At 38.3% G+C, this 72,089-nt stretch overlaps 4 protein-coding genes across 28 annotated transcripts; 1 reads left to right on the forward strand and 3 right to left on the reverse strand.

Annotated features, from left to right (window-relative positions):
- Window positions 1-31,287: 31,287 nt before the first annotated feature.
- On the reverse strand, window positions 31,288-31,644 carry LOC147476508 (uncharacterized). The gene has a single exon (XM_086585748.1). It carries the CDS (start codon window positions 31,642-31,644, stop codon window positions 31,288-31,290), a length of 357 nt encoding a protein of 118 aa, XP_086441874.1.
- Window positions 31,645-32,460: 816 nt separating this feature from the next.
- Window positions 32,461-32,901, reverse strand: LOC147476509 (uncharacterized). The gene has a single exon (XM_086585749.1). It carries the CDS (start codon window positions 32,899-32,901, stop codon window positions 32,461-32,463), a length of 441 nt encoding a protein of 146 aa, XP_086441875.1.
- Window positions 32,902-35,554: 2,653 nt separating this feature from the next.
- LOC147476510 (uncharacterized) lies at window positions 35,555-35,947 on the reverse strand. Its single transcript, XM_086585750.1, has one exon. It carries the CDS (start codon window positions 35,945-35,947, stop codon window positions 35,555-35,557), a length of 393 nt encoding a protein of 130 aa, XP_086441876.1.
- A 9,379-nt stretch (window positions 35,948-45,326) lies between these two features.
- LOC147476511 (peroxidase 19-like) lies at window positions 45,327-51,791 on the forward strand. 25 transcript variants are annotated; one of them, XM_086582711.1, is made up of 10 exons: window positions 45,327-45,861; window positions 45,954-46,290; window positions 46,539-46,914; window positions 47,058-47,189; window positions 47,366-47,669; window positions 48,694-48,894; window positions 49,080-49,196; window positions 49,986-50,051; window positions 50,797-50,885; window positions 51,527-51,791. In XM_086582711.1, the coding sequence occupies exons 5-9, from the start codon at window positions 47,586-47,588 to the stop codon at window positions 50,839-50,841; spliced, it is 513 nt and encodes a 170-aa protein (XP_086438837.1). In that variant the 5' UTR covers window positions 45,327-45,861; window positions 45,954-46,290; window positions 46,539-46,914; window positions 47,058-47,189; window positions 47,366-47,585; the 3' UTR covers window positions 50,842-50,885; window positions 51,527-51,791. The 25 variants fall into 25 exon arrangements, 5 of the variants coding, with proteins under 5 accessions (XP_086438837.1, XP_086438836.1, XP_086438835.1 ...); XR_015207740.1 differs by adding an exon at window positions 49,819-49,916 and having other exon boundaries at window positions 45,331-45,861; window positions 45,954-46,914; XM_086582710.1 differs by having other exon boundaries at window positions 45,329-45,861; window positions 45,954-46,894.
- Window positions 51,792-72,089: the final 20,298 nt, after the last annotated feature.

Consider the following 72,089-nt stretch of genomic DNA (forward strand, 5'->3'; position numbering starts at 1 on the left):
GACAAGCAAACTGCAGTGTGGGGGGTGGTGTGAGAAGCACCCAAAACTGTAATATTAAACCCCGAGAGATATAGCATTTTGGTCAATTATGTTATTAATAATCATATAATAATTATATTTTCGTACTTTTGCAGGTTTCCGCAATTAACGTGAATATAATGATAAAACATGCACCGAAGTACGGGAATACTAGAATATTTGAAGTCTTCCCACTTAGCCCCAGTGAAGGCCAACAAAGCCTGACTAGAGCCGAAGTTTTCAAAGGAACAAAACCAGTGCAGAACGGGTCCACATGTAAAGAAGTAGCAAACTTCTGAAGCTCACATCTTATAAATCAGGATGCCGACGTTGGCTAGTGAGCTGCCAGAGCGACCAGGGCAACGAACTCTACACAAAGACAGAAAGTTGTAAAAACGCCAAAATCGGCGCCGCCACTGGACACACTAAGTCGACCCACTCTGATAGGGTTATATACTAAAAGCATTATTTTTGTATTAACTCTAATTCTTTATATTTTGAATGAGAATCATATGGGAAAATGTTATGCATATTATATATGCTATTAGTTATATGCATGTGTCTAATACTTTATGTTGTAGATGATATGGTGTGAACACACAGAAGATCATATCATCAGTACCTTATAAAGTATAAGTAATCGTTCACAACCTAGATGGATTTGGACAAACCATTAGTACGGTTATAGTATAATTTGGTATTAGTCTATCTTGACTATAGGATTACACTAGTACACTTTGTGTGTATTGAACAGGACCAAGTGAGGTTGTTTCTCTTTATACTGACTATATAAGAGAACAAGCGCCTCTGTTATTATAGATGCTTGTTCTCCTAATCCGGATACAATAACAGGCACTTACATGTATTGTACATTGCTTTAAATCATCAATGAGTGAGATTCATTTGTGAATCAACAAACTTGATGGATTGGGTAATGACATTGTATGTAAGGTGTGCTGTTGATTATAGAAGGAATCCATGTCCCGCAAGAAGTCGGGTTGATGATGTCCCCTTGAGGAGCTCAAAAAGATTGTCATGTAAACCTTGCAGGTGGATTTATTCTGACATGACAATGAGGTTGAGTGGTACTACTCAAGGACATAAGAAGTTGATTAATGCAGTTGTCAGTAACTTGACTTAATCAACGGACATTCGATATCTTAAACATGGGGAGATCAACGAGCATATAATATGGAACCCATAAATGCTGACACGTAATTTGGGATTAGGGCGGTAGTGCAACAATGGCCTTTAGTGGAATAAGCCATTTGTTGACGGACTTGGGCCGTGTGTTCTGGGCGAACATGGGAAGCCCAAGTCCGTTAGGAGGCCCAACCCTAATTTCTCCTCATAGTCCCTGTTGTAACCTATAAATAGAATACTCTTTCTCTTTGCCGAAATTCACTATTCACTGTATTAGAAAAATAGGCAAGGAAAGATAGATCCAAAATTGGATCTAGCTTTGTGAGAAAGAAGGGGATTGGTAGATCGTTGCCTACACAACGTCCAATCTATTCTAAAAAAATACAACAGAAGATCAAGGGGTTGATTGTTTATTCGGATTCATAAAGCTTGGATTCTCAGAGTTATCTAAACCGGATCTAAAAGGTATGTTCTCTATCCAAAATCGTGAGAACCCATTAATTCCGCTGTGCGTGGTTCTCATGGTTTGTAGAAATTTGTATTATGAAATAACGGTTCCTACACACTCTACGGGCCCAAAAGGCATGACGAGTCAACATAGGCAGGTGGCAAGTGATGGTCACAATTTTGTGACACCTTGTAAAAGGAGAAGGCACGTACCAATTCAAAGTTTGAATTGAATTGGGCAAAAGGACAAAACAAAACATAAAAGGACAAAACAAATTATAATAGGACAAAACTTTATAAATACAAAGTTTTGATCATAACAATTGAATGAAACAAAACCTTTTAATGTTGGGTCTTCACGTGAAAGGAGCTCCAATATTCTTCCTTCAACATTTTATGCTTTAGCTTCCGCTTATTAGTTAGTTAGCTTTAATTCCAGTACTTTATATTCCGTCATTTTCTCTTCCAGCAGCGTCAATACTGTAAGTTATTTCTTCTTAATAAAAGTTATTTCTTTTCAAGTTTAATTCCTATCCTGCAATTACTTATTTAATGTATACAGCAAGTTTAATTATTCCTCCAATGACCATGAGCTAATCCCCTCGGGGGGGGTTATCAGGCCGCCGTGTGAGAATCCGGATTGACACTTTAATGTTCTAGAATCACTGCTTAGGAATTAGGTGTAGATTATACATCCGGTCCCAAAATGATTGAGAATGTACAAATTTGGAGTGCTGATGCTCTAGAACAGTCTCGCGAGAGACCCAAAATATCTCGCGCGCGACTCTCTGGTGTCAGACAGCTCTCCAATTTGTCCAGCAGATGTAGAATCGAACCAGGAGCTGAAATGATATTCTAGAGATGAAATATTAGTTCAACTCCTTATGCTAGTGTGATGCGACTCAAAGATGTGGGCATTTTGCTAGGGATCAATACTCGACGTCGTCTCAAGTTTGTCTATGAACTCGAGACGAATTAGAGTTGTAGTAATGTGGTAATATAAACTGTTGAAAAATGATTATTGCATGAGTATGATTAACCCTCTCCCGGTTTCTCTATCTTTGTTTATTTATATCGAAATCACCGTTAGTAATTTACATTATTTACATTATCGTTAATTTAATTAAACCAACTAAAAAACCTAAAATCCTACTCACCATAAGTTGTAATTCCAGTTGTGAACCTTGCCGAGTCCTAAGGTTTGGACGATCCTTTACTCGACCTATCCTACCAAACCCACGTGAGTAAGGCAACTTGACTAAACGGACGACTATATGGACTTTGGACTTTGGACTTTAAACTTTGGTCTTCGGACTACGGACTGTGGACCTCGGACTTAAGTATAAAACCAAAATGAGAAATTAACGTTTTATCAAGAACTCGGTAAACAAATATCATAAATTATGCTCGATAAAGTTGTTGATGAAGATGTTCTAGAAGAATCAAATGTTCCATGTGCTTCAAGGGAGGATCCTAGTCCAGTTCAATAGCTTGTAAAACTTTTAGATCTGAATGTTTCGCAAACGAAAGGTAGCAGGAAAAAAGGTGAAGATGTGCCAACAGGGAAACATGGTTGACATTTGCATCCTATTGAAGTAGCAGCTAACAAAATTAAAAGGAAGTGTCATTCTTGCAGTACTTTTGTAGACCATGACAGCCGCAATTGCCCTCAAAATCCAACTTCAAAAAGAGCAAAGTCGAATCCCCCAGGTACATTAAAATTTAGTATGAATATACTAATCTCCTTTTTATTTTGATCATTACAAATATAATATAATATAACTTTTTTTATTTTCTGCAAAGACCTCGAATGTGAAGAGGAGCAATGAGTTAGAACACACTTAGATATCCTGGAGCTGCTACAGAGTGATTCTAAAGGCTATCTGAAGGCTATTTACAAGGGTGCCAGACTTGCATTAATAAGATTAGTATCTAGGAACTTTAAATATATTTTCTGGAATTTCCATGTAATAAGAGTGGATTTTGAATAAAAACAGTGGTGGAGTGAGATTTGGAGTCTGCTATATTATTGATTTAATTATTTGTACGCATGAGCATTCTATGTGCCTTTCCTTCTTGCAGCACACAAGGTGCTAGCATTAATTAGAATACGAATTGCAATGAAAGTACCACAAATTTATCATTGCCTAGGCTGATCTACTCCACATGGTCGTGAAGTTGCTACCCAAAACATAAGTTGAACAAGATGGAGTGTTCCGCTATCACTAATATATTATGGCTTGTGTGTATGGTAAAAGAATGTGTGCCAAACAATGAAATTGGGCAAATTTCTACACTTAACATCTGAAGTGATACTAGTGATAGAACAACTTATAGAGGATCTTAATACATGTAATAGCACTACAACAACAATAATAAAGCTAACAACGGTTAAATGATTGAATATGGGTGTCATGGTGGAGGTCGAAAGGAGAACCCCGGCCAACAATCAAAATCAAAGGCTGACGCACATCAATACTCTTAACAATTCAACCTTGTTCTTTGACAAACTAAAGAAATTCTCGTTGCAAAGAAACCAGTCCCCTTCAACCTCGTGTACTTCTTCTGCATTTCGTCACACAAGCCAATCATAGTCCAATTTCAAAAATTGTGTGTTGGAGTTATCCCTCACATGAGGAGAGGAGAGAAATCAGTTCAGCTTGTGTGGAAAAGATAGAACACGCCCCGCGCTCAAGTGCCTAGACATCAACTTAGGCAAGAGCGCGCCCCACACCCTCCACAGCCAAATCTAAAGTGTGTCATGCACTCAAGTGCCTAGACATCATCCAAGGCAAGAGCGCGCCCCACGTCCATTGTAGTATAATTATGAGTGTGCCCCGCGCCCATGCCTAATTTTGGCAGGATTCTATTTTTGGGGAACCGCGAGTTTTGCATTATATGTTAAGGTTTTTGGCAAAACCTAACACACGAGAGACAACACAGAAGTAAGAGAAAACACAATCTTGAAAGCTATCAAGATTGAGAGATAACTTTTACAGAGATACAAGCCTGTAAAGAGAGAGGAGTGATCTAGTAAGGTGAGAGACTGTAAGGAGTGATTGTAATCTTCCTTCCTACTTTATAAAAGGATTAGCTCTTGTGGAAGTAGGTACCACTGGCCGAACCACAGTATATCTTTGTGTTGTGGTTTACTTTTACTACTTTACATTATTATCTGTTGTTAATAGTTGTTTAGCGAGTTGGGCATGTTAGTTTGGTTGTAGAGAATATTGAGATTGTCGTTTGGAGTTGAATTGTGCTCAAATACAAGTTATCTGTGTAGTGGGGAATCGATTGGTTTTGGTATTAACCCCAACAAGTGGTATCAGAGCCTTGGTTATATTAGCCTAGAGTGTTATCCAAATCTTGGTCTGAAGGTGTTTGACAAAACTCTTGAGAGAAGATTTGAGTTTAAATAACTTGTAGAGATAGACAATTCCGTGAACACTCACATGATGAGTCTGAATAGGAAGAACTACACCATTTGGAAAGCTAAGATAGAAGACTTACTTTATTGCAAGGACTTGGCACAACCCATTGAGAATGGAGGAGAAAGACTGGAAACGGTTGTTATGGCTGAGTGGAGCAAGCTTGATAGAAAAGCAATTGGGTGCATTTGACAGTGGATTGACGACAGTGTCTTTTACCAGGTATCCCAAGAGATTATAGCTTTTGGCTTGTGGAAGAAACTCGAAGACCTCTATGAGAGGAAGTCGGGTGGAAACAAAGTGCTGGTCGTTAAGAAGTTTGCCAACACGAAGTACCAAGAAGGTTCTTCAATGTCTGAGCATCTTAATGAAGTATAGAATACCATCAATCAGATGCATTTGATGAAGATTTTTTTGGGAGACGAAGTTGAGGCTTTGTTTCTATTAGGCTCTCTACCTGAAAGTTGGGAGACGTTAACAGTCTCTCTACACGAAGCAACCAAGGATGGAATCGTTTCCATGGAGATTGTAGGAACCGTTATGGTTGCAACGAATGATCTACGAACCGCGAAAAACCACACGTAGCGGAATAAGGGGTGTCCACGGTTTTGGTTAGAAATTTATACCTTTTAGATCGGCTAAAATAACTCTGAGAATCCAAGCTCTATGAAATCAGCAACCTCTTGATATTATGTTGTATTCATATCAATGGAATGGACGTTGCGTAGGCAACGATCTACCACCTTCTTCTTTCTTTCTTGGCCTTTCTCACTCACATAATTTGGAACCGATTGTAGATCTACTTTTCTTGAGCAAAACCTTGATAAAAAATGGCTAGAGAAAGAGGTTTCTATTTATAGGCTACAACAGGGACTGATAAGAGCCCAAAACTGTAGTTTTAACCCCTTAACAATCGTACTTTTAGACCAATTATGTGAATAATAAGTAAGAGTTAATATTGATTACGTGTTTTTATGCATTTCAGGCTTCAAAGTTCATTATGTACAGAAATGTGCCACTTTAGCGAGATAAAGGAGCAAAGGTCGGTTGCTAAGGAGTTCTGTGATTAAAGGCCAATTTTCAAGAAGACAAAGCCTTTGTAAAGCCCGGTCAAAAGCTGAAAAGTCAAAGTCCACGCGGCGTAAACTTGATACAAAGTCGTGAGAACTTCCAAAGACCATATCTTTGGACTCAGACCTCGGAATTGGGCCTACCTTATGTTAAAACGACCGGCTTGAAAAGTACTTTCCAATGGTCCAAGCCTTGGCCCAATTAGAGGAGCAGAAGTGGACGAAACATCTGTCAAAGCCAACTACAGCTGAAGAGCCCATTCTGGACTAAAGAAATTGGGTTTTGGGCCCGATTTTTAGGCCCAAAACATGGCTCCAAGCCCATGCACGATTTTTGGATCTGAAAGTATAAAAACAAAAGCTTGACTCTTTGTTAATGGCAGTTAGGTTAGGAAGCTAATGTTAATGGAGTTTAGGGTTAGAAAAAGATAGATCTAGATTAGTTTTTAGATCTAGATCTAGTTTTTTTACATTCATTCAATTAGTTAGTTTAGAATCATATTTTAGTTTTTAGAATAAAGTATTAGTTCTTCATTTCAATTTAGATTATTGCTTAAATTCTTATTTAGATTTAGTTGTCTTAAATTCATAATTAGTTATTCACAATCTTAGTTCTAAATTAGTTTTAATTTCAGTTTAATTTAATTATGTCTTATTATTATTATTGTTCTTGTGTTGGGAATGGTAGTATAGAAATTTCACATCAAATCATTACTCTCACCATTGTTCCTTTTGGGTTTGATTAGTTGAATTCGATTTAAGTCTAGAGAGTTAAGAGTGGACGAATCCTTACTCATTATATTGCATGATTATGTTTTGAGAGTAAGAAGAATTGATTTAAACGTAAGAACGGTAGGATTACGTATTAGTGTTGTTAACATTAATATTTAGGATTCTATTATTTTTACGGTTATCAAATGGCGCCGCTGCCATCTTAATCTCGTTCTAGACAAGAATTCAATTGCTTGAATCCAAGGGGCAATCCCCCATTCTCTACCCACCCACCCTTTTAATTTTTCATTCTTATTTCTTGAATTTTCGGAACTGTTCATTGTTTCAGGCATAGGGGCTGCGGATTCACAGAGAAAAACACTGTGGTGAAGGTATTTCTAAACTTTCGAAAATTCTGAAAATTTTCATACATAATAATTAATGTATTGTTGATTTACTGGAATATTTTCAGATTTTTCAAAGTTGGTTTACCTTGTGAAAAAAATACGATCTTTACAGTGCTACATTTCAGTTTTCACACCGTATATTCTTGAAAAACAGACGAGTAAGGTTACTTAGGAAGTTCTAAAAATTCTATAATTTTTACAGGAGTATCTATCCTAAGTCAGGAGTTTGTTGTAAAAATTTGACAAGTTTTTGATTTGTTTTGACCTCCTAAATAGTAGAGTGTTTCCAGTGTGTTTCTGTAGTGTTGCAAACACTTAGTATCTGGAACACCAGCCGATAAGGAGAGGTTGCAGAACTCCAATTTCTCTAAAATATTTACAGGAACAAGTAGGATCTGTCAGGAGTCTCCAGTAAAAATTTGGCAATTTTTGGCTTTGTTTTGATGGGTTAACCATTCTGTTGTTTGTATTGTATCCGAAAACTGTTTTGTAAACTTTACAGGGCAGTAGAGGGACTTTCATAGCTCCGATTGATCTGAAATTTTACAGGCTACTTGATAGATATCTTAGCAAATTACTGTAAAACTTTCAAATTTTTTGGAGTACGATAAAAGGCCTAAAACTCGAAAACCCTGAAGTGCGACCCGCGCCCAAACCGAGCACGACCACGCCCAAAACACTGGACATTCGAAAAAACAGAGGGCACCCGCGCCCTCGAAGGAAAATTCAGCGTGAACAGCCCAATTTTCACAGGTTAGTTCAAATTTCTATTTCTTCAAGTTATTCAGTGTTTCTAACTTGTTAAATACACTGAGATTGCGTATACAAGACGCTATTCAAACGCGTAGCAAGGAGGCATTCAGGTACTCCTTCTTCCACCCTCGCCTCTTACGTCGGAGGGAGTTTAATTCTAGTATAATCAGGCTTGTTTTTCGTAGAAATAAATACAACACGCCTATCTAGAATTTCACACACTACACTTGCATCAATGGCTAAAGAACAAGAGACTCCTCTCTCTGATTTTTATAAAGCCCTAAACGATGGCCCTAAGTCGTGCATCGTTCTTGCAGACCTAGTGGGGGATTTTTGAATCCCCCCTAATATATTTAACTTGTTACCGGTTTTTCATGGTTTAGACCATGAGAAGCCTTACCAGCATCATGTGGATAGACCAAGTTCTCACTACATTCCATCATCCTAGCGTAAGTCCAGATCAAGTTAAACTTAGGGTGTTTCCTTTCACCCTAGCCGACAAGGCGACGTCTTGGTTAACTGCCCAAACGCCAAACTCTGTGGACTCATGGGCTCAACTTGTTCAATTGTTCATGGAACAATTTTACCCACCACTAAAGACAGATGAAATGCTTCACAAGATTCATTTCTTCAGCCAGAATCCTCATGAATCCTTTTCAGAGGCCTGGAATCGTTTCACTGATCTTCTCATTGAATGCCCGCATCATAATCTTGCGAAAGACACGCTTGTTCGTGCTTTCTTCAAGGGGCTTTCACATTATCATAAGGAGGTTCTAGATATCATGACTGGGGTAGTTTTCTTAGTAAAGGAGCCTTGGAGGCTTATAAATTCTTAGAAGATCAATCTAAGAAGAACAATAATTGGGAAGGTAACGATTCCTCCCGCTCCTCTCCTTCTTCTCTTGAGGTTAAACATGATCCCGAAGCTTAAAACTCTTATCGATGCCCTCACTAAAAGGTAGATGCCATCTCTGTTCAACAACAACCCACTCCGGTCATGAATATTAACTCTACTTTCGTTGTAATAATGCATTTGTAGTCTTGAGCATTCCGACTTCTATTGTCCTCTTCTCTATGCACAAATACCACCACAACCATCACACTTCAACCAGTTAACTCAACATCAAGGACAAGGGAACTTAGGTGACCAGAATAGAGGTTTAGTACCCATAACCCAGAACTATCAACATCAAGACATGAACGTTCAACAAGCTTTAATTCCAATACAACCATCTACAGACAAAGTAGTAGTGACCTTGTTGGAGAAACAAAATCAAATTATGCAACAAAACTCCAACTTGATGAAAGATCAGCATGATCAAAACTCTAATATGATGAAACAAACGATGCAAATGATGCAGTCTTTGTGCCAAAAGGTTATTGACATGTCTTCTAACCAAAATAATAACCAAACCGGCATGTTTCCAAGTCAAGCAGTGCCTAATCCTAAGTCAACAAACACCCCCTTTGAAATAAATAGTATTTCTTGTAATGGTAATATAAACCAAAGGGGACCTACAGGGCAGTCACTACCCTTCGCTCAGTATGAAGTAGTTGATAACCAAGTGACTATGCCTAAAGATTATCCGCAAACTAAAAATGATACCATACCAAATACTATAATAGAAACTCAAGACCCTACAACCGTAAGTACCCGGTTAAACCACAACCAAAAGGGAAAACATTACAAGACCCAATAATAGAAAGTGAAGACCCTACACCTGTAGAGGTTCCAATATGGACACCTAGATGGAAAACGGATAGAGATAAAGCAAAGACTAATAAAACTTTTGTCCCTTATGCTAAAAATAGCGATAAAGCACCATATCCCCAAAGTAGTTGTGTTTAAAAAGGACGAGAATTTTGATGAGATTAGGGAAGTGTTTAAAAATTTGACTATAAACCTACCTTTTCTATAAGCTATAAAAAGTCTACCTGAACACGCTAAGTTTCTAAAAGAGTTGTGCACCAAGAAGAGGAAAACCAACATACCCCACGAAGCATTCTTAACTGAACAATATCCCTCTTTATCTGAACATAACGGAATTGTTAAGTACAAGGACCCTGGTCGTCCTACTGTACAATGCACCTTAGGTGATACCTTCATAACAACTGCTTTATTAGACCTGGGGGCGAGTGTTAACTTACTCCCTTTTTATTTATATAAACAACTAGGTCTAACAAAACTTCAACCAACCAAAATGACTTTGCAGTTAGCCGATCGTTCTATTAAGTATCCCAAGGGTGTAGTTGAAAATATTCTCGTTAAAGTTCGAGGATTTTTACTATCCAAAATTTACTTTGTTATTCTTGACACGAGAAGTGCTCATGATTCCATTCCCATCATCTTAGGGAATCCTTTCTTGGCAACCGCCAATGCCCAAATCAATTGTCGAGATGGCTCAATGACTCTTTCTTTTAGAAATCTTTCTGTAGAAGTTAACATGTTTAGACAAAAACAGGGACAACTAGGTTTGCCTGTAGAAGGGAAATGAAGTCCATTGAGAGTTTTGTACCTCACATTAGTGCGGCTGACACTTTAGTCCCCACACTAGTAGATACCCCTCTTATGGAAGAAGACAAGGATCACAATTTCTACTCCCTAGACGTAGATAACATCAAGGAGGATTTCCTTCGAGTCTTTTGCAACCCTTCTTTGCCGCCTCGCGAGTTCTCTCCTATTGACATCCATTCATCTCTTGACGCCATGACGGAAGAAGAATTTTTCGCCCTCTATCCCAGTGATTCTTCTTACCCACCTATTGCGGAATGTCTTGCATATCTCAAGGCCTCTGATGATATAGACCTAAGAACATTAGTTGAACACCATTCACCCACCTCACATCCTCATGTCACTCATTCACCTTCCATCATGAATGTTCCTCGCCTTCTACCTTTTCAAAGAACCATTGAGTTTGTAGTTGACCTTGGCGTTTCTCCTATGCTTCATAACTATCTAAAACCAACTGGTGAAGAAGTAACACCCAAGGACAAGCCACCTGACACATTTTCATTTTTTCCTTCTCAAAATTATCCACATCCTACGTATCTTCCACAACCATCAATTTTCTCACGTTCATTTACTTGGCATCCCCATCGTAAGAGGACAAAGAAGAAACTGTATGCTTAATTAGGTTTTAGATCTATAAGGCTTTGCTCTCATTCCACTAAGCTACGTCATAGGAAATCTTGGTGCTTAATTCTGTTTGATGGTGCATTCCATGTTAATTATTTGTGGAAAGACCCACAACTTTTTCGATTGTTGATATATGGTAAACTACATTTTAATACATATATATTAGTAAGTCTAGGGAATCGACTTTAAAATACCCAAGTTTTCGTATAATACCAACTTTAAGAGTATAGGCCAAACAAAATTTTCAAACTTAAAAAGAGTTTTCCAATTTTGTTTTTGGGGGGCATGATTTTGGTATTCATTTTAAATCATGTTGCCACCCTAAGCCTGTCATGTTTACTTCAAGTAGAGTTTTTGTGTTAGTTAGTACGCACCCGCTTAATTATGCTTCATATTATTATATCATCTTTACAATATTTACATTATGTGTCTTTGCCAATTTTGCCACGTTTCTATGGTAAATTCTTTCCTTATCTCTTTACACTTTGAGGACAAAGCGTTGATTGTTTGGGGGTGGGATAGAAACATTTGCAAAAATTAGACACTTTTAGGATGTAAATTACGACTTTTATTTATAAAATGTTAAAAATTATAAAAATTAGTTAGTTACATAATTTAATTGTGCTATTGAATTGTTTCATGAACCCCTTCTCCCAAATTGTTTGGGGGTGGTATAGAAACACGATGTAAATGTTAAGCACATATTAGGTTGTATATTACGATTATTTGTCTTAAAAATAATAAAATAAAAATAAAATAAAAAATAAAATAAAAATAAAAATAAAAAGTTTATGCTATACACTTAGGAATATTGGTATTGTTTCTTTCTCTATGCTCTTAATAATCTAGAAGTCTCAATGAAGCTTTTGCATTAGAATAGTTTTTAAAAACTTAGATTAATATGTAGGTAATAATCTTTGCATCTATCTATAAATATATTACATAAGTATCTATGATTGTTTGGCGATAAGTTTAAATCTAGGCTAGAGTACTTATTCTACAAATCCTGTGAGAATATAGCCTAAAGCCTTATATGAGTGAAACATTTGAGAAATGACACAAGGGAGAAGTATATTCCGAATAGAGAAATCACACGTCCACTTGCTTGACCACTATACCATGTCCTAAGAGAGAATTTAGGCCCTTTTTGGATCGATATAGCTAGAAATTCCGACCTAAGTATATTTTCCGCTAGTCGCCCCACTGAGCCTTTCATTAGCCCTTTCATAAACCACAAATCCTTTACCCTGTTACAAAACAAAACAAAATAAAAAAAAAATCAACCTACCCAATTTAGATAAGTCTGAGAATAGAATAAGGAAGAAAGAAGAAGAGAAAAACCTGTGTAAACAAAAGTTAGTTAATTGCTCCAGAAAATAAAGAAAAGAAGTTTCCATCCAAAGAAAAGAAAAATAAAAATAGAAATAAAATAAAAACTCCAAAAAAATAGAATAAAAGGAGTCAAAAGCCAAAGAAAAAGAAAAAAAAATATGGCTAAGGATGGGAACAAAGTGTAGAAGCAAAAGTAAATAACAAGGTTTTCTCTAGTTACATAATATGAAGACTCTATTATCTCAGACTTGTCCTTTTTGAATATCCATTTCCTTCCTTCTTAAACCATCTCCTAATCCCCATGACACCTAATAAAGACCTCTAGCTCAATTAGGAATAGGTTAGTGGGATAGTAAGTGGTAGATGTGTTTGATCAACTTTGGCTTCCTTGTGTGTCATTGAGATTGTAAGGTAAAGTATGCCCACTGCACACTGAAGTAGCAAAACTTGAGTGGAAAAATCAGAGTGATTTTTGTCTTGACTTTTATGTGAGAACCTACTTAAGGACACTATTCCAAAGTTTCAGAAACGGACTTGTTACTGCATTTCATAGCATTACTCATTGTATATATGTTTATTCGTAGATGATTGATTATTATGCATATATTAGCTTAGGTTTCGACATGATTATTCTGTATTCATTGCTAGTAAGATGTATAGATAATTGAGACATAAATAAGGAAACAATAGTTTTATTTCTTAGTCATTGTAGTATAGATGAAGTTTGTAAGTACCTTCACTGGAAAACTCTCACGAGGCTATAACTCGTCCACTAGGGAATTCCTAGTGGTTTAAGGCCTTGTTGCATATGGTCAATGCAATCGCACTCAAATGAAACGAGTAGATAGAACTCCATTTTTGGTCACTTATTCTAATTTCTCATCTTTGCTTGAGGACAAGCAAAATGCTATTTGGGGGTGGTTTGATAAGAGCCCAAAACTGTAGTTTTAACCCATTAACAATCGTACTTTTAGACCAATTATGTGAATAATAAGTAAGAGTTAATATTGATTACGTGGTTTTATGCATTTCAGGCTTTCAAAGTCCATTATGTGCAAAATGTGCCACTTTAGCGAGATAAAGGAGCAAAGGTCGGTTGCTAAGGAGTTCTGTGATTAAAGGCCAATTTTCAAGAAGACAAAGCCTTTGTAAAGCCCGGTCAAAAGCTGAAAAGTCAAAGTCCACGCGGGCAGAAACAGTGCACAAAGTCAGCAGAACTTCCAAAGACCATATCTTTGGACTCAGACCTCGGAATTGGGCCTAGCTTATGTCAAAACGACCGGTTTGAAAAGAGCTTTCCAATGGTCCAAGCCTTGGCCCAATCAGAGGATCAAAAGTGGAAGAAACATCTTTCGAAGACAACTACAGCTGAAAAGCCCATTTTGGACTAAAGAAATTGGGTTTTGGGCCCGATTTTCCGGCCCAAAACATGGCTCCAAGCCCATGCACGATTTTTGGATCTGAAAGTATAAAAACAAAAGCTTAACTCTTTGTTAATGGTAGTTAGGTTAGGAAGCTAATGTTAATGGAGTTTAGGGTTAGAAAAAGATAGATCTAGATTAGTTTTTAGATCTAGATCTAGTTTTTTTACATTCATTCAATTAGTTAGTTTAGAATCATATTTTAGTTTTTAGAATAAAGTATTAGTTCTTCATTTCAATTTAGATTATTGCTTAAATTCTTATTTAGATTTAGTTATCTTAAATTCATAATTAGTTATTCACAATCTTAGTTCTAAATTAGTTTTAATTTCGGTTTAATTTAATTATGTCTTATTGTTATTATTGTTCTTGTGTTGGGAATGGTAGTATAGAAATTTCACATCAAATCATTACTCTCACCATTGTTCCTTTTGGGTTTGATTAGTTGAATTCGATTTAAGTCTAGAGAGTTAAGAGTGGACGAATCCTTACTCATTATATTGCATGATTATGTTTTGAGAGCAAGAAGAATTGATTTAAACGTAAGAACGGTAGGATTACGTATTAGTGTTGTTAACATTAATATTTAGGATTCTATTATTTTTACGGTTATCAGGGACCGTGAGGAGAAATTAGGGTTGGGCCTCCTGACGGGCTTGGGCTTCCCATGTTTGCCCAGAACACACGACCCAAGTCCATCGACAAATGGCTTATTCCACTAAAGGCCATTGTTGCACTACCACCCTAATCCCAAATTATGTGTTACGTTTATGTGCTCCATATTATATGCTTGTTGATCTTCCCGTGTTTAAGATATCGAATGCCTGTTGATTAAGTCAAGTTATTGCCAACTACATTAATCAACTTCTTATGTCTTTGAGTAGTACCACTCAACCTCATTGTCATGTCGGATTAAATACACCTGCAGGGTTTACATGATAATCCTTATGAGCTCCTCAAGGGGACATCATCAACCCGACTTCCTGCGGGTCACGGATTCCTTCTATAATCAATAGCACACCTTGCATACAATGTCATTACCCAATCCATTGAGTTTGTTGATTCACAAATGAATCTTACTCATTGATGATTTAAAGCAATGTACAATGCACGTAAGTGCCCATTATTATATCCGGATTAAGAGGACAAACATCCATAATAACCGAGGTGTTTGTTCTCTTATATAGTCAGTATAAAGAGAAACAACCACACTTGGTCCTGTTCAATACACACAAAGTGTACTAGTATAATCCTATAGACAAGATAGACTAACACCATATTATACTACAACCGTACCAATGGTTTGTCCAAATCCATCTAGGTTGTGAACGTTTACTTATACTTTATAAGGTACTGATGATATGATCTTCTTTGTGTCACCACACACCATATCATCTATAACATAAAGCATTAGACACATGTATATAACTAATAACATATATAATATACATAATATTTGCCCATATGATTCTCATTCAAAATATAAAGAATTAGAGTTAATACAAAAGTAATGCTTTTAGTATATAACCCTATCAGATATGGCTACAGCGTCTTTGTTGAATGAGGAGACTAGAAGGAGTTCAAAAGGAAGCTCCTCTCACTCAGAGATCCTTGTCATAGAGAAATAGGGAAGAGGTAGAAACAGAAAACCATCTCATTTTAGAGGTGATGACAGAAGTAAATCTAGGGGTGAAGCTAGACCTCCTAAGGCAGAGAGGCAATGTTACTATTATGCCACCAAGGGTCACTTCAGATATGAGTGCATAACACTAAAGAGGGATGAGAAGAATAACTGTGTACATGAAGACATGGTGCAGAGGAACGAAAACACAGACAGAGATACTGCCGCACTAGTCGACGACCTAGTGGGAATTATGTCAGATTGTGGTGTGTGCTATCTTAGTACCTCATGCCAAGATACAGAGTGGGTGATAGATACAGGAGCATCCTATCACGTCACACCACATAGAAAATTCTTCACTACCTACAGCTGTGGTGAATATGGTGAAGTGAAGATGGGTAACAGTGGTGTCTCGAAAATTATAAGCATTGGAGATGTTCATATAGAAACCAATGTCGGATACACCTTGACACTCAAGGATGTAAGACATGTCTCTGACATTCGACTAAACCTAATTTTGGCTGGGAAATTAGATGACAATGGCTTTGTAAACTCGTTTGGTAACAGGGTATGGAAACTAAGAAGAGGTTCCATTGTAGCAGCCAAAGGAAAGAAAACTTGCTCTCTTTACAAAACACAGGCTAGTTTGTGTAAAGCAGAACTGTGGCACAAGAGACTGTGTCATATAGGCATAAAAGGGATGGAAGTGCTTGCTAAACAAAAGGTCTTGCCAGACATTAAAGGTACACATTTAAATACATGTACTCACTATTTGGTAGGAAAGCAACAAAGGGTGTCTTTCCAAAGATTCCCGTCTCACAGAAAGGACAATGTCCTTGAACTAGTGCACACAGACTTATGTGGTCCTATAAAAGTGAAGTCCTACAGGGGAGCTTTATACTTCGTGACCTTGATTGATGATGCGTCAAGAAAGGTATGGGCATATAGTCTGAAGACCAAGGATGAAGTACTTGGCATGTTTGAGAAATTTCATAGCTTGGTAGAAAGAGAGACAGGGAAGTTGTTGAAGTGTATTCGCTCAGATAATGGGGGTGAGTACATTGGGCCGTTTGAAAAGTATTGCCAGAGTCATGGGATTTGTCATGAGCAAACCGTTCCCAAGACACCGTAAAATAATGGAATAGCAAAGAGAATGAAGCGCACCATTGTAGAGAGGATGAGATGCATGCTATTTCACTCTAAGCTATCTAGAACCTACTGGGTAGAAGCAATGTGTATAGCCGTGTATGTGATCAACCTATCTCCGTCAAAGCCTCTGAATAGTGATTATCCAGATAGAGTATAGTCAGGCAGAGATGTTGATTATGGATACTTTAGGGTATTTGGGTGCAAGGTATTTGTATATATTCCGAAAGATGAGAGATCCAAGCTTTATGACAAAGCCAACCAGTGCATTTTTCTGGGTTATGGAGTTGAAAATTTTGGTTACAAACTCTATGATCCGATTAACAAGAAGGTAATCCGAAGTCGAGATGTTGTGTTCTTTGAAGACCAAACCATAGCAGACTTTGAGGAGGGTGAGAAGCTACAGACTTTCACTAATGATCTTGTTTATTCAGAACCAGAAGTTCCTACTGTGGAACGTGCAGAAGGCATTGAGAATGCAGAAAACCATGAGTTTGAAGCTCATGATGAGAATCATATTACTCATGATGGGATAGAACCTATTGGTATAGAAGATGCAGATGAAGTGCATGAACCACCACCAGAGCAAGCAGAAGTGCATCCTCCTGAGGTACCAGCAGATGGGGCAAGGAGGTCAGACAGAGAAAGACTAGCTTTAAGTAGGTATCCACCACATATGTATGTTTTACTATCTGATGGTGGAGAACCTATGTACTATCAAGAGGCACTTGAAAGTACAGACAAAAAAAAGTGGTTGAAGGCCATGTATGATGAGATGGATTCTTTGCATAAGAATCACACTTATGAGTTAGTTGAGAAACCGCAAGGAAGAAAAATTCTCAAGAATAAGTGAATCTACAAGGTCAAGCATGAGGAGAACAATCCATACCCAAGGCACAAAGCTCGCCTTGTTGTGAAGGGATTCAGTCAAAGGAAAGGGATTGACTTTGATGAGATTTTCTCTCCTGTAGTGAAGATGACTTCTATCCGGGTGGTATTGGGTATGACCGCAAGTATGAACCTAGAGGTTGAGCAACTAGATGTCAAGATAGCTTTTCTTCATGGAGACCTTGAAGAAGATGTCTGCATGGACCAGCCAGAGAGGTTTGAGATCAAAGGCAAGGAACACCTAGTATGCAAGCTGATAAAGAGCTTGTATGGGTTGAAGCAGGCATCGAGACAGTGGTACATAAAGTTTGATTCCTTTATAGCGAAGCAATGATACAAGAAGTCTGCTTCCTACCATTGTGTGTTTGTTCAGAGATTTTCAGATGGGGATTTTATAGTGCTCTTGTTGTATGTGGATGATATGTTGATAGTTGGCCCAAACATCAACAAGATATCCAAGCTGAAGAAAAACTTGAGTAAGTCCTTTGAGATGAAGGATTTGGGTCAAGAAAAGTAGATACTTGGGATACGGATCACTCGTGATAGAACACTACATTGAGAAGGTGTTGAAGAGATTCAACATGGATCAAGCGAAGCCAGTCAGTTGTCCGCTTGGTGGCCAGTTCTGCATGACCAAAGAGATGTGTCCAAAGTGTGAGCATGAGCAGAGTCAGATAGAAAAGATTATTTATGCATCCATAGTGGGCAACTTGATGTACGCAATAGTGTGTATAAGCCCGGATATTGCTTTCGCCGTTAGTGTTGTAAGCCGTTTTCTATCAAATCTGGGTAAGGAACATTGGGAAGGTGTTAAGTGGATATTGAGATATCTCAAGGGCACTTCTAAATCGTATTTGTGCTTTAGTGGAAGTAAGCCCTTACTTCAAGGCTACACTGATGCAGACATGGCAGGTGATGTTGACTCGCTGAAGTCCACCTCTGGTTATCTAGTTACTTTTGCAGGGGGAGCAGTTTCTTGGCAATCTAAGTTGCAAAGTGTATTGCCCTCTCTACTACAGAAGTCGAGTATATTGTAGCCATTGAGTGTTGCAAAGAGATGTTATGGATGAAGAGGTTCTTCGACGAACTAGGGCTAAAGCAGAAATAGTTTGTAGTTCTATGTGACAGTTAGAGCGCCATCCATTTGAGCAAGAATCTGAGTTTTCATTTTAGATCCAAGCACATACACGTGCATTATCATTGGATTAGAGAAGTACTCAAAGACAAGCATTTGTGTATCGAGAAGATCCATACCGAGAAGAATGAGTCGGATATGATGACTAAATCTTACCAAAAGGAAAGTTTGATGTTTGTTGTGCTACCGCTGGAATAGTAGAAGACTCCTCCTGTTGATTTGGAAATTGCATGGAGGTATCCCCTCACTGTTCGGGAGGGGGAGATTGTTGGAGTTATCCCTCACATAAGGAGAGGAGAGAAATCAGTTCAGCTTGTGTGGAAAAGCAAGAGTGCGCCCCGTGCTCAAGTGCCTGGACATCGACTCAAGCAAGAGCGCGCCCCGCACTCTCCACAGCCCAATTTGAAGTGCGCCATGCACTCAAGTGCCTGGACATCGTCCAAGGTAAGAGCGCGCCCCGCGCCCATGCCTAATTTTGGCATGATTCTATTTTTGCGGAACCATGAGTTTTTCATTATATGTTGGGGTTTTTGGCAAAACATAACACACGATAGACAACACGGAAGTAAGAGAAAACCCAATCTTGAAAGCTATCAAGATTGAGAGATAACCTTTACAAATATACAAGCCTGTAAAGAGATAGGAGTGATCTAGTAAGGTGAGAGACTACAAAAAGTGATTGTAATCTTCCTTCCCACTTTATAAAAGGATTAGCTCTTGTGGAAGTAGGCACCATTGGCCGAACCACGGTATATCTTTGTGTTGTGGTTTGCTTTTACTGCTTTACATTATTATCTGTTGTTAATAGTTGTTTAGCGAGTTGGGCATATTAGTTTGGTTGTAGGGAATATTGAGATTGCTGTCTGGAGTTAAATTGTGTTCAAATACCAGTTATCTGTGTAGTGGGGAATTGATTGGTATTGGTATTAACCCCAACACTGTATTCTTCTGTACAACAAAGGAAGAAACCACATAAGAAATTAAAACTCAGTACACTAGCTACGTACACTCGAAAAGGAATTTGGAAGCAATCGAAACCCATGTAATTATTTTGTTATGGTTCTTTGTCTAATATGGTTCTTTGTCTAATTTGGAAGTAATCGAAATGAGGTTTCTTGTTCGATCTCTTAGAATTGTATTCTTTGCTGCTGATTTTTTAGAAGTAGAAATAGGCAATTTGGAGAGGAGGAGAGAGAGAAATGCACGACTGTATTTGGAATATGGAGAGGAGAGAGAGAGTGCACATCTTATTGTGTTTTGGAAAGTTACACCTAATTGGCTTGGCTTAAGCCATATTTGGCTTGTCCCATTTTTCCATCTGGCTTCGTTTCAAAACCATTAGATTTAGTGTGTTGTGTGGTCCTAAATTATGTGTTTTTTTCTCCTAAATTGTTGTGAGTAAAAAATTGACGTGGACACTCTGAGAGAGCTCAAAACGGGACTGCAATATATATATATATATATTAACATACGGAATTGACATACATAATGGCATACAGAATTAACATATGTAATTGACATATGCAATTCTACATATCTACGCGATGAACTAAGAGCTGATTTTCTAGCAATGTGATCTCCACAACATGCAAACCATCTCCAAAAAAAATCAGCTCTTTTGAATATGTCTAACCCTACCAATAATTGAGTTCAAGTTTGAAATTTTTCTGACGGTCCAGAATTTTAACACTCTTTTTACAAGACTAGACACATCCGATTGAGCTGATTTTTTGTAGAGATACTATCCATGGTATGGAGGTAATATCTACCAAAAATCAGCCCTTAGAGTAATCTGTAAGTCCGCTTTTGGATTGTGTATGTCATTTCTGTATGTCGACGTGATAATGAGTTCATTGTTGGTGGTTATGTTGTTATAATTAGTTACTTAGTTACACTTGTAACTTGGGTCATAAAACGTGGTAATTAGTTTTTGTAGCAAGTTTAAGTTGATTTTAGGGACAATGCAGTACCTAAAAGCTTTCACAAGAAAGACAATGCTTAGGGCTTAGGGGGTAAAATGATACAAGAAATTGGGCTAGTCGCAATTTTGTATATCCTAAGAGTCTAAGACCAAGCCCATGAATTATTTTATGAACCTGAGCTTGAGCTAATTTTGAGCATGACGAGCTACCAAAATATTGGGTTTGGGCTTACCCAACCTAAAATGTAGGTTTTGATAGGCAAACCGCAAACCACCCCTAACGCCAAATTTGGCTTCCGCAAAGTGCCATTTGAAAAGGTTGGAACTGATCGAGCTTTAGGCTTATTTCAAGCATCTATGTCAACTTCTTGCCAAACCCTATGGATGGTCTAACTAAGCCATGTAAATTTTATTTTTTGCTTCTCTTTCATTTCCAACAACCTTCGTTAGTATTTTAGCATAATTAAAGATGAATGTGTTTAGCTTCATCGGGATAGACTATGGATAGAGTCAGATTCAAGGGATGTTGTCATCACTTTTGGCACCTCAGAACTACCATGGGAAGTGCGACCAAGGTGGGAAAGGTGTAAGGTGAAACTAAGCTATGTGATGGCATCAAGTGCTTGGCGTGAAGTCAACTTTGCCGCTGATCAAGCTACAAGGCACAATCTAGGTCTAACAACATAGAATCAAGTGGTATATCTGGGCAAACCCAATTGGATCTCCAAATGGGAATCTCCTGATGTCACTTATTATAGGTTTGAAGCAGGTTAATTAGGAAACATGCTCCTAATTAAGCCAACCTCTTGTAACATTTTTTTCATATGAATACAAATTGCTAACTTAGAAAAATAAAACGGTGTTATATTTCCCACTAGTGTCCTTGCGCATAATTAATTATCCAATGATCATAATTTCACTTGGAGTAGTATTTAGAAAGAAAGTAATAACTGAATATATATTATCAAGTTTGTAATTCCAGTTCTTGGGAATAAAACTGGTGTTATATTTCCCACTAGTATCCTTGCTCCAAGCACCATATGAGTAGTCTTCCATGCAAATCCAAACTAATGGAAAAATTGTAACCTTACTTGCATTATTTTCATCGACTTCAGCACCAAAACCAAGTAATTTGCTAAATTTTCCTTCTTGCCTCTTCCTTGAAACTATTAGGGAAAATGATACCAATCGATCCCCACTTAGATAGCTTGTATATGGACACTCCAAACTCCAATCAAATCTAAGCTTTCACTACAACCAACAACCATAAACCTAAGTTATGGAATCAACAACCACAACAAGCAATAGCAATATAGAGTAAAAATATAACATAAGATGTAACGTGGTTCGGCCAATAATGCCTACTTCTACAAGAGCAAACCATTTATAAGATTGGGAATGATGATTACAATCACTCATCTCAAGTCTTTCTAACACTTACTAGATCTCTCTTCTTGTATCTCTCTCCTTACAAGCTTATCTCTTTGTAACGGTTTTTTCTCAATTTTGGTGGCTCCTAAAATTGGTGTTCTCTCTCTCTCTCTCTCTCTCTCTCTCTCTCTCTCTCTCTCTCATTTTGGTTGGTTGAAGTTTTGTTAGACCTAGTTGTTTATATAAATAAAAAAATGAGTAAGTTAACACTCGCCCCCAGGTCTAATTGTGTAGTTGTTATGAAGTAATCTCCCAGGATGCATTGTACAATAGTATGACCAGGGTCCTTGTACTTAACAATTCTATTATGTTCAGATAAAGAGGGATATTGTTCAGTTAAGAAGGCTTCTTTGGGTATGTTGGTTTTTCTCTTCGTGGTGCACAACTCTTTTAGAAACTTAGCGTGTCCAGGTAGACTTTTTATAGCATCTAGAAAAGGTAAGTTTATAGTCAGATTTTTAAACACTTTCCTAATCTCATCAAAAATTTTGTCCTTTTTAGACACAACTAGTCTCTGGGGAAATGGTGGTTTTTCTCTATACTTAGCATAAGGGTCAACAGTAGTATTAACCTTGTCTTTATCTTTTGCCACTTTCCAACTGGGTTTCCATATTGGAACCTCTACAGTTGTGGGATCATCAATTTCTATTAAGGGGTCTTGTAAGGTTTTCCCTTTTGGTTGTGGTTAGACTAGAACTTCTACAGTTGTAGGGTTGTCAATTCCTATGATAGTATTAGGTATGGCTTCTTTTTTAGCTTCTGTTTGTGGGCAATCTTTAGGCATAGTCACTTTGTTATCAACTACTCTCCCAGAAAGAAGGGTAGTAACAACATGTAGTTCCCTTGGGTTTATATTACCATTACATTGAATACTATTTACTTCAAAGGTAGTGTTTGTTGACTTAGGATTAGGCACAGCTTGACTTGAAAACACACCTTGTTGGTTAGGAGACAGATCAATAACCTTTTCGCACAAAGACTGCATCATTTGCATCTTTTGTTGTAGCATGTTAAAGTTTTAATCATGCTGATCTTTCATAAATCTGGAGTTTTGTTCATTTTGTTCCTTCATTAAGTTGGAGTTTTGTTGCATAATTTGATTTTGATGTTTCAACCAAGTTACTATTACGTCCTCTGTAGATGGTTTAACTGGTGGAGTGGTCATAGGAGGAGTGACTGTAACTAAGGCTTGTTGCATGCTCATGTCTTGATGTTGATCGTTCTGGGTCACAGCCACTAAACTTCAATTCTGGCCACCTAAATCTCCTTGTCCTAGATGTTGGTTAAATTGGTGAAAGTTTGTAATGGGCCTAACGTTTTGATAATTAATACCTGGAGGTGTAGTGTAACACCATTATTTTTATTAATGTCCAAGATTAATTATTTCACAAATTTTAATATATTATTGAATATGTCTTAAGTTGACTATTAAATTGAAGTGAATATGTATGTTTGACTTTTTGAAAAAAAAAAAAGAAGAAAATAGTTTGTTTGGTTTGAAAATGGTTTAATAGGAAAGTTTTTAAGTTTTAAAATAATGTGTAGAGATTTATTAATAAGGAAACATGGAGAGAATAAGTTCGTAATTTATGGAAGAAAATATGGAAAAACTTTGATTAAAAAAAATGTCTATAATTTGTGGAGAGAGTAAGGTTTTTATTGGAAAAGAAAATGTGTAGAGAATTTGTAAATATGGAAATGTCTTGAGTTTGTTTTAGATCTAAAAGAAAGAAGAAGAAAACAAAAGAGAAAAAGAAAACAAAAGAAGATTAAAAAGAATAAGAAGAAAGGGAGTATTTCTATTACTTGGTGATATAGAGTTTACGTGGCGTGGATTCTTTTCTATGATTGTTCTTTCGATGACAACAACAAAAAGGTGAGTAGACCTCACTAATTAGTCATTTTCAATTATTTGGTTGTTGATTCCTATATATTACATTCAATTAATTAGAAAACAAATATATATATATATATATATATATATATATATATATATATATATATATATATATATATATATTAGTGTATGATTAATAGTCTTGAAATGGTTGTTTTAATGATAAGGGTTCACATTTTATTTGTATGAATCAAATTTAATATTACAAAGTACTTACTAACGTTGAATAACGTAAAATAGATAAAAAAAAAATGATGAAATTGTATTAGTGAGTATACCTCACTAATTAGTTATTTATTTATTTATTTATTTGGTTGTTGATTCTTAATTTAATTAAATTGAGAAACAAAGATGCATGATTTAATTTTATATTTGATAGGACCTGGGCACACTTGCCAGGTTTGGGCCTCCATACCCATGGGATAACTAGTATCGATATTGTCCCCTACTTAACCACCCATTGGGCTTGGGCCACATCTTGGCCATGGGTGTAGGGTTTTATCCGGAAAGGCCTCGGTACTAGTTAGTGATCTTCCCACTTTATCAACCCACGATGAACTCATTTCTTCTCCCATGTGGGACTATTAGATTTCAGGTTCACACTACCTAACAATCTCCACCTTGAACCGAAATACAAGGATCTTCACTTGTTCATCATCATGCACGATATCATGCCAGACTTTTGTAGGTGTCGAAAGGACAAGCTCCACCTCAAAGATCACTCGATGTTGTTGGATTCCACTCGGGGTACACTCTCTCGAGCATCCACGACTTCCAAGAGTGCCATAGTGTATAAGGACGCTTTGTTAAGCAACTCTACCTGAGTTGCGCCATCTCGGTAGCTCCACCTTGAATGACTTTGTCTTCAAATTCTACATGATCTGTGTCGTTTATCCCAACCGAACCATCGGCTCTGATAACATTTGATAGGACCTGGGCATACTTGCCAGGCCTGGGCCTCCATGCCCATGGGATAACTAGTACCGATATTGTCCCCCACTTAACCACCCATTGGGCTTGGGCCACATCTTGGCCATGGGTGTGGGGTTTTATCCGGAAACGCCTTGGTACTAGTTAGTGATCTTCCCATTTTATCAACCCACGATGAACTCATTTCTTCTCCCATGTGGGACTATTAGATTTCAGGTTCACAATACCCAACAATCTCCACCTTGAACCGAAATCCAAGGATCTTCACTTGTTCATCACCATGCACGATATCATGCCAAACTTTTATAGGTGTCGAAAGGACAAGCTCTACCTCAAAGATCACTCGATGTCGTTGGATTCCACTCAGAGTACACTCTCTCGAGCATCCATGACTTCCAAGAGTGCCATAGTGTACAAGGACGCTTCGTTAAGCAACTCCACCTGAGTTGCGCCATCTTGGCAGCTCCACCTTGAATGACTTCGTCTTCAAATTCTACATGATCTGTGTCGTTTGTCCCAACCGAACTATCAGCTCTGATATCATTTGATAGGACCTGGGTACACTTGTCAGGCCTGGGCCTCCATGCTCATGGAATAACTAGTATCGATATTGTCCCCCACTTAACCACCCATTGGGCTTGGGCCATATCTTAGCCATGGGTGTGGGGTTTTATCCGCAAAAGCCTTGGTACTAGTTAGTGACTTCCCACTTTATCAACCCACAATGAACTCATTTCTTTTCCCATGTGTGACTATTAGATTTCAGGTTCACAATACCCAACAATATTGGTACTTTGAATGCTAAATAGTAGTTTGTGTATAGTTGTAGTTGTCATGAAATGGTGGAGATCAATCCCATTTTACATTTAATTACATGAAGTTAATTAATAGTCCCTAGTCCTTACTACCGTTGTATAATATAAAATAGAGGATAAGAGAAGAAAAATGTGTACGTAGTATTTAACCGATTTGTTTTAACGATGAAATGAATAAATGATAGATTTTTGGATTTACTACAATATATGCATTAGGTGTTGTTTTCGTATGGGAAATGATATTTATTTTGTTAGCACGTGATATGTGTAGCAATGTTGTAATGGGAAATGTATTAAGCGTTAAGACATGTATTTGGTGTTTAAAAGGTGTTTGGAATGGATTAGAAATTATTTAGCCATGAATCAAAATGTACGTATTTTTTTGTGTGTAATATTATGACATTGTTGAAATGCTATAAAATTATTGTGCAATATTTTATAGAGGGATTATGACATTTCGTTGTAAGTTGGAATTTATATACTAAATATTATTCTCTGTTATACTGTTGTTTGGTAATGATATAATTAAATAAATTATTATATATATTTTTGAGATGCTACTAAAAGTTATTGCAGCGGTTATGGAGATTTGTAATATTTCTAAAGGATTTGTAGTTTAGTATAATTATTTATTTAGCATGTGAAATAATGAAAATTGTTATGAGATGTATTGATATAATAATGTTTCTAAATCTTGTGGCTTAGTGCAACGATTAATTTGGCACGTGAAAGAATGAAAGTTGTTATGAGATGCATAGAGATATTTCTAAATAATGTGGCTTAATGCAATAATTTATTTGGCATGCACATGATAGAGTGAAATGGTTACGAGATACAAATAAATTATATTTGACTAAATTACGTAATGAAAATCCTAGTTCCTAGCTACCACAACTCATTTGATTATACAATGCTGATTTACCCTTGTAAGGGGAATGTGATTTTGTTTCAAGGGAACTTGGAGCCGTTGTAGCCAAATGATGGCTTTATTTATCTCGCCGCCAAATGCATAATAAATAGTGTAATTCATCTGTTCTTTATAACTTTTGACAACTAATTAATTTTATTATTGTTTACTTAAAGTGTGTTGGTGTGCCAATATTTTCTTTCACCACGTTTAGTCTCATGGTTTATCATAATTAGTTGTTATGGATGAAACTATAAATCATATGTGTTTTGTTGTTTAAATTTTCTTATGAAATACGTAGTGTATCCGTTGCTTAGATTGTCATCCATGATAATAAGAGAAATTGATTTGTTTGTTTAGTAAGAAAAAAAAATAGTTTACTAGTAAAAGAAAATAAATTTTGATATATTCATGAGAAGAAAATGATGTAAAGTTGGATAAGAGTATTGTATGAACCTAAAATCTCACACTGCTCTAGTTCTCTTTCTCTCTCTTTTTCTCTCTAATGCGGCCTCCTTTTTTCTTTCTTCATCCTCTTCTTTTTATACCCTTCCCCTTCCTCTCTGGACCGTCCATCTGTCTCCTCATCTGACGGCTTTCCTGTTTGCCGTACCTCGGCCACGTCCGCCTCTTAGGGTTCCGCAGCTCGATTCCCCTACTCCCCAGGGTAGCGTATTAAGCTGCTCCCCTTCCTTGTCCTGCTGACTCGGTCGTTGCTCCTCTATTGAGTCACCCCAATCCAGACTGTCTCCATTCCCTTCATCCCACGGCCCATCTTATAGTAGTACCTATGCCACGTCCACTCTCTAGGGTTTCGCGGACATGATCCCATACTCCCCAGCCTTCCTTGTTACACTGCCTTCCCCCTTTGTCTTTGCCTAAGTCCAGTGTTATATAATGGGCCACTACAAATTCCCCTTCTCGACTTCGCAGCCATATAATTAGCCCGAGGTCAAGAACTTTCACCTCTTTATCTCCTCTCCAGCTAATATATGTTCATTTTGGGAAGCGTGTGATGTGAAAGGTACTCATCACGCATATTTTTTCTGGCGGCCCCTTGTTTCCTGTGCTCACACATGTCGTCCTTCAGCTGGAACCCCAGCCGATGCTTCGATTTCCTTGCCACCCCAAAATTACCTTTTTACCCCCAACCTATTTAAACCACACTCCTTCTCCTTCTTCCCTCACTTTCTTTTTCCTTGCCTCTTCTTCTTCTCTCCCTTTGCTCCAGCTCCCCATTTTTCTTTTCTTTCACTCCTTCGCCGGTGCTCGTGCGTTTCACTGTGGTGGTCTCTCCGGTACCTTTCTTCACTTTCGGCTATCTTTCACGACCTCACCAACTCTCTCTTCCCCTTGATCGGTATGTTTTCTTGGCCCTCTCTCTTTTCTTTGAATTTTCTTTCCCTTTTTTGTTTTGAAATAGTTCGATTTCTAGAATCTGTTCATCTCCCTTCCGATGTTGGACCGCGAATCTGGTGACTCGTCCTCTTCCCGTTCAGCGGGGGTATCCTCTCCCCCTCCTCCTGCTTCCACTGTGGTACCCTCCACCTCCGGCTACCTCACTACTTTATTCCCCCTAGATCTCGTAGACCTAATTTAGACGCCATTAGTGCTGCCTACGGTGTTCCAGCCGACATTATATTGGAACACGTGTCCTCCATCACCCACTATCCCCATTTTGTTCCTCGCCGACCGGGCTCTCTTGTCATCACTGTAGGCCAAATAGTTGTCGGTCTACGACTTCCCCTCACTCTTCTGGATGTCGAAGTTTGAAACCACTTTAACATTCCCCCTTGCCAAGGCATAGGTAATTTCTAGCGGATAATGTATGCCGCGAATTCTTACAATAGGACCCAAGAACCCAAGATCACCAGCCGCGACATCTACTCTCACTACTATCTCAAAACCAGCACCAAGGATGTCAGCATAGGATACCAGTCTTTCTGTGTTCATCCTAAGAAACAATCTTTTCTCCTTTGGCTTACCACTTCAGATAAAGTTTGGCACCACTATCCGCTCTATGTATCAGGCAACTTTCTGTCGGTGGACATTCCCTCCACCCTGACTCTTAACCATCTCTCCTTCCGACTTCGTGGTGAGTATCATAGTTCTTTTTCCGTTCCTTGAAGTGTTTTCCATTTAACCTATTAACTCATAATTGTTCTTATTTACAGGTTGGCGGCCAGATTCCAAATCCAGGATTTACGATAACATCTCCTGTCCTATCTTTGCCCAGCTTCGCGACCTTGGTTCTGCCCAGGCCGACTTCTTAGGCATTCATCCCATCACCGCTACTCCCTTAGTGCCAATTCCCGCTCTCAACACCTTCCGCGGATTAACAGGTCCTTTTTTTCGTCCTCCCCCTCCCAAGGAGCGAAAGCCCCGTGTGTCTCCTCCTTCAAAGAAGAGGTCTCGCACCCATAGTTCTCACCGTCCCCCTCCTCGAACTTCCTCACACTCTTCTGCCTCTCGAGACCCTCAAGATCTCCACTCTTCCTCCACTCCCAACGACGTCCCTTCCTACCGCTCTATCTCCCATTGGGACGATCAGTTCACCTCACTCCCCTCACCTCTAGAAGACATGGACTTCCACAAGCAGAAATTGTTCGATAGCGACTCTGATGATGATGTGATGGAAGTACCCCCCGCTGACATGCATGCGCCTGCTGATCAACCACCAGCCAAGAGGCCGCGGACGTCCACCTCTGATGAGCCTGTTTCTACAACTCACCAGGCCTCCGTGCCTGAACGTCCAGCCCCTACTTCTGTACCCTCTCATCCAGCTACCTCCTCTCCCTGCACTCACCGGCTTGGCAAGGAGCCCGCTCAGCCTCTCGCCCAGGCATCCACTCTTGCACCTGTTGAGGACTTCTGTCCCATATTCAATGTGCACAACCGGAAAGTGAATACGGCGGACTCCGCTTTGGACAATGTCGTCATGGCCTCCTCCTTGTTCTACAATGCTCATCTGCCTAAGGACATTGCCTATGCGGACGGGGGTATATTTGACCAACATCGCACTTTGCTGTACACAAACTGGGAAAGGGTATAACTTTCTCTCTCTCTCTCTCTCTCTCTCTCTCTCTCTTTTTTTTTTTTTTTTTGAACCCTCTCCCTTTTTGACTCAGGTGAGCCTGGACATCTCCTTCATGATCCGCGGCCTTCTCCGGGCCAAAAATAAGGTGACCGCCCTGGAACAGGAGCTTAACGGCCTATGCCGGACTTCAGTCAAATCTGGTAACTGCCAATTTGACCAAAGTCCAGGGTCAGGATGAACTTAAGTCGGAAGAATCCTCCCATCAACTGTACATGGACTCCGTCAATGATCGCCTGCACTGTCAAAGAGAAGAGCTTCTCTAACACCACCAACTCAACTTGAACGCCCTCACCCAACAACATGAGAAGGTCGTGGACGCCCTTAGTCAGGCCCACAAGGATGACACCGCCAAGATGATGCAGCATCACCAATCGGACATGACGGCTCTTCGTGACCATTTCAAGACCCTGGTGGAAAAGAGGGTGGCCCAGAAGGTCCAGGAGGAACTCGCCTGGCTCACCCAGGAAGGCCGTCTTCTCCCAGAGAGACCTGCCGTTCCGGTGACTAAACCTACTGAGGTCGCCAGCGAACCCACAAAAGCCGCAGACCCTTCTGGCATCCCAGAGAACCTTGTGATGGGCGAAGACCCCCTTCCCGCTGCAGTCATTCAAGAGTCCCCCGCTGCCGCCATTGAAGACACTGCTAACAAAATGATAGCTGATTCATTCACCTAGGGAATGCCCTAGTCCTTTCTTTGTATCAAAAACTTGTCATTAACTTGCGACCTAGTTCGCACCCTGTTCAAGTATTTTGCTGTGTGACTATATTTTATATGCCTGTTGTTCGCCATACTTTTCCTACCTCCATTACTTCCTTTAGTATGATATTTGATTTAGTATACTATGTTGTTGCCTCTTTATCTTTTGATTCTAACTATCTGCTTGTACGACACCTCTCTCCTTATGCAAATCTCTACTTCTTTCCCTCCCCTACCTTGCCCCCTGTTTCTGTGCCTAGCTCGATTAGACTCTCAAACCTGTTGGGGCCACTCTCCTTGCCCCATGTATCTCTTGCATCTGGGATCCGCGGAGGGCTCATCCCACTCCGCAGGCTCGACTAGGCTCTCGAGCCTGTTGGGGCCACTCTCCTTGCCCCATGTATCTCTTGCACTTCGGATCCGTGGAGGGCTCATCCCACTCTGCGGGCTCGATGAGGCTCTCGATCCTGTTGGGGCCACTCTCCTTTCCCCATGTACCTCTTGCATCTCGGATCCGTGGAGGGCTCATCCCACTCCACGGGCTCGATCAGGCTCTCAAACCTGTTAGGGCCAGTCTCTTTTCCCCACATATCTCTTGCATCTCTGATCCGCGGAAGGTTCATCCCACTCCACGGACTCGATCAAGCTCTCAAGCCTATTGGGGCCACTCTCATTGCCCCACCAATGTCCCTCCAGGCCCACTCCATCTCTAACATCAGTGAAGGGCTTATCCCCTCCGATGTCTCTTTCCAATAGGCGTTAAAGTCTACCGAGGCCACTCTCATTGCCCCACGTGTCACTCGCCTCTCTGATCCATGATTTATATTCTTCTTTAAACACATTTCCATTCACAAAAGTGTTATGGTTTTATACATTTATATACAGCTCTAGTCCTCTGTTCTGGACTTCTTTACATTACATGGGACTTCATTACATTCAGTTGTAAAATTTTTTCAACATTCTTATATTCCAAGGCTTTTCTATTAGTTTACCATTCATGGTCTGCAACTTATAGGTACCAGAACCTCCCACTTCCACCACGGTGTACGGCCCTTCCCAATTAGGACCCAACTTCCCATCCCTCTCTTCTTTTTTACTCAGAATTACTCGGCGTAGCACCAATTCTCCTATCTTGAAACGCCGTGGTCGGACCCTTTTGTTGTATTGCCTCTGCAGTCTTCTATGATACTCCTCCAGTCGAATGCGAGCTGAGTCTCTTTTCTCTTCTGCCAGATTCAAGTCACCTACCAATATGCGCCAATTCGACCACTCCTCCACAGCCTTGGTTCTCATAGTAGCCGCCACTATTTCTGAAGGAATTATGGCCTTGACGTCGTATTCTAAGGCGAAGGGGGTCTCCTTGGTGCTTGTCCTCGGTGTGGTTTAAGCCCAGAGCACATGGTTCAACTCGTCGGCCCACGCACCCTTCTTATCTTCTAATTTCCTTTTCAGATTGTTCATTATTGTTTTGTTATAAGATTCAGCCTGGCCGTTGCCCTCGGGGTTGTAGGGGGCAGAGAATCCTTGTTTCACTTTGTATGCCTGTAGAAACGTCGTCACCTTAGCTCCCGTGAACTGTGTCCCATTGTCTGCAATGATGGCATACGACAACCCAAACCGACATATGATGTTCTCCCATAGAAACTTAATCACTTGTGTTTCCTTGACTTGCTGCAAAGGTACAACTTCTATCCATTTAGTGAAATAGTCCGTGGCTTCCAGCATATATCTCCTTTTGTCGCTGGCCATGGACAATGGTCCCACAATATCCATAGCCCACATTGCAAAAGGCCACGGACTCGAGACATTATGCAGGGGTTCTGCGGGTGCGAATATTAGCTGTGAGAATCTTTGACACTTGTCACATTTCTTAGCGCAGTCCACCGCGTCCTTCTTCATATGGGGCCAAAAGTAGCTTTGTGTCAAAAGTCGGTGCGCGGTAGTCCTTCCTACAAAATGGCTCCCACAATCCCCTTCATGCAATTTTGCCAGCACCTCAGATGCCAACTGCGGCCCTATACATTTTAACAAGGGCCCACTGAAGTTCTTTCGGTATAACTCCCCTTCCACCAGCACATATCTCTGGGACGTCTGTTCCAATCTTCTCTTTTATTTCTTGTCTGACACCTCCTTTCCCTCCAAGAAATATCTAATGGGCTCCATCCATCCCCCTTCTTCTTCAGTGACCTGACACACCTCTATCACCTCTTCCGTGCTTGGCTTGTCCAATCTCCCTACCTGTATCGTCCTTTCCTCTGACCCGGGCATGACTGCCGCAACATACGCCAGTACGTCTGTGTGTCTATTCTCACCGCGACCCAGATGTACAAATTGGAGCTTCACAAATTTGCTGGATCTCTCGCGCACCGCCTTCAAATATTTAGCCATTCGCGGGCATCGAGCAGCTAACCCTCCATTAGCTTGACACAAGAGATTCGAGTCTGAATACACAGTCAGTTCCTTTACCCCCAGATCCTCGACCATTCTCAGTCCTGCTATCACTGCCTCATATTCTGCTTTATTACTGGATGCCGCGAAACCTAACTTCATGGTCTGTTCTATTCTATTGTTATCAGGTGTAACCAACACAACCCTATGCCGCTACATGCGTTAGTGGCAGACCCATCTACGAATACCCTCCATCCATTCCTCTTATCTCAAGGGTCCAGTAAGTCGGGCTCCCCCTCCCTCTCCAGTTCCATAACCATCTCTTCTCCCCAAGTGGGATCCTTGGCGGGGAACTCAACCAAAAACTCCGCCACCGTCTGTGCCTTCTCCACGGTCCTTACCTAATATTGTATCTCATACGCGCTAAGCATCACTGCCCATTTTAACATTCTTCCTGACTTTTCTGTCCTTAATGCCTGTTTGAGAGGTAGGTTTGTCACCACCACCACGGAGTGCGACTCAAAGTAGGGTTTCAGCTTGAGAGCCGAGAAGATTAATACCAGGGCATACCTCTCGATTCTACTATACCACGTCTCTGCGTCCAGTAGTGTTTTGCTTTGGAAATACACTGGTTTCTCCACCCTTTCTACTATATGGACCAGTACTGAACTTACTGCATACTCGGTGGCCCCCAAATACAAGTACAACTTCTCCCCCTCCTCGGGCAGAGACAATAAAGGCGCCTTGCCCAAATACCCCCTTCAACTCTTAAAATGCCTCCTCGCATTCCGCAGTCCACGAGAAATCCGGGGTACTTCTCAATAATCGATACAGCGGCTTGCATTTATCAGATGACTTGGAAATGAACCTGTTCAATGCCGCCACCCTTCCAGCTAGCCGTTGTACCTCATTAACATTATGTGGTGAAAGCATCTCTATCAAGGCTCTTATCTGCTCCGGATTGGCCTCAATTCCCCGATGAGTCACGATGTAGCCCAAGAACTTTCTCGTGGTCACTCCGAAGGTGCATTTCTCTCAGTTCAACTTCAAATTGTACTTCCACAGTATCCCGAATGTCTCTCGTAAACCCTCTAAATGCTCCTCCTCGGACATGCTTTTTTTCCACCATGTCATCTATGTATATCTCAATCCCCTTCCGAATCTTGCTTTCAGACATTTTCTCTCCCAATCTTTGGAAAGTGGCTCCAGCATTCTTCAGCCCAAATGGCATTCTTGTATAGCAGTACGTACCGCCTTCTACCACAAATGTTGTTTTCTCCTTATCCAGCCCATACATTGCGACTTGATTATACCCCATAGACGCGTCCATGAAAGAGAATATTTTGTACCCTGCTGTCCTATCCGCTAACTCATCTACTCACGGCATGGGATAACTGTCCTTCAGACACTCTGTATTCACATCCGTGAAATCTATGCACATATGTACTTTGCCGTTCTTTTTCGGTACAGCGACCACATTGGATAGCCACTCGGTGAATTCTGTTTCTCGTATTATTCCAGCTCCCTTCAACCGCGCCACCTCTTTGCGAATCCCCTCCGCGTACTTTGGTCTAACGCTTCGCATCTTCTGCCTTACTGGCTTGGCATCTTCCTTCATGTGTAACCTATGACATGCGAATCCTGGGTCTAATCCCGTTACATCCTCAATGGTCCATGCAAACACATCTTTATTTTCTGACAAGAATTGTATCAATGTACTCTTCCAGTCCTCCGGCAGACTGGATTGGGGGTGGCAATAGGTTGTGTTGGGTCGGGTTCGTGTCGTGTCATACTCGAGTCACGTGTTAGGAGAGCAAACCCAAACCCGACCCAATTACTAATCGTGTCAAGTTTGTCAAACCCAAACCCAACCCGCATATGTAACGGGTTACCCAACGGGTCAATTTCGGATCGGGTTAACAGATAACCTGTAAGTTCTATTTTTTTTTGGATAAAGAATATTTATTAATCTAAATAATAAAAGAACATGCAAAAGTGCGCAGAGTTGTTGAAGCACATACATCTGATGAACGCCTGAACCAAATAAGTCAAACAACCTGTTAGCCAAACAAAAAACATAACCAAACTAGAAACAACAACCATGCATGTCCAATTTGTCCACTTTGCTACCTCGTGGGCAAACTTATTATTAAATAAATGCAAATATTATTGTGACTTTGACGGCTTCATTGTTCTCTTTATATAATTGAGACTAAGGTACGGGTTCAATGTTAATGTACGTGATCATATATTTTATTGAATGAATCTTTTATATGCTGGATTGCCGGCTAATCCTTCTAAATCTAGTTGATCCTTTTCTGTTTAGTATTTTCTTTTAGGTAATTGAGATTATGAGATTTAATAAAATTCGGAAACATATATGTTTAAGGACTTAAAATAGGTCATACAGGTCATGGGTTGATGACCCGACCCATTAGACCCGGGAACTAATCGGGTATACTAACAGGTTACCCGGGTTAACATGTATGACCCTAACCCAACCCATTTATTTGACGGGTTTGGCGGGTCAACCCTTAAATGACCCAAAAGCCTTTTTTCCCAACCCAAACCCGTTAATTTCGTGTCAGATTCGTGTCAGGTTAGCGGGTCGTGTACAAAACTGCCACCCCTAGACTGGATCCTATCGATGTGAACCTTTCTTCCTCCCCGTCTCCAATATTCACCACTTCAATTTCATCTAGCGTCTTCGGTCCCTTTGCTGGTTCTAACTTTCTCTCTGTGGGGGGACACACTGTAATTGCTATGCTTACCTCTTCCTAGGGTGGAAACTTTCTTCTTCTGTCCCGTGGACCAATCACTTCACTGTACCCCTATGACTATTATTGGCCGTCACTTGATCTCCGCGGACTTCATATGTGCCCGTCGAAGTAGGGAACTGTATCACTTGATAGTACGTGGATGGGACAGCCTTCATCTCATGGATCCACCGCCTCCCTAAGATCGCGTTGTACTGTGACGCAGAATCTACCATCATGAACCGTGCGAATATTGTCACCGGACCCGTGGTTACCAGCAACAAGAGTTCTCCCATAGGCTCTATCATACTTCCATTGAATCCGTATAAATTACTTCGCGGAGGCCTCAACTGCTTAGGATCCATTCCCATTTCTTCCAAAGCTCCTTTGAACAACAAATCCACAGCGCTGCCACAATCGATTGACACTCTCTTTACCAGGTAATTGCCCATCGCCACTGTGATGACCAACGCATCCTCATTAGGAGAGTCTACTGCCCGCAAATCTGCCTTGCTGAAGACGATCCTGTCCCTATCCTCTGTTGACCCTCCCTTGGTCTTGGCATATCAGTCCCCTCATGGATCTGTTCGATGCTCGTGGTCCTCCTCACCCGATCTCTATGGGCATTATGACTTAGCACCTCCCCACTGAAAATCACATGAATAGTTCCCAATATCTGATCCTTTCACAGCAAATGTTCCTCATTCTGCGCACCCCTCACAAACTCTCTCATCTTACCCTTTTCCACCAATCTCTGAACCATCCACTTTAGCACGTAACAGTCATCAGTCTCATGGTTTTACATCTGGTGGTATGCGCAGAAAGGTTTATCTGGTAGCTCTATTGGTGTGTTCCGCGGCCCTTCGTACCCCTGCAGGTTTTTAATCAACGGTAGTATTTCTCTCAGCTATCTATTCAGTGGTGTCACCTCTATATCTCCATGTATGGCTTCCTTTCTCTATTCTCCTTTCAAACCACTTCCTGGACTCTTTCCGCCCTCGAGGGGTGGCCGCGATACCCACCACTTTCCCTTTCAGACGTCCCTTCCTTTCGGTGTTCCCTGTCTTTCTCCAACGATAAAACAGCTTTCCCTGACCTCTTAGACTCCTTTTGTAAAGTGTCCTCATACCTGATGTATTTCTCTACCTGCGGATATAGCTCATGCAAGGTTGCATCTCGTTCTTCGCGACTGACTGATGCACTCTCATTCCTGGCCGCAACCCTCGCTCAAACGCGATCACTGCGGTTCTCTCGTCTAGATTCTCAACCTTCAACGTCTCAGCCTTAAACCGACATAGATATTCCCTCACTGACTCTGTTGACCTTTGTCTCACATTGAACAAGGTCGCGATGTCCACTGCACACTTCTTCTGGTGTATGAAATGATCTACAAATGCTTGTTCCAACTCTTGGAAATTCCTTATGCTCCCTGCTGGTAACCGATAATACCATTCCGACGCCCCTCCTTTTAAACTGGCCGAGACCATCATGCATCTCAGCCCATTATACCGTGACTCTTGCCATAGTGGCATCTGCTGCCGGATATGATAGATGTGATATGCGGGGTCCCTTTTACCGTCATACCTCTAGAATCTAGGCTGATTAAAACGCTTTGGGACCTCTGACGCCCAGATGACTTCCGCTAACACCACCTAACTAGTTGCTCGTCCCTGACTCTTCGCTTTATGTTGGTTCGCTTCCCTATCCTTGTCTATCATCTCTTGCACCTGCTCGATTGTCAAGCCAGTCACCGGGTTTTCAACGAGGTTCGGCTCATCCTCCTCCTTTTCAGAGCTATCACTTGCCTCTCTGCCTGCGCCTTCCTCTTCTCTTTCTCTCTCTCTTCTAAACCAGTCATTCTCCTCTCTTAACCTCCCGATCTCTTCTCTTATGAGTCACGTCTCTTCTATTTCCGGCTTCTCTCTCATGTCTCTTTCTTCATCAATCATAGCCTCTGGTGTCGGTTCCTGCACCGCCACTCTCTTCGGTCTGCCTACCCGTTTCTTAGGTGTCATTTCTACTTTGCTTTTGTTCGTCGTTTCCCCATAGATGGCGCCAAATGTATGAACCTAAAATCTCACACTGCTCTAGTTCTCTTTCTCATTCTTTTTCTCTCTAATGCGGCCTCTCTTTTTCTCTCTTCATCCTCTTCTTTTTATACCCCTCCCCTTCCTCTCTGGACCGTCCATCTATCTCCTCATCTGATGGCTCTCCTGTTTGTCGTACCTCGGCCACGTCCGCCCCTTAGGGTTCCGCAGCTCGATTCCCCTGTTCCCCAGGGTAGCATATTAAGCTGCTCTCCTTCCTTGTCCCGCTGACTCGGTCGTCGCTCCTCTATTGAGTCACCCTAATCTAGACCGTCCCCATTCCCTTCATCCGACGGCCCATCTTATAGTAGTACTTGTGCCACGTCCACTCTCTAGGGTTTCGCGGACATGATCCCATACTCCCCAGCCTTCCTTGTTACACTGCCTTACCCCTTTGTCTTTGCCTAAGTTTAATGTTACATAATGGGCCACTACAAGTATTTTAATGTGTTTTTTGATAGTATGAACACAAAGGGAAAAAAAAAAAATGTCATGTTGTAGAATATTTATGCATTATTGATGACGATACATTGATGTTTAGAGTAGTGAACGTTATTGATTCATATTATTGCTTGTATTTTTAATTAGATGTTTCCCATTCGATTTGACTCATATAATACGGGAGTACGCTTAATTAATATGTTTAAATTTTTTTTATTGTAGTTTCAATGACATGAGTGACCTTTTGTGCATAATAATGAAAAATTCCAAAATATTTTATGCAGTGATAAACTTACCTCACATTATTGATTAGTTTACATAGAATATTATTTTTCATAAAGTTTGCTACGTGTCAAGAAACTGCATGCTAAATAGAAGTGATATATTTATCTTGTGTTTAAGTGAAAGTAATAATTTGTTTTAATGTAGACAATTAACTACATATAATAGATTTTCTTATGGCATGACGACATATATTTTGGAATTGTTTAAAAATAATTAATACCAACGTTATCTTGCTTAAGTTTAATCTCTGTACATTCTTGAGTACGTTCTAATTTAATAACTAGCATTATTTGTTCGTATATAGCTTACTTTACTTCCGAATCTCGGGCTGAGATTCTTTTGAGATGTGTATAATTGTAGCACCTCTATTTTTATTAATGTCCAAAATTATTTATTTCACAAATTTTAATATATTATTGAATTGGAAGCTAAGGTGCCTCAATGGAAAAGCTAACTGCCTTATTGATTGTGTATATATATGTATAAGTATGATTTGCATTTTAGGGCTACTCATACCAACATTATTTATAATGTTGACCCGATTTGCATGTTTGCTTATCGGGTGTGTTTATAAAATGAACATAGTCGATAAGTCCTGATATGATTAGTATTGAAGAAGGTTGATTGTTGCTTGCGGTTTGCGTTAGCGTCTCATTATAGAATATGTTTTGTTTTCCCTTGAGGTGCAATAGATTTTCAGTTGAGACAATGTTTTTGTTTTTTCGGTTGTAATTATAATTGAAGTAATGTTTAAGGGGAAGTTTGTAACTTAAACTTATTTGTGAATTTTTGTAATGAAGAGGACTTTGGTTTATTTTAAAAAAATTACTGGTTTCAAATTATTGGGATAGTTAAATGATGATGGGTTTTTGCAAGTTAGGAGTGCATCACACCTCGAAAATCGAAGAGTCATGAATAAATATTGTTATTTCGATTTTGTTAAAATTCGGTGTGTGATAGGTTGGTATCAAAGCACTTTGTTAGCTTAGACTTAGGCGAGTTTAAGTGATCCTCGGATCGTGGTTTATGGGTAGAGTTTAGAAAATTTTATTTTCAAAACTATTTGCGCTAGTCGTTTTATTTTTACAAAGGAAAGAAAAAGGGAAAATGAAAAATGAATCGAGCCTATATTTTTCTTGGTTTGTTTTGAGTTGTTTGCATCTGTAATGTGTACAAATATATTTGTTACTCTTGTGGAGTATGTATGAAATGCATTCTGATTTTTCTTTATTATAGAACTAGTAGTTTCATAAGTTATAATGATATAATAATTATTAATGGATTTGATCAAAATGATGTGTGCTGCTATAATGTTGTTTTATTGTTGGTGTTCATTTTCACATAGATTATGGATTAAGTATGACAACGTATTTGTGAACTTTGTATTTGAGTGTATATTATGATTCAGTAAAAAATAGATATTTTAATATATATTGAATTAGCTGCATTAATTGATGACTTTATAACGTACTAAGTGATAAAGTAATTGTCTCTATGTTGGAAGAACTATCTCGCCTTACTCAAACACTTTTAATAAATGAATATTATTATGTAATAGAATAGATTAATTTGTTAGATGTGATTAGTTAGAAATATAAAAAATATAAAAAAATTATATATGTGTATTCCTTTTTAGATGTGTATACTTGCGTATACACCCTTTCTTATATTATTGTATGTAGATAAACCATTACCGTGTGTATATGATGTGTTAATATTGTTTCACCAATGGGACATGTGTAAAATTATTTTCCTATTGTCACGTTATTAATGATTAATTAAAATAATTGTGATAATTGTTAGTCTTAAACCATATTGGGATTTATATAGATGATGTCTTAATATAATGATGATCTTACTTCAACAACAAACGAATATTTTTTATTTCATTTTATAAGTGTGTTTTGTGCCTATAAATTATGATATGATTGATTAATATTGTTAAATTAGTTTCACATTGATTTTTGCATATTCAAATATTCTTAAATATATGTCTAGATTTATTATTCATAAATATTATATTGAGGTTCATATAAGTATAACTTGTTGTTGGTGATATATTAGAAGTGAATTTATATTATCCTAAAACTTTTAAAATTCGTGTTATACAATAGCAAGCCTTATTTTAATTGTCATTGTATATGAACATTGATTTTTGAACCTATTCTCTGTTTAAAATTAAGATTTAGTAAGAATAATAATAACAATGAACGTTGAGCATTTCTTCTTAACTGTTTTGTTTCAGTCTATATAATTTTGATAGATGGATATAAATAATTACTTTTAGAATACGTGTTATATTTGATCCAGTTGCTTGCATGAATTAGGATTCTATGGTTGTTTTAAATTTAATATTTCTGATTTCTATAACTTTAAATGATTCATTTTTGCTTGATTAATTGAGAGTGTTATATGTTTGATTGTTTATCTTCCTTTCATGTTGATGAATCATAGTTGCATAAACTAGAGTTAGGGTTCCTTAATATTTTGTTTGACAATGCAAAGAAATAACCTTTGTACATAGAATAAAATAATGAAATAAAAGGGTTTCTGAGAGCGTGACTAAAGCAAATATAAAATTTTATTGTTTGAGGTTGTTACTATTCTATGATATTTCAATAGATTTCAAATGCATAATAAATAGTGTAATTCATCTATTCTTTATAACTTTTGCCAACTAATTAATTTTAGGGTTTGTGTGCCAATATTTTCTTTCACCACGTTTAGCCTCATGGTTTATCATAATTAGTTGTCATGGATGAAACTATAAATCATATGTGTTTTGTTGTTTAAATTTTCTTATGAAATATGTAGTATGTCCGTTGCTTAGATTGTCATCCATGATAATAATATAAATTGATTTGTTTGTTTAGTGAGAAAAAAATAGCTTACTAGAAAAATAAAATAAATTTTGATATATTCATGAGAAGAAATTGATGTAAAGTTGGATAAGAGTATGTTAATACGTTTTGTTGATATTATGAACACAAAAGAAAAAAAAATGTCATGTTGCAGAATACTTATGCATTATTGATGACGATACATTGGTGTTTAGAGTAGTGAACGTTATTGATTCATATTATTGTTTGTATTTTTAATTAGATGTTTCTCTTTTGATTTAACTTATATGATACGGGAGTACGCTTAATTAATATGTTCGAATTTTTTTTTTATTGTAGTTTCAATAACATCAGTGACCTTTTGTTTTAAGTATAATTTTCTTTTGTGCATGATAATGAAAAACTCCCTAATATTTTATGCAGGAATGAACTTACCTCACATTATTTATTAGTTTACATAGAATATTATTTTTCATAAAGTTTACTACGTGTCAAGAAACTGCATGCTAAAGAGAAATGATATATTTATCTTGTGTTTAAGTGAAAGTAATAATTTGTTTTAATGTAGACAATTAAACTACATATAATAGATTTTATTATGGCATGAGGGCATATATTTTAGAATTGTTTAAAATTAATTAATATCAACGTTATCTTGCTTAAGTTTAATCTCTGTACATTCTTGAGTACGTTCTAATTTAATAACTAGCATTATTTGTTCATATATAACTTACCTTACTTCCGAATCTCGGGACGAAATTCTTTTGAGATGTGTATAATTGTAACACCTCTATTTTTATTAATGTCCAAAATTAATTATTTCACAAATTTTAACATATTATTGAATTGGAAGCTAAGACGCCTCAGTGGAGGAACTACATGCCTTAATTATTGTACTTAAGAATATTGTATTATTCGTTAGAAGTTAAGGCGCTTTGGTGGATGAACTAACTGCCTTATTGATTGTGTATATATATGTATAAGTATGATTTGTATTTTAAGGCTACTCATACCAGCATTGTTTATAATGCTGACCCGATTTACATGTTTGCTTATCCGGTGTGTTCATAAAATGAACATAGTCGATAAGTCTTGATAGGATTAGTGTTGAAGAAGGTTGATTGCTGCTTGTGGTTTGCGCTAGCGTCTCATTATAGAATATGTTTTGTTTTCCCTTGAGGTGCAATAGATTTTCAATTGAGACAATGTTTTTGTATTTTTGGTTGTAATTATAATTGAAACAATGTTTAAAAGGAAGTTTGTAACTTAAACTTATTTGTGAATTTTTGTAATGAAGAGGACTTTGGTTTATTTTAAAAAATTTATTGGTTTCAAATTATTGGGATAGTTAAATGATGATGGGTTTTTGAAAGTTGGGAGTGCATCACACCTCGAAAATCGAAGAGTCAAGAACTAATATTGTTATTCCGATTTTGTCGAAATTCGGGGTATGACATGTAGGTTGTTGTTGTTGATTATAATTAGTGTTTTGCCTCCATTGTGTGTTAGGGTTGGTGATAATGTAATCTATCTAATAAAATATAATGGTGTGGGCCCCCACACCCACCTATTTACCTTTAGATCTAAAATATGACTTGGCAATTCCAAAGGATGGTGGGGGAGTGGACAGGTTATTAAGAAGCAACAAGAGTAGTGGATCAAGAAGCAACAAAAGTCAACAAAAGCTGTTGTATGGGCTGGGCTTCTGTTGGCGTGCTGGGCTGGAATTTAAATTGGTTCGGATGGGCTGGGTTTTGAAACAGTGTCGTATGGCATATGCATACACTAGTTATCTACGGGTTATGCTGGAGGTGAATCGTAAAGTAAAGGACAAAAGGAATTGATATGGTTGGGATTAAAACAGACATTACAACGAGAAGAGTTGACGTTCATGACTGGAGTGGGTTTTTCTTCTTGTTTATACACGAAGAGGGCATTGACCTTTCGAGTTAGGGTTTCAATTAAAGTTCTAAGTTTAGGATCTGGTTTTACCTCAAACATACTGGCTGCCGTAGCTGTAGACGAAGAAGGGGTGGAGCGGGAGTAATCGCTACCTCCCTAGTTGTTGCTTTTCTTGGATTGATTATCTAAGAAGTTATATGCATCTATGCCTCATTTACTTAAGAAATTACCTCGTTCATGATGTCTAATGTCTTCTTATGGTGTTGGGATAGGCCTTTGAAGAAGGCACGAACTAGTGTGTCTTTACCAAAATTATGATGGGGACATTCTACTAGAAGATCAGTGAAATGATTCCAAGCCTCATAAAGGCTTTTGGCGAAAGAAGTGAATATTTTGAAGCATTTCGTCAGTCTTCTGTGGTAGGTAGAATTGTTCCATAAATAATTCAACTAGTTTTTCCCATGTGTCAACATAGTTCGGCTTTTGTGTTGTTAGCCAAGCAACCACTTTGTCAGCTAGGGTGAAAGGAAACACCCTAAGCTTTATTTGTTCAGGTCTTACGTTACGATGATGAAATGTAGTAAGAATTTGTTGTATCCTACATAAGTGTTGATAAGGCTTCTCATGGTCTAAACCTTGGAAAACTAGTAGCAGATTAAATATATTAGGGAGGATTCTAAAATCTCCCGTTGTATCTACAAGAATAATGCAGGACTCAGGTCCATTGTTTAAAGCCTTATAAAAATCAGAGAAGGGTCTCTCTGTTATTTCTTCACCCATTGCTATAGATGTAGTGTTGGTGGGTGTAGGTTTTGTGTGTGCGGTGATATGTGTATTTCTAGATAGACGATTATTTATGCGTTTACGAGAAACTAATATGGCAGGTTTATGCGTACCAGATCTTAATCTCATGCAAGTTTTAAGTTTAATAAGCAGTTCCTAATGAGCATGCAAAAAATAGCTTGATTATTACTAGAAATAGAATCCTCTTACAGAAGATTCGAGGATGTAAAGAGGTGTTACCTGGAGCGTCCTTGCTACGCGTATAAATATCGCCTTCAGCAGCCTTAAAGTACGTCTATAGTTACTTGAACAATTATATGAATGCTGGTCCGGGTACATGAGGTGGATTGTGAAGTCCTGTAAAAAGTTTAACCTAATTAGTGCTAAAGTTTAAGAATAAGGTTCAGGCTTATTACTATGGGCATCGTGTTGGGCCTGGATGTCAGGCCTATGAAACTGGCTTTGGAAGTGGGTATGCTTACTAATTTAACTACTAATATTTTCAAACCAACAGCCAGGCCACTTATGAATTGTGGTAGGTTGTCCGTGCGTGCACGTTCATTAATTAGATAACCCCAATTCTTTAAGTTTTCTAGACACCGTAAAGTATTAAAGAAAATTTATGTAATTACTGGAGTAGTTGGGCATACGAGTATTGTACTATACTTGTGAGGTAATATTGTACTAACTATAAAAAAATTAATTTAATCTACTTAAACTAGGGCACGGGCGCGCTTATGAATAGGCTAATGATGGTGCGGGGGGCGCTCTAGACAGGCAAAATGAGGGTGCGAGCGTGCTCTCAAGTAAAAACATGAGGTTGAACTTTTTAGGGTCAGGTCACGGAGATGCAAGGAGTTGGATTCTCAACTTGTATGCACTAAAATAGTAGAAAATTTTTTTTGGAAAAACGTGAACAATAAAAACAGTGTTTCGATTTAAAGAATAGTGAAAACAGTTTTTTTCAAGGTTTAATCATGCTAGAGGAAACAAGATGGCTAGCGGCGCCATTTGATAAGAGAATTAAATTAGATGTGAAAACAACGTTTTAAACATGCTAAAGTCATTCTAATCAATCAATATATTATACTCTCAATATCATGTGTAAAGAGGAGAGTAATCGTTTTCGATCTACTCTTGTTTGCACGTACTTGTAAACGAATCTAGAATAAACTATTATTAACTAATGATGAGAGTAATATGTTAGGAAAACATTAAATTAATTATGATGCTAAAACAGTGAATTTAAATTGATGAGAGAAGGATATAGAGAAGGTTATTCACTACACCATAACAGTTTTTTTGTGACAGGGGCTTTTTCTGATTTGTGACGCCAATAGACGTTAGAAAATTTGTGACGCCATAATAGCGTCACTATATGGGTTTTGCCGTCACAATAAATTAAATAATTAATTTGTTTATTTTTAGAAATGTTTAGAAAATATAGTGACGGCAAGAGGCAAGAAGTGCACTTCAGCTGGGTTTATTGTGAAGCAAATGGGGCTGCAGACGCGCTAGCCTCACATGCGGCGGCTCAAGTAAAGAACTCTCGATTGTTACGGCAATCAAATGTACACTTTTCAACTGGCCTGTTCGAGACTTGTATTTCCTTATGCCATTTTCGTATGTATGGTAGCATCAGGCGTCAATGGTTGTAAATATGCAAGTCCTTTATGATATCTTGGGCGTAAATCTCGTTTTGTTTAATAAAAAGGTGTACTGTTACATAAAAAAAAAAACAAGATGAGGCGTAAACTCGGAACTGTCTGCAAAGAATTGGATTTCGATGAAATTGAACTAAAGGAAGCAGTTTGTTCATCTTAGACAAAGTTACCATCTTTCCAGCTGAAAAGCCTGAGATCCCAGATTGGTCTTGTTAATCAAGAGCCTATTCTATTCGCAACATCCATAAAAGACAATATACTGTTTGGCGAAGAAGAGGCTTCAATAGATCTTGTAATTGAAGCAGCCAAGGCAGCTAATGCACATAACTTTATTACAAAATTACCTGATGGATACAATACTCAAGTAAGCGTCCATAATAGTTTTTATCATCTATTAAAAGTTTATTTATTGTTTACTATAACTAATTTGTTGAACCATCTCGTCTGCTCAATCAGGTTGGGCAATTTGGAGTTCAATTGTCTGGAGGCCAAAAACAAAGACTGGCAATTGCATGAGCTCTAATAAGAGACCCGACAATCCTGCTGCTTGACGAAGCTACAAGTGAATTGGACGCACAGTCAGAAAGGATAGTACAGGACGCTCTGGATCAAGCAGCACAAGGGAGAACAACAATAATTGTGGCCCATCGCCTCACAACCATCAGAAATGCCGACATGATTGTGGTTCTTGAATCAGGAAAACTACTAGAATTGGGTTCTCATGATGAACTGATGCGTATGAACAATGGAGAAGGTGGTGCCTACTCTAAAATGGTGTTCCTTCAACAATCGGGTAAGAATGAATTTAAGCAACCCCCTCATTTTCAGACAGAGGGTAGTAGTCAGCATAGAATGATGCCCATGCCAAGTCCAGTCAGTGCGAGGTCAAGTAGGCAAATCAGACCCGCTTATGCCATGAGTCCTGCATACCCCTTCAGCCCAGCATATGCAATGAGTCCAGCATTCTCCATCCAAACTAATCACTATGATATTCCATCTGAAGGAAATTTGAAAGCCTTAACCTATCCTCCACCTTCGCAGTGGCGCTTGTTGCAAATGAATGCACCTGAATGGAAAAATGCAGCTCTTGGGTGCCTGGGTGCAGTTGGTTTTGGAGCTGTTCAACCGGCACATTTCTTCTGCTTGGGAACAATGATCGCAATGTTTTTTATCCAAGATACTGCACGTCTCAAATCAGATACCAGATTCTATTGATTCATGTTCCTAATTGTCGCAGTTATGTGCCTCATCACCAATCTCCTCCAACATTACAACTTTGCTATCATGGGAGAAGACTTGACCAAATGGATACGAGAGAAAATGCTTGCAAAGGTGTTAACATTTGAGATTGGATGGTTCGATGAAGATGAGAACACAAGTGCCGCCGTTTGTGCATGGTTGGTTATGATCTTTTAAGGTATCTATAGTTCCATACTACTACTTTCGACGAAGTTCAATTTTGTTTTTCGCTATTTTGGTTTTGTAATTCTTGAATTCGTTTTCTAGGGTTTATAAATTTCTTGTTGATTGAGTTTTAAATTTTATTGTTTTGAATTTCAGCAGTATCAAAAGAAAAACAAGTTCCAACTTGTTTTCAATTCATTAGCATTCGTTAGTTCTCCAGAAGAAAGAGAAGCGAGCAAGCGAGACCAAGGAGCAGCAGCGGTTACCACTCTCTCAATCTATCATCAGGTAGGAATAAAACCCGTGTGTTTTTATATCAATTAGCAGCTTTGATTTCTTAAAAGTTTTTTTGAAAGTGAATACTGGCTGTATGTATGTCAGTTTCACTTCTATAGGTCGAAAACTTCTTTTTCTAATTTATCAATGTTTAAAGTGAGCCATTGAGTATAATAGAATTTTTATAGGTCTGTATGTGTGTCAGCAGAGCAGCTATATCAGCAACATCGACGACCAACAAAGGTGTTGGTGCTGCTGCTCGATTTTTGAAATCCAGTAAATAAACTGAACATGTTGGTGGTGGGGCTGGGGTTCTTCCAAATACCTTGCTGCTAAGGTATATCTCTCTCTCGCGCTCAGTTAAGAAGGTGAATGATTTTGTAGGTAGCATAGACAAGAGCAAGAGATATGGAGGAAGAGATATTAGTTTTGCAGGAATGCTTAGAAGAGAGGAATGGGTTGTTGCTAGCTTCAGCTTCAAACGCTGAGCAGGTAAAGATCATGAAATCTTCTCTTTGGAAGTTTATTATTCTAGATCCTGTGTAATTTTCTTGAATGATTATGTTTTGTTGCCCTTTTTGTAATGATCACAACTACAAAATCCTGTGAGTTTTGAATCATAGACTTACAATATCAGCTTCCACTTCCTGACATAACATTATGCACTCACATTATCAAATCTAATGGAGAGATGGACTGATGGAGGTCATGCATGTAATCATTTCCCAAGTGAGCGAGGCGTTTCTTCTTGTTCTTCACATCAGTTAATATACTCATGTTTTTCTCTACACTCCCAAAGATTTTTAATAGCCAGGCCATTACCAAATTCTCCCCATTTGTGTGTGTTTTCAGCTGGTCTGTCCCCCATTTTTAAATATTTGGCTCTATATTCATTTATAGTTTCACTTACATATGTACATACTTCACATTATTCTTCATTGCTCTCTCAAAGCTAGAATGTAAATCTTAACCATGTCCATCTTCACAAATTCTGTTCTTGTTCTTGTTTTCCTACACACTTTAAAGTCTTTTGCCACAACCCTTCCACGACACCCTCTAAAAGTCGATTTTTACTCCAGTTCTTGTCCTCACCTTGAACAACTGGTAGGATCAGTGACATCTCAACAATTCAAAGAAGCACCAGTTTCGGCACCAGCAACGATTCATCTTTTTTTCCATGACTGCTTCATCGAGGTAATAATCTACAATTCGACTCTTCTTTCATGACTGCTTTGTTGAACTGTTGAAGTGTTGATTTACTTCAAATGTGCAATATAGAATTTTGTGTAGTCTGAAGCTAACGTGCACCCGTAGTCCAGTCCAAAAATCAAGTAGCATTGATACATAATGTGTCTCTGACACTAACATGCACTTTGCGCCGTTTTGTGATTATGATTTATGAGTGTATGTATACTGTTCAGCACAAGTGTCATTCTGGTGCATTATACTATTATAGCAAGGACCACAGTAGTAATGACTGAGAATTGAATTTTTTGTTGTATTTGTTGTTTTATAGGGTTGCAATGTGTCTATTCTTATATCGACGAAGGCAGGGAGTGCAGTTTTAGCAAAGAAGGATGCACAGGATAACAAACATTTGGTAGTGGAGGCGTTTGATGGTATAAAGAACGCTAAAGCCTTGGTGGAGAGCAAGTGCCCTGGTATTGTTTCTTGTGCTGACATTGTGGCCATTGCTGCCAGAGACTTCGTTCACTTGGTAATTAGCTATCTTGTACTATAATTTCATTCATCTGATCGATATGCCTATAGAATATTTAAGGCTAAGTTTCCAACAAAATACAATTTTAGAGTTGATGTAGAGATTGTGTCATTTGCCTTTTTGATGTCGTATATAATGTCAGCATGACGTAAAATAGTGATGTATGTTGACGTCAAATGTAGGTTGAACCTCTGCTCTCTGGTGGAACGACTAGATACCTGATTTCTTTTTCATCACATTCATTGTCGCCTTCAACAATCAACCCAAATCCTGCCAACTTATCTTATGTTGCCTCCCAGGTCCATATATGTTTTCTAGAAGTCTACAACATTATGATTCCACACTATATTATACACATTACATGATTACGTTACAATGAGAAGTTAGTAGTTTAGTACTACTTTAAAATAGAGTGGCATTCGTGTAGATCTTTTCCGTGCATATATGAGAGCTGGCAGTTTGTGGAGTTGGTTTCTCAAGTAGGATTGTTTTGTCATTTTCTGGGCAGAAAAAAACAGCAAAAGGCACACAACTACCCAAAAATAATTGAATGACCATATGTAGGACACTACACCAAGTTTGCCTCATCAGATTGTTCCTTGACAGCTTCAAGACACACTAACATTATTCATATTCTACAGTTAAGTAGATTACATTTGGCTAAGTGCTGAATATAGTTTGATGGCATCAATCTATTAAGGTTTTTTTTTAAGAAAATTATGTGGGAGGGAAGGGGAAGTTTCAGACTTCACAAAGATTTTTTGTTCAAGTGACCGATGACTCTCATTGACCACTCGGTTTAACAAACAGTTGTATTCTTGTCGATTTGTGAGTAATCTTGAAAGCATTTTTATTTTTTCACTAAGTACAACTTCAGATTGGCTTGTTAGTTAGTAGGAGGGGATTACTTTTTCATTACAGTTCATTATCTACTGTCATGGCACTTAAAAATCAAAATCCTGTCCTTTTGATTGGTAGAGCTTAATCTAAGGTTAACCTTCATTCCTTCGCCTGTTAAGGTGAGTGGTGCTCTGATTTCGAGTTAACTTGATGAAGATTACCAATAATAATTCCAATCTATGACGCAGGTAGGTGGTCCTTATTATCAAGTGAAGACAGGGAGGTGGGACGGAAAATTTTCTCTGGCATCAAGAGTGAGCTCAAACATCCCAAGAGCCAACTCAACAATCGATGAGCTTCTTAAAACTCTTTGCCTTAAAAGGACTAAGCCTGCGAGACCTAGTGGCTCTTTCAGGCGCCCACACAATTGGTTTCTCTCACTGCGAGCACTTTGTCAGTCGACTCTATGACCATCAGGGAACTAAGAAACCCGACCCTTCCATTGACCCAAGGCTCTTAAAGGCCTTAAAAATGTCCTGCCCTCATTATGGTTGTAATGCAGGCGTCGTTGTACCATTCGATGTCACCACACCATTCACATTTGATCACTCATATTACGGGAATTTGGAGAACAAAATGGGGTTGTTAGCTACTGACCAAGCACTTCTCTTGGATAAAAAAAAAAATGTGTGTGGGGGTGTCTGTTATTTTATTGTCTTTTTTAATTAAAAAGATTAAGTGAAATGACATAATTCACTTGTTGATAAGCTCATTGCTCATTCTTGTTGTTTAGAATGTGAAATTAAAAATTAAAGTGACTTTAAATTATTGGTTTTGCTTCTTTGACTGTTGTTTTGGCTTGAATTGGAGACATGCTTTTAACTAGCTACTTCTCTCCTTCGTTTATTTTGCTTGAACATGTTGGATAATGGTGGGATCTTTACTTTTGCTCTGCAATGTATTTGGCTAAGTGGTTTATTCTATTCTTTGTTCAATTGTTAAGTACTTGATATTATGGAAATTGAATATAGTTGTACTTATTTTTGTTGTATATTTCAGGTGGATATGACAAGGAAGATAAAGCAACAAGGGATTATGATCTAGCTGCTTTGAAGTATTGGGGTCCCACTACCACAACTAATTTTCTAGTAGAATACACTTTACAAGTCAACATTATTTAATCTTTGTTAGTTGTCTTTGAATTTGATAGAAGAAAACTGATGTGGTGGTTAACTGTGTAACTCTATATTTTGGATAATAGAAAAATAGGAAAAAAAAAATGGTTTAGGATTGTTTTACTGTTAGTAGTGCCGATGGTTTGTTAGTGCATTCTTTTATTGAGTTGAACCTCAAGGTTTTGCTTTATTTCTTCCTTTCATTTTCTACATTGATACCTTAACCAAGGTTAGAAGTTGGAACTTATGCCACTCTAATCTGTTATAATGTAAGCCAGTTTCCATGTCATATGACACCAGGCTATATACTGGAAGGTAAAGGTAGTACCCGTTTAGTTGTATATATGTCACTTTGTTGTTCATATAGCTTCTAGGGATAAAGAGGCTCCCATAGGTGTTTTATTGTATATTAGTGTTGTGTTGTCAAATAGTAATGGCCTATAGCTTCTTTGATATCCTAGTGGCATGGTTAGTTTCTTGCTATGTTACTAATTTGGTAGACTAGAAACTATGTCACTTAGTTTTAATTGATATAAGTGAACCTATTGTTGTATATATTTCTCGTTACATTTTAAGGTAAAAGTCTATCTAAACTCTTTTGTTAAATGAAACAGGTAATGCATGTGACATTTGTTTGTTGCCGACTTTGAAAGATGGAGGTGGTCGATATTGCCACTTGGACACTTTCTAATAAGAAGACTTTCTTTCTAGCTAGTTGTAAGCATAATGTAATGTACTTTTTCGTTTGGAAAATTGAAGTACTTGGTGTTTACAAGTGACTTGATAATTTTGAGTGATGGAATGAATGTTTTATTTTTGATTCTTGAATGGGATTGACGGTGTGATTGTGTAATTTATGAAATGGATTGTTTTTTCAAAGAGTTGTATCTTGAATAATAATAATAATTGGTTGTTATACATCCACCGGTGAATGTGGATGTATAGCAACCAATTATTTTTTTTTTTTTCTAAAATATATTTTGTGATGCCAAAACGACGTCACAAAATTTGTGATGCTATTTTGACGTCACAAATAATTGTGACGTTGTTTTGGCGTCACAAATTAGTGACACTAAAATGGCATCACAAATATTTGTGACGTCAAAATGGCGTCACAAAAATAATTTATGCCAAAATGGTGTCACTAAAATTATTTGTGACGCCATTTTGGCGTCACAAAAAAGCTGTTTTGGTGTAGTAATTAATCAACTATGCGATTTGATTGGCTATTAGTTTAGTCATCGAATCGCTTTTCTTGATCCCTAGTGAATACCAAGTCATCTATGATCATAGCTTCACTAGCATTAGAGATTAGCACCCCCACAAATATCTTTGATAGGGTTTTTAATCTCTAGTTCAACTCTTATGATTTTTATCTCTAAACAATCATAAGAATCAAACTTGAAATGCTATACAAAACAATAACTATACTAATTAGGTATCATCCTCACGTGACTTCATTAACCCCCTCTAATTGAGGTTTAGCCTTGTGTCATCGAATTGAAACTAACTAAACAATAAAATAAAGACATAATGAATAAAAGAATTCAATTTAACTAAAGTTTTTATTGAAAGGTATTAATGGAGAACTAATTAGGGAGAGAGAGAGAGAGAGAACCCTAATTACTACTAAACTAATAGGGGAGTAGCCTAGTTAGGTTTAGCCTTAATCTTCTTTATATAGGAGAGGATTAGGGTTACATTTTTGTGCATAGGCCTGGAGGCTAGACTTTGGGCCTCTAATGTGAGCCCAAAGTCCATTAGGCTAAAAGGGCCAATTCTGCTGAAAATTACTTCAGTGCCTTTTTCATAAACTTTTGCAGCTTTGATTGGAGCAAAGCCGGATCCATTGGAAAGCTTATTTTGCGTTGGTCGTTTTGACATAAAGTAAGCCCAATTTCGAGGCCTGAGTCCAAAAATACATCATTTTGAAGTTCTGTTGGCTTTTTGTCTTTTTTCTACTTTAATTGACTTTGACTTCCTAGTTTTGACTGGGCTTTAAAAAGCTTTTTCTTCTTGATTTTTGGGCTTTGAACATAAAACTCTTTTAACAATCATCTTGACTCATTTTCTATACAAAATGGCGTCTTTAAGCACATAAACAGTAGCTTCAAAACCTAAAATACATAAAAACACGTAAACAATACTAACTCTTATTTATTATAAACATAATTGGCTTAAATGTAATATTATTAAGGGGTTTAAACTACACTTTTAGGTGCTTATAAGAGCTCAACAGACTGTTGTGCCAAGAAACCAAAAGTGTCGAAACTGAATGGAATGAAACAATGATAGTTAGCCTTATAAGCATTCTCGTGTTTCTTAATTTTCCCTGCCGTTGCTCTATTAGTTGTTTCTCCCATCTCAAAGACTCCATTCTTAAGCTACCAACGGAGAGGCTCCAGTTACATCAACACATACATAACTAATATTAACTATTTGGTTTTTTTTTAATATTTATCATAACAAAGTTCACTGATTTATACTACTCTATTACAAAATTTGGATCTGTAGTTGAAACCACAAGATAAAGTAGATCAAACTGTCAAAAAACCATGTGAATGGTGCTAGAGGGTCACGACCTAGTCAACGGGCGGTCGCCCCTCCGATTCCGGCAAAGTTTTGTCAGTTTCCGTCAACAGCTCTAGCTCATCTCTAGTAGTTTAACTACGTACCTGGATTTGAAACAAAATAGATCAGTACTAATAATAAATGAAATAAAATGACGAAAAATTTTAAAAATAAGAAATGGAGATGGTAGAATATTGCTTCCCATATGTCTTAGAGCTCAACCATGAATCCACTTCTTCCAATCCATGATAGCGGTGCCATTTGAAGTTGTATGTATTAGTGGGAGTTTAGTTTGAGGTTCACCATAGATTTTTAAAGATGGATTGATGGGAGTTTATGAAGGTGAGAAAGTAGTGCTCTTAAAGTTCATGACTTGTTTTTGAAAGAATGAAAACTTGTATTGAAACTTGACTAAAACTTGAATGGAAAAACTTGTATTGATGAATAAAAGCTTAAATTGAAGATAGAATGAAAATTTTAATGGAAACTTGTATGAATAACAAACTTAGATTGAAACTTGAAGAACGAACTTGAATTGAAAAGTTGAATTGAAGAACAAAATGTAAATAAAGCAATAAAAACTTGAAAATGTAAAGGACTTGAAATTAAAATCTACTCTACTCCTATATTACCATAGCTTAAGTTAGGTGTCTTCTCTCCTTCTACTTTTTGGCTTTTATATTACACATTTTTCCAAAGACTGATTTGCCCGGCCTCTCCCTCTACAATCAATACACCTTACTATGTTGTTTTTTGCTTTTCCTTTATGTTTTTGCTTTTGCTTTTTCTATATCTTCTTGAACAAGCTAGGGTTTTGAGCAAGTTTTCTTTGTAGCAAGGTCATCCATGTTCAGTCTTCTGAGTTAAAGACATGACCTTCAATCCCCTAGTTTTGAGTCCTTGACCTTTAACTTAACTTTGACTTTTTTAGCACTTTTTTATAGCAGCTTGAGTCTTCATAATAAGCGTTAATAAGACTCATTTTGGTGCTAAAATCCAGCTTTTATGATAAGTTGTCTAAAATGGTCTGTAACCTAAAAAAGGTAGTAAAAGCTATGAGTTGTCTGTTCAATATGCATAAGAAGGGTTGTACTGTAGTAATGTAAAAGTAATAAAACGTACATTTAGGAGCTGATCAGACACACAACAATCTCCCCCTCCCGAGCAACGAGGGGGGCAACCTCCACACATTCCCAAATCAAATGGAGTATGTCACAAATCCAACGGTAGCATAACAAACATCAAACTTGCCCTTTGACAAAACTTTGGTCATCGGATCTGACCTATTCTTGTAGGTATGGATCTTCTCAATGTACATTCATTTCTCTTTGAGAAATTCTCAAATCCAATGATAACGCGCATGTATGTGCTTGGATTTAGAATGAAAACTCATAATCTTGCTCAAATGGATTGCACTCGATCTGACTATCTCAAAAAATCACAAATTGTTTCTGCTTTAGCCCTTGTTCATTGAAAAACCTCTTCATTCATAACATCTCTTTGCAACACTTAGTGGCTACAATATACTCAGCTTCTGTAGTAGAGATGGCAACACACTTTTACAACTTCGATTGCTAAGAAATTGCTCCCCCTACAAATATAAACAGATAACCAGAAGTGGACTTCATCGAGTCGACATCACCTACCATGTCTGCATCTGTGCAGCTTTCAAGTAAGGTCTTATTTCCACCAAAACCCAAACACACATTGGAAGTTCTCTTGAGATATCTCAATATCCACTAAACACCTTCCCAATGCTCTTTACCTAGATTTGATAGAAATTGGCTTACAACACCAACAATGAAAACAATATCTGATCTGTACACACCATTGCATACATCAAACTGCCCACTACGGATGCATAAGAAATCTTTTGCATTTCTTTCTTATTATGCTTACCCTTCGGACACTTAGCTTTGGTCATGCGGAATTGGCTACCAAGCGTACAACTCACCGGCTTCGCTTGATCCATGTTGAATCTCTTCAACACCTTCTCAATATAGTTTTCTTAAGAAAACCACAATCCACTCTTTCTATCACGAGTGATCCGCATACCAAGTATTTGTTTTACTTGACCCAAATCATTCATCTCAAAAGACCTACTCAAGTCTTTCTTCAACTTGGATATCTTGTTGATATTTTAGGCAACTATCAACATCTCATCCACATACAACAAGAGCATTATGAAATCCCTATATTGAAACTTTTGAACAAACACATAGTGATCAAAAGTAGACTTCTTGTAGCCATACTTCACCATAAAGGACTCAAACTTCATGTACCACTGTCTCGGTGCTTGCTTCAAACCATACAAACTCTTTCTCAGTTTGTGATAAGCACCCAAAAGTGTATTATGAAACCCCATTGAGACATATAAATTTGGTTAATTATGTGTTTAATAATCATAAAATAAATATGTTTTCATACTTTTGCAGGTATTCGCAGTAAACATGGAAATATTATTTAAACCTGTGATAAAGCACGAGGAACGACATATATATGAATTCTTCCAAATCCGCACAGAAGCATCAAACTTCCAAAGCTCCTACCTCTTGAACCAGGACTCCGAATGCGCCAAGTGAGCTACTCAGACAATCAAGGCTATGAACTATACGCATAGGCGGGAAATTGTAAAATTGCCCAAAGACCGGACCACCACTGGACTGCACATAGGACCCACTATACGGGATCGCAAGATTAGATTAGTCATCAATCATGGAGCATGTCAAGACAAAAATGACAAATTATTGGTGCAAAGTTGACACCTTGCATGTAATTAATTAGATTAGGTGTTAATAGTGAAAAAAAGGCAAGGTGTCACTTTGTTTTAATGTGGTGGATAAAAATGAAGTAAATGTGGTTTAATGTTTCACGTGGGATGGACGCCTCTTCTATATCATTCAACAGCTTGTTATTCTCGAGAATTGGTTTTGATGTTCTACCAATTTATAGGACCTGAGAATGGAAAATTCTACTTCAATGCTTATGGACGGCGATTGGAATTGACTAGGGAAATTATCTCGGACGTACTTCAAATACCAATGAATACCCAGGAGTTCCTTTTTCCAAAGTCATCATTTGATTCTGTCAAAACTTTACTAAGAGCTACCATATCTCATAGCGAAGTGGGAAATAGACATCACATTGTTCTTCAACGCTCTTTGAAATAGAATCAACGAGTTGTGCTCCACTGGTTGGGACACAATGTGATAGGTACATCTCACCAATCAGATGTCACAAAGACTCAACTCCACCTGCTTTGGATTTTGCAGAATCAAAGAGATGATTTTTGTCTAATCCAACACCTCGAGAACGTGATCACCAGGAAAACAAGAAAGTCAGCATCTCTACCTCTACCTACTTTAGTCACGCAAATTATGATGCGTTGGGGTTATCCAGTAATTTCTCCAGAAACACCACTTCAAATAGCACATATTAGTGTACTCCAAACAGACTACTCCATTGGTTTTTGGATTCTTGATACTCTGACAGATGAACAGAACGACCCAAGCTCAAACCCTAAACATTTTTTTGATGAAAATGTCATGCTAAATTTTTTTAATCCCATGGAAGGCATTCAATTTCTTCATCAAGGAATGGGGGAACTATACGCTTGTCAGAATATCATCATTACAACTCTTAAGGATTTCCAAGAACGTCAAGCAAAGTATGATGTTGAACAAGAGAAAATCTTGGAAAATCATTCTCAGTCCTTGCAGAATCACGCTCTCCTTATAGAAAATCAAACTACACTCTCTGCCCGATGAGGGGACATTCGGATGCAAAATCGACCAACAAATGGAAGAACTAAATCAAATGCCGCGATATCGTCTCCAAGATCAACATAATAATTCATAATTTTCTAATATTACTAAGTAAATAATTGTATATGTTATTACATTTTTCGTCGTATTATGAATTTTGTCTTACCTTTGTGTCTTCTTTTGTATGAAATGCTTAATAGGATTGTCATCATTTGCGTTGTGACTAATATAATTTTAACATGTGCTTACAGGAGGATCTATTTTCTTACATACTCATTTATCCATCCAGTTTGCCTTTGTCGTTACCTATTTCTTTACTTCATCCACTATGACATCTTCATCAATTGCATCTTCATCAAACATGGTATCTCCCAAACTCATTCCTGAGCAATCCTTTCAGTCTATGATGGATTCCAATACCTATGGCCATCTTTTCCGTGACTACATTACAAACATCGGGTGGTCTTCCCTAATTCTTCAACCTGACCAAACTTATTCTCCGAGTTTGGCTGCATACTTTTATGCTAATATGGAAGACACACCAGCATTCAACCATGCGCATGGTTTCTACTTACACGGGTTCACAATCCTAGTTGGTGACTCACCTCACATCTTTTCTGAACAACAACTTGCCCTAACTTTGGATCTTCCATACCACGAACCTGCTGCATCATGGCATTACATCTATCATAATTCTTACCGTTCCTTTTAGTGGCAAGCATTTCACGACTCTTATGGTGATGGTCTTGAGATTAAACGAGAAGGAAATGGCCATGTGCCATGGCGCGACATCACCATTCCATTAGCAAGCATGACCATGAACATGGGGACTACAATGTTATTTGTACTCCTGAACATTATGGGAGATTGGCATTTTTCTACTGCCAATGAGGCTGCCTGCGTCGTATTAAGTGCACTGGCTCAAGGTCATACATTATTTAACATCTTAGGTTGTGTTATCTCCAACCTGAAACGAGCTCGCACTTTTCAAGATCAGTATATACTTTTACCGGACACTGCTAGCTAAATCATGAAGACACATTTCCCACAATTTGCAGCTACTTTTCATGACTGGGTCAAGGTAGATTCTATGTGCCCAGCAAATAGAATCATTCGTTCATTGAGGTTTCGGCAATGGAAGCGTCCCGCTCGGTACCTGAGGCATGTTCGTTGTTACCCAAAGGATGAAAATATAAAGAAACAATTGAGGAAATCTGGAGACGAAGAATGGGCAGAAATTTGGCAGACTATTATCTTTTGGCGCGATGCTAAGGAAATGTATTTCCTTAAAGAGGACGCCAGACCTTCACATCCTGCTGGATGGTAAACTTGAGCTTGCCATTGTACATATATCTAGCTAAACCTTATGTTTGGTGTGTTATTGTTTTTCATGTTTCGTATGCTATTGTTTTTCATTATTTCGTGTGCTATGTTTAGTGTGCTATTGAATATTTTATTGTTCTTTCTGAATAATATATTATGTTCTCCAACCTTTCGTTCCAAAGAATCTAGCCCTAATTTTGCTCCACGATTCTCGGTACTTTCTCTCTTTAATTGTTGATACTTCGAGGACTAAGCATCATTCTCATTGGGGTGCTTTAACCCCAGAGCAAATATTAGGCAAATTGTAACCAATTTTGTATATAGTTTTTATTTTCATGTTAATAATTGTACTTAGTGACAAAGTCTTGTTTCCTTTTCAATGATGAAAATTGTCTAGAAATCTCACATTAGTATCCTAATTAGGATTTGTTTTAAGAAACTTAAGATAATCGTGATGCAATAGTTTATACATCTTTTCATGAACATTCATGTACTGAGTATCATCGATTGTACATAGCAGTAAGTTTCTGGAACCAACGGTTAGTTACTTAAACTATAAATCTTGTGAGAATCTAACCAAAAACCTTGACATGAGTGATTTGTGTGTGATGACACAGAGGAGTAGTTTTTCCGATTAGAGAAAATCACGCATCTACTTACTTGATCACCACCCGAACCCTAGGCGAGAATTTAGGCCATCTTTGGATCGACATAGCTAAATATTCTTACTTGTTACAAATTTTACCGCTAGTCACTCCACTGAACCTTTCATCAAACCTTTCACTTTCACCAAAAAAATTATTTACCCATCTATTAAACCAAATAAAAGAACCTACCTAAGTGATGAGTATGAGAAATAGGATGAAATGTGGAAAGAATAAAGAGAAAGACTTGTCCCAAATAAAAGTCAGTTACTTGCTTCAGGAAAGAAAAATAGAATCATGTTCTTATGCCATCTAGATAAAAAAAAAAATCATTAGAGGCTTAAGAACAAGGTTGGAAAACTCAGTTAGAAGAAGGAAAAAAAATAAGGATTTCTCTAGTGTAAATATATGAAGACCCTATTCTCTCATACTCATAAATTTTGATTATCCATTTCCATTTTCTTGTACACTATCACCTAAGCCCCACAATACCTAATAAAGACCTCTAGCTCAATTAGGAGTAGGGTGGTGTGATAATAAGTAGTAGACGTGATTGATCGACATCAGCTCCTCTGACTGTCATTGAGATGTGAGAAAACGTGTGCTCACTGCACAATGGAGTTAACAAAACCTAAGTGGAAAATTTTTGAGTGAAATTGTGTTTTGACACATACCTGTGATAACCCATTTAGGTACACTCTCCAAAGGATTCAGAAACAACCCTGCTAGTCCATTTCAATGAAAAGTTCACTGCATGCATGATCATATGTAGATGTTTTAATTATTGAATACATATTAACTTGAATTTCAAAGAAATCAATCCTCGTTCCCTGCTAAGGAGATGTATGGATATCTGAGATTAATTTAGGAACCGAGTTTCTATCACTGAGTCGTTGTAGTATAAATGAAGTTTGTGAGTATTTTCTCTGAAAAACTCTCACGAGGCTATAACTCGTCCACTAGGAAATTCCTAGTGGTTTAAGGCCTTGTTGCATATGGTCAATGCAACCGCACTCTGCGAAACGAGAATTAGTTATGACTTCACATTTTTTACCAGTTATCTGTTTTAATGTCTCTTCTTTGCTTGAGGACAAGCAAAGTGCTGTTTGGGGGTAGTGTGATAAGCACCCCAAAGTGTATTATGAAACCCCATTGAAACATATAAATTTGGTTAATTATGTGTTTAATAATTATGAAATAAATATGTTTTCATACTTTTGTAGGTATTCGCAGTAAACATGGAAATATTATTTAAACCTGCGATAAAGCACGAGGAACGACATATATATGAATTCTTCCAAATCCGCACAAAGCATCAAACTTCGAAGCTCCTGCCTCTTGAACCGAGATTCGAATCGACAAGTGAGCTGCTTTCGGACAATCGGGCGATGAACTCTGTAGCATAGGGGAAGTTGTAAAATTCCCCAAAAATCGGACCCTGCCAATTTTGCACATAGGACCCACTATCTTGGGCCCACAAGATTGGATGAGTCATCAATCATGGAGCATGTCAAGACAAAAATGACAAATTATTGGTGCAAAGTTGACACCTTGCATGTAATTAATTAGATTAGGTGTTAATAGTGAAAAAAGGCAAGGTGTCACTTTGTTTTAATGTGGTGGATAAAAATGAAGTAAATGTGGTTTGATGTTTCACGTGGGAGGAAATGAGATTTCTCTCAAATGGAGAAGAAAACAAAACAAGGGGGGGACACTCCATTTACTCTCTTGACTTCTTTTCCTTACCTTGTATTATTTTAGTTCCTTAGTCATTTTTATTATTTAGTTTTTAGTTTGGTAAGAAAAGCTTGTAATAGTTTTAATGGAGGAAACTTTGGTTTTCTTCTAGAAAATAAATAGAAAGCAAATAAGTTTAGATAGTTAGTCTTCTTCTTCCTTTTTCTCTCTCTCTTTTTGTACTTCTAACTTGTAATCCTTTATCCCATGGATCATGAGCTAACTTCCCTTTTGGGGAGTTAATCCAACTCATGTGAGGGAAAATATTTGTTGTTGGTTTGGTAAGTTGGTTAGGAAGAACAACTACACCTACATCCTATCCCAAAATGATAGTTGGTGTAGTGTACGTCTAGTTAGGAATCAAAGTGATGAGCTTAGAGATAAGTCATTGCTTTGTTCCACTTGCTAAAATGTATGAGCTTAGAGATGAGCCATACATGTTAGGGATCAAGTTTTCTTCTATTAGGACTTGTCTATGAGTCTGGGAAGAATAAAATGAATTTATTAAAATCAACAACAAAAGTTATCTTGACATGAGGAGGATTAGCTCTCCACCTTTTCTTTAGTAAATTGTATTGTGTCTTAGTTGCATGATTTTGAATCTTAATGTTTTTCTTAATGTTTGTGTAAGAAAGAAACCTAGTATTAGTATTAAACTTACTCACTAGTTCCCTAAGAGTAAAAACCAAGTTTTAGTTGTCCTAGACTTTAGATTGGTTCGAATCCTTACTTCAACTTTACAAACACGAAGATCGTGAGTAAGGAAATCTTTGAATTCGCATTTTTCGCCAAATTAGAGAGTAAATCTCTAACGTAGTAAAAAGAGCAATATCAAAATGGCACCGCTGCCGTTCTAAAGGCATAGGACTTGTGCTACAGATTGGAAGTTGCATCAAGGGGGAACCCCCACTCTCTTCCTTTCTTCCTTTTCGTTTCATTCTTATGTTTTTTTTTGTTTAATTTCGTATTTTTTGTCTCTCATGATTGACGATTACTCCGCGGATTTTTTTGTTGTACTTCCAGGTACCAAAAGTTAGGACTGGGAAAGTACACTGTAGGTGATTATAAGAATTCTATGAAAAGTTGAACTCATTGTGGCATAATTGACACGCGTACGCATGGCTGGACTCGCGTCCGCTAGTGTAACTCGCGTCCGCGGGTGACTTTGCTCATTTACTACTCATCTAATAGCCCAACATCCACTGCTAAATCCTGATCCATATCCAAACCTAACTCTTTGGACCTGTACCTGAAATTTCGAATATCTTTTGGGATTAATCACGTCGGCCAATTTGAAAACGTCTGTTTCATTTCTTTGGCGGACTAGCGGGAAGCTACAGGTTCCAAATTTTTAGTGTTGTTTTTATTTTTAGTTATTTGCATGAATGCCATGTATGTAGTATAATGTAATAGTTTATGGATTATTATTTACGTCTTAGGCTGGAAATATGCATGAATCATGTTAATCGCCCCTATAAATATTTATATCGCGATTAAGTGGGTATGAATTGCATATTAATGTATATGTACATACCAATGGTACTGTTTTGCATGGTTATCTATATTTATATGTATAAGTGTCTATTATTGCATGTTTAGTATTTCTCTCATTATCGTTACCGCGGTATTGTCTAATAAATCGATTTTGTCAAGAAAGAGGAGAACATTCCAACGAGGGTTAAAATCTGAGTTGGGTAAGTTGTTTCTAAACCTACGGGGGTAAAGCTGCTTTCTATATAACACTTTCAAATCTCAATGAGTATTGCGAAATCGAATTATTATGCAATACAAGAGTAAATTTTTTTAGTTTATGTATAATCGTTGTATGTTTAGTTTTGTCGTATTTATCTGCGTACGTATACTATATTCACATGCTAATGTATTTCGATACGTATGAGTGATTCAAATTTGCCTGTTACTGTTGATATACGTCTACGTAATATCGACTTACAAATTAGCATACATATATGTATTACTGATGTATATTTGCATGTACGTATGGAAGTATTTATCAATGACACAACCTTGCCTATTCGTATAGCTATACGTATGAGTAGAGTATCTTCACGTGCTACTGCATCTAGTATTGTATGAGTAGATCGTATTTGCATGTTTATATTTTCACCCTTGCATAAATCTTAGTTAAAAAAAAAATAATAAATAAATTAAGCCCTTGCATAAATTTTAATTCCATAAATCTTATTCATAATCATATTCCAACGGTGTCTAGGAAACTTGAAAGATTGAGGTTACTTAATTAGAACCGTGCTTGCACGAAAAACCTCCCTCATATCTCTCCTGTGACCTGGCTGTTGGTTTATGCACACGTATTCCTAAGCTTCATCACTTTCTCGTTAGCGGCAGCTTAGGCCTACATTGTTCAACTCTACAGCTTAAAAATAATAATAAAATTCAAGTAATAATAACTTTCTTCTATCAATTAGATCTAATTTTATGCTTGCATGAGATTACAGTCTGGTTCAACTAAAGAATTTAAACATACCTATCGTCGAAGAAAATATGATAAGCAATTGCGTAAGTTCTCACCTAAAAATTGTTCTTCTTCAGTTAATTACCTTCATCAAGATCCTTCATCGCCATTAACTTCTGTCGTTATGGCCGACGATCCTCCACCAGCTGAGAAGCCCCTGTCGGACTTCTATACTGCATTACAAGAAGGACCTTCTTCCTGCATCAAACTTGAGGACATTGTCGGTGATTTTCGTATTCCGCCAAACGTTTTTAGTTTGTTACCTATATACCATGGTTTGGATCACGAAAAGCCTTACAATAATCTTCGTAGGCTTCAACAAGTGGCCACAACATTTCACCACCCAGCCGTCTCTAAGGAACAACTCTTGCTTCGGCTGTTTCCATTCACTTTAGCGGAGAAAGCGTCAATTTGGCTAGCAGGACAACAGCCACAATCCATAGACACATGGAATAAATTAGTTCAAGCTTTCATGCTTCAATTCTCAAAAGAAAACAACTGAAATGCTTCAAAAAATTCAATTCTTTCGTCAAAATCCTCATGAATCCTTTACGGAAGCATGGAGTCGTTTCACTGATCTTCTGTTAGAATGTCCTCACCACCAACTAGACAAAGTTGTCCTTGTTCGTTCATTCTTTAATGGTATGTCTGATCATCAAAAAGAAACTCTTGATATAATGAATGGAGGTTGCTTCATGGACAAAGGAGCTACTGAAGCTTATACTTTTCTTGAAAAGCAAACGAAAAAAGGTACACACTGGGGTAACACTGAGTCATCTAGGTCATTAAAGGACAATGTTACAAAGGCCACATCTATTTTTGAGGTAAAACCCGATCCCGAATTAAAAAATTTGATAGAATCCCTAACTAAAAAAGTAGATGCCCTTGCAGTTCAAGTAAACGATCAACTTCCAAAACAGGTCATGAACGTTGACACATCCCTATGTGTTCTTTGTCTCAATCCTGACCATCCTGATGTTTATTGTCCCTTGTTATATGCCTCCCCTTCTCAATAGCGGAGGAGGATGGCATGTCATTCAACATTCCTAATGCACCTTGGAGACAACATCCGAATTTAAACTTGCCAAAATAACCAACAAATGGGGGCTCCTCCAGGTTTCGCTAATCCACTTGTTCGACCTACCAACAATTTTATTCCATACCGCCAAGGAAATAATCAACAATACCAACAAGGTCAATTTCAAAATAATTCCAATGCTAATTATCAAACCAACCGCAGCCTTGTTCCAGCTAATCCAGATCCCAACTATAATCCACAACTTCTAAGCAATAATCGTGAACTTTCTTAGCTTGGCAACCTGCGCCACCCATTACGGATAGGACAAACGAGACTTTCTTAGCTTACATGAACCAACAGTCTCAAATTTTAACGTCTATCCAACAATCACTTCAACAATTGGTGCAAGAAAAGAGTCAGAAAGGCGTGTTTCTGCCTGGCGCGGTTCTAAACCCTAAACCAAAGCAAACCACGACCTTTGAACTCACCAATGCACCTAGTACAAGCACCCCCAACCAAGGTGAGGTGCATGCAATCACTACTCTACGATCTGGAAAAACTGTAGACAATCAAATACGTATGCCAGATGATCAACCAAAAGAATCCGAAGAATCAAATGAATCTATTTCCAATAATGAACCTACGGTGGATTCACCAGATCCAACAAAGTCAACATCTCCGAATGTAGGAAACAAGCAAGTAGACCCCTTTGCCAAATTCCGTCCTAAGGCACCGTTTCCTACACGCTTGGCAAAGAATAAACCTGATGAGAATTTTGCTGAAATTCGAGAGACTTTTCAAAATTTGACAGTCAACTTACCTTTTCTCGATGCCTTAAAGCTATTACCAAACTATGCAAAATTTCTGAAAGATATGTGCACCACAAAAAGGAGAACTAATATTCCTCAACAAGCGTTCCTCACCGAACAGTTTCCCTCCATCACCGAACACAATGGTATAGTCAAATACAAGGACTGGTAGACCAACAGTTCCATGTACCTTAGGTGACAAATATCACGACTCATCTTGCGGCTTCTAGACCTAGGAGCTAGTGTGAACTTACTTCCATATTACTTATTTAAACAACTAGGTCTTCATGAGCTCAAACCTACCACCATGACTCTACAGTTAGCCGATCGTTCCATAAAGTATCCAAAAGGAATTGTGGAAAACGTCCTTGTAAAAGTCCAAGACTTTTTCTACCCTGTAGACTTTGTTATTTTGGATACAGAAGTTGCATGTGATTCCATTCCTATCATCTTAGGACATCCGTTCCTAGCAACTGCTAATGCTTTTATTAACTGTAGGGATGGTTCAATGACCATGTCCTTCGGAAATCTATCGGTCGAGGTGAATGTGTTCAAGTTGATAAAACAAATCCCAAAGCCTGACATTGATGGTGAGGTCAACAGGGTTGACAGCATTATGCAAGAGTATTTAACAAACTCTTTTCCAGAAGATGAAGTATACCAATTTCTTTCCTTTAGCGAATCCGAGTTTGAGGACGATGATTATACACAGGAAGTAAATGAGTTATTAGAGTCAATACCATTATTTGACCCTACGACTATGATGTCCAGTAACTTGGATGAACATCAATCTGTTTACTGCATGGATAATGACTTTCCTCAAGAATCTTTAATACCCACTCCGCCCACCCCTGATTTAAAACCTCTTCCTTCGGAATTAAAATACGTACAGCTTGATCCAAATGGTCGTCACCCAGTTATCAGTTCTTCACAATTGACTGACGATCGGGAAGCTCGTTTAATTAATGTCATTCAACAACATCGTTCTGCTATTGGATGGTCCCTCGATGACATTTAAGGCATTGAACCTACTGTGTGCACCCATCGCATACACCTTGAAGAAAATGTTAAGACGTCGCGTGAACCGCAACGTCGACTAAACCCTACCATGAAAAAGATGTGAATGCGAGAGGAAGTTTTAAAATTACTTTCGATCGCGGGTATTATTTACCCTATCTCTAATAGTGTTTGGGTGAGTCCAATACATGTTGTTCCCAAGAAATCTGGCATTCTGAATTGTGCGAAATGATAAAGATGAATGCATTTCGCTTCGTATCCTAGTGAAATGGCGAATATGCATTGACTATCGCAAACTTAATGCCGTCACTTGTGGGATCACTTTCCACTTCCATTCATCGATCGGATGCTTTCGAGCGCTTAGCCGGTCATGCATATTACTATTTTCTTGATGGTTATTCAGGTTATTTTCAGATAGTCATAGACCTGATCAAAGAAAAGACCACGTTCACCTATCCATTTGGTACATTTGCATATAGGCGAATGCCTTTTCGGCCTTTGCAATGCACACGGTACTTTCCAACGCTTTGCATGCTTCACATTTTCGTGATATGGTTGAGCGTTTTATGGAAGTATTCATGGGCGACTTCTCAATATATGGAGATTCTTTTCGATAGGTTGTCTATCAAATCTTGAAAAAGTCTTTACATCGTTGTGAAGAGAAAAACCTTGTTCTCAATTGGGAAAAATGTCATTTCATGGTTACCAAAGGAATAGTTTTAGAACATATCGTTTCAAAGGACGGAATCGAAGTCGACAAAGCTAAGATAGAAAAAATTGCTTCACTTCTTATACCAAAATCAGTTCGAGACATTCGCGCATTCTTAGGACACGCAGGTTTCTATAGGAGATTTATTCAAGATTTCTCAAAGGTTGCTCGACCTTTAACCAATCTCCTGCTTAAAGATGTCATTTTTTACTTCAGTTTCAATTGCAAACAAGCCTTTGAGATTTTAAAAACCGCATTAACTACCGCTCCCATAATTCAACCACTTGATTGGTCTAAACCTTTTGAATTAATGTGTGATGCGGCGACGTATACTATTGGAGCTATACTAGAACAACGCCGAGAAGATAAGCCGGTTGTCATTTACTATCGCGAGTAAAACCCTTAATGAAGCTCAACGTAACTATACCACCACTGAGAAAAGAGTTTCGCCGTTGTATATGCTTTGGATAAGTTTAGTCCTTACCTAGTGGGTTCTCCAACTATTGTCTACATTGACCATGCGGCGCCGTTATCTATTAGCGAAAAAAGATGCAAAACAAAGGTTGATCCGATGGATTCTCCTTTTGCAAGAGTTTACTCTAGAAATTAGAGATAAAAAGGTTGCGAAAATGTGGTTGCAGACCATTTATCCGCGACTTGTCAATGATGTTGATCTTGATACGAACCTATCTGTGATTCCTTTCGGATGAACACTTGTACTCTATTTTTAGTCCCCTTGAGTACGTGACATAGTAAATTACTTAGTTACCGAAGAAGTCCCTTCATCTTGGTCTCGTAATGACCAGAAAAAGTTATTATCCACTGTGAAATTTTATTTATGGGATGATCCCTACCTCTTCAAGTATTGTTCCGACCAACTAATCCGCCGTTGCATTCCCGACTGGGAACACAATGATGTGTTATCCTTCTGTCATGAACAATCTTGTGGTGGTCATTTTAGTGGTAAGAAAACTGCAGCCAATGTCTTACAATGTGGATTCTATTGGCCAACACTGTTTAGAGATGCACATGAGCATTGCAAAGCATGCAATCGCTACCAGCAGCTAGGACGCATTACTCAACGCAATATGATGCCCTTAAATCCCATTTTAATTGTGGAAATCTTTGATGTATGGGGCATCGACTTCATAGGTTCATTTCCAAATTCACATGGCTTCCTATACATACTAGTAGCAGTTGACTATGTGTCAAAATGGATTGAGGCATTGGCATGTCGTGCTAATGATCATAAAACGGTCGTTTTGTTCGTAAAAGAAAATATTTTCTCTCGATTTGGTGTTCCAAAAGCTATAATTAGTGATGGGGGAAAACATTTCTGCAATAAAATTTTTGAATCTTTAGTAAAAAAATATGGAGTCATGCACAAAGTGGCAACTCCGTATCATCCTCAAACCAGTGGTCAAGTAGAAGTCTCTAATAGAGAGATCAAATCCATTTTGGAAAAAACTGTCAATCCATCTAGAAAAGACTGGTCTCTACGATTATCTGATGCCTTGTGGGCATACAGAACACCTTTTAAGACACCTATAGGGATGTCTCCTTATCGCCTCGTTTTTGGAAAACCTTGTCATCTGCCAGTTAAACTTGAGCACCGTGCTCTATGGGCCATCAAAAGCCTCAATTATAATACTAACGGGCGGTAGAGAAGAAAATTGCGATTAAATGAGCTTGAGGAAATTGAATTGATGCCTATGATCTCTCGAAATCCTATAAAGCCAACATGAAAAGAGTGCATGACAAGCACATATTGAGAAAAAGATTTCAAAGTGGGTCAAAAGTTTTGTTGTACAACTCAAGATTACACATTTTTCGGAAAATTAAAACTTCGATGATCTGGTCCTTTCACCGTCTCTGCTGTCACCCCCTTATGGGGCTATTTCTTTGAAAAGCGTAAATGATGACGGCGAATTTCAAATAAATGGCCAGCGCCTTAAATATTATCATGAGTTAAGCTCTCCGGATGTCGAAGAGACTCTTCTCGATGATCCGATCTACATAGACTAATAGATTCGATGGTGTACTTCTTTCCATGTGTTTAAACAGAAAAAAGTAAGCCATTTTAGGTAATCGGGCCCTCTTCTATTTTCTTTTCTAAAATCCCTAGAGTGTGTGGTTGCAAGCCGCCGGAACCATAGTCCACAAAAACTTCTACTTGAATGCTGAGTATAAATGTCTTACGATAATGTCGAGCAAAGCGTGCCTCTGGAAAACAATGGGTACCAAAATTTCAACTCCTTCTTTCTCCTCCCTTTTCTATTCTCTTCCTCGCGAACTCTAACTCATCATTTGGTGCAAATCTCACCCATCTCGAATAGGTAATGGTCGTAGTACTTTTTGCTTTCAGCGATGGGCAAAAAGATGGGGTGGTGTATGAACTATCAAACTCCTTTCGTCGGTCTTGATCTTCTATCCGAGATGAGCGGTATAAGGTATATTATTATCGACACCAGCTCAGGCGGGGATAAACTTCATCGTCGTCCGTTGTTCCCCGCAGGTTGGGATTAAATCTTGAGGATCGGACTCACATTTAAAATCGTTAAAAGACTCACATTAGATCTTGAGGATCGGCGTAAAAAGACTCAACATGTATATACTTTTTTTTTTTTTTCCTTAGCACCAAGCATGGTGCCCAAAGAGAGTCGTGATATGTAACATCGGACATTTCCTAGTTAGTGCGGGCAATGGATTCCACCGAGGCCAACCCGATCGGTTTTCTATGTGGTGACTCATCAAAGGGGCGGTTTGAGGCTATACCATATGTACTAAGGGTAATATTATTATTAGACCATTGCACATTGGTCGGGGGATGGTACCGATCACGAACCCTAGGCCCCAAAACATAAAGGTTAAGCCACGGTCACGGCTGGATTGGGTTAAGCTCGAGCCGACATGAAAGTTGCTTTGAGTTAAAAATTGTTGTGATGTGTTGTTTTATTTGGATTTTGCCGGTGTTGTTGACGTTCCTTTCGACTTGTACATTTGTACATTTGTATATAAAAAAATTATAAATAAATAAAAAAATAAAAATAAATAAATAAATAAATAAATAAAAATAATAAATAAATAAAAATAAATAAATAAATAAAAAGGTTTGAATGTGATTTTGTCATTTCCAATGAATGGCATTTTTAATGCCGATCGTTTTGATATATCATTATTTCAATTTGGAGTTAAAACGAATCGAAATTCCACGTTTGAAATTTCGGAACATTTCGGGACATAAAGGGAATTTCTGGAATTCATTTGGGTTTGGGCCAAAAATTGGACCTGACCCAAAATCACGGACCGTTTACAAAAACCCACCACAGCGGGGCACCCGCGTCCATCCTCACATTTCTTCCCCCTCAAAATCCGGATCTTGGTCTCCCTCACACTCACCTCGTGCACGCGACTAGACAGACCTGAATTCAACCCGCGCACGCTGGCTAAACTCCACCAATTCTAACCCCCTTCCTCCAGCACCATCTCCTCCATCACTCCTAGTAATTTCCACCCTCAGAAATTCATCTAGACCTTGATATGGCAACATGAAGGAGAATCACAGTTGAGAGAAATTTTGAAAATCTCTACAATTTCGGGATGTTTCATCCATTTTTTGATGAGGAAATTGCTAGTAGAGAGTGGGAATATCTCTTGCATCGAATTCCAGCTGATTATTCCGAAGATTTGGTGTTGAAATTTTACGACAATGGAGGTTTCCGGGGTGATGAATTTTGGATTACGGCGGATGGGTTGGAACGGGAACTCACTCTGGAGTTAATATCGAATACAGCACAGATTCCAATAAACTCTGATAATCCGACCCTGTTGTTGTCAAAGTATCCGACTACGAGGGACTTAATGTTTGACACGCTTCTCGAAGGAGAGTACAATAATGGCTCGAACTGCGTGTACCGGCACTTTCGAAGAAACCAAACCAGCTAGCCATCACTCAATGGGTGGCATCAACGTCATTGGAACTTCAAAGGCGTCGGCGTGAACAAGACATTCTTGCACCTGTTGTGGATCCTCCGGAGAGAAGAAGAACACTTTCGTATGGTCCATTTCTTGGGCCATGTTCTTATGACCAGCGTCAAACGAGTCGACTCCTCTTCTTTGTACTTGTTACTTTCGGCTTATGCTTAACTTAGGGTTCGATCCGCTACTCCTTTCATTCCAACAAGGTCTTTCGAGAATTTTGGAATTTTCAAGACTTTAATGATCACGGACCACTTTGGGACCCGGTAGCTAGAGATGATATTGGCGTGATAACGCACCTCCTCCTCCCCCTTCACCACCCGACTGTTTTAATGAGGCTACCATCGCGCCGAATCAACACTCCCATGGAAGCCTTGAGACACATGAACACTAGTATCGCGGGATGTTTCTTCATCGGGAAGAGATGCTTACTTCCCAAAATGACTTCCGGCAAAGAAATCGCTGTCGCCAAGGCCGTTTCTAGAGAATGATGATGGCAAATCAGCGGCAATTCAAGATAAATTGCTTTCTGATCTATAGGCCACATTCCGACCAATCATTTCGGCCCGAAGTTAAATTGGCCATTAGCGACGTAAAACCGGGTTCATCTTACGCTAACCGGAGGATTCCCGATGGTTTTTATTTCCCTTGGTTTAGAAATGACTATGTCATTTATTTCCCTTATGAATTGCATTTTTAGTTTTCTTGTGATAAAAATATTATATATCGGTTGATTTCTCATAATTTTGTATCTCGGACCGGTTTGAATGAGAAATTATTTATGTTATGCAATTATTGTACTTTCTAATATAGTAGTTTGTTCCTTGAGGCATTGGGCCTACTCTCAAAGCCCAACGGTTTAGAACCAAACGGATTGATCAAATGGTCGGATGCCCAACGGCGATCGAAAATCTAATTATAAATACAACTCTACTTTTCCATTTTCCCTCATCCCTTCTCTCACTCTTCACAAATTTCTCTTCACAAATTCTCATTTTCTTGATCATAATGAATCCAATCGAGCGATGGGAAAAGGAGCAACGCGAATGGGCTATCACCGTATTCATGATAACAATGTTTATTATTATTCTGCTGTCACTCATGCATAACATGATC

This window comes from Coptis chinensis, chromosome 9 (genome assembly GCF_015680905.1).
Source record: "Coptis chinensis isolate HL-2020 chromosome 9, ASM1568090v1, whole genome shotgun sequence".
NCBI lineage: Eukaryota > Viridiplantae > Streptophyta > Magnoliopsida > Ranunculales > Ranunculaceae > Coptis > Coptis chinensis.

Excerpts from the sequence above, each read along its gene's own strand:
- LOC147476511 (XM_086582711.1), top strand. The coding sequence starts at position 47,586 with ATGGAGGAAGAGATATTAGTTTTGCAGGAATGCTTAGAAGAGAGGAAT. Across the intron at positions 48,895-49,079 it reads CCAGAGACTTCGTTCACTTG|GTTGAACCTCTGCTCTCTGG; the intron begins GTAATTAGCTAT and ends CGTCAAATGTAG. Across the intron at positions 50,052-50,796 it reads AATTTTCTCTGGCATCAAGA|GTGGATATGACAAGGAAGAT; the intron begins GTGAGCTCAAAC and ends TGTATATTTCAG.
- LOC147476510 (XM_086585750.1), bottom strand. The coding sequence starts at position 35,947 with ATGGGCAATTACCTGGTAAAGAGAGTGTCAATCGATTGTGGCAGCGCT.
- LOC147476509 (XM_086585749.1), bottom strand. The coding sequence starts at position 32,901 with ATGAAGTTAGGTTTCGCGGCATCCAGTAATAAAGCAGAATATGAGGCA.
- LOC147476508 (XM_086585748.1), bottom strand. The coding sequence starts at position 31,644 with ATGAGAACCAAGGCTGTGGAGGAGTGGTCGAATTGGCGCATATTGGTA.